This window comes from Ambystoma mexicanum, chromosome 5q (assembly GCF_040938575.1).
Source record: "Ambystoma mexicanum isolate Mex_15411 chromosome 5q, UKY_AmexF1_1, whole genome shotgun sequence".
NCBI classification, from domain to species: Eukaryota; Metazoa; Chordata; class Amphibia; order Caudata; family Ambystomatidae; genus Ambystoma; species Ambystoma mexicanum.
This window is the reverse complement of record NC_090933.1, coordinates 827,286,063-827,358,151: the sequence shown is the minus strand read 5'-3', so window position 1 is coordinate 827,358,151 and position 72,089 is coordinate 827,286,063.

Genomic DNA, 72,089 nt, shown 5'->3' with positions numbered 1-72,089 from the left:
CCCATTCATGTCCCACTCATGTCCCCTTGAACCCCCAACCCCCAGCAGTGTGGGGCACCTGCCAGCAGGCCCCCACTCATGTCCCCTTGCACCCCCACCCCTCAGCAGTGTGGGGCACCTGCCAGCAGACCCCCCACTCATGCCCCACACATGTCCCCTTGCACCCCCACCAACCAGCAGTGCAGGGCACCTGCCAGCAGGCCCCCACTCATGTCCCACTCATGTCCCCTTGCACCCCCACCCCCCAGCAGTGCGGGGCACCTGCCAGCAGGCCCCCACTCATGTCCCACACATGTCCCCCAGCACTCCCACCCCCCAGCAGTCAGGGGCACCTGCCAGCAGGCCCCCACTCATGTCCCCTTGCACCCCCACCCCCCAGCAGTGTGGGGCACCTGCCAGCAGGCCCCCACACATGTCCCCCAGCACCCCCACCCCCAGCAGTAAGGGGCACCTGCCAGCAGGCCCCCACACATGTCCCACTCATGTCCCCTTGCACCCCCACCCCCCAGCAGTGCGGGGCACCTGCCAGCATGCCCCCACACATGTCCCCCAGCACCCCCACCCCCCAGCAGTCAGGGGCACCTGCAGGCAGACCCCCACTCATGTCCACTTGCACCCCCACCCCCCAGCAGTGCAGGGCACCTGCCAGCAGGCCCCCACTCATGTCCCACTCATGTCCCCTTGCACCCCCACCCCCCAGCAGTGCGGGTCACCTGCCAGCAGGCCCCCACACATGTCCCCCAGCACCCCCACCCCCTAGCAGTCAGGGGCACCTGCCAGCAGGCCCCCACACATGTCCCACTCATGTCCCCTTGCACCCCCACCCCCCAGCAGTGCGGGGCACCTGCCAGCAGGCCCGCACACATGTCCCCCAGCACCCCCACCCCCCAGCAGTCAGGGGCACCTGCCAGCAGGCCCCCACTCATGTCCCCTTGCACCCCCACCCCCCAGCAGTGCAGGGCACCTGCCAGCAGGTCCTCAATCATGTCCCACTCATGTCCCTTTGCACCCCCACCCCTAGCAGTGTGGGGCATCTGCCAGCAGGCCCCCAATCATGTCCCACACAAGTCCCCAGCACCCCCACCCCCCAGAAGTCAGGGGCACCTGCCAGCAGGCCCCCACACATGTCCCACTCATGTCCCCTTGCACCCACCTGCCAGCAGGCCCCCACTCATGTCCCCTTGCACCCCCACCCCCCAGCAGTGTGCGGCACCTGCCAGCAGGCCCCACTCATGTCCCCCAGCACCCCACCCCCCAGCAGTCAGGGGCACCTGCCAACAGACCCCCACTCATGTCCCCCAGCACCCCCACCACTCAGCAGTGCAGGGCACCTGCCAGTAGGCCCCCACTCATGTCCCCCAGCACCCCCACCCCCCAGCAGTGCAGGGCACCTGCCAGAAGGCCCCCACTCATGTCCCCCAGCACCTCCACCCCCCAGCAGTGTGGGGCACCTGCCAGCAGGCCACCACTCATGTCCCCTTGCACCCAACCCCCCAGCAGTGCGGGGCACCTGCCAGCAGGCCCCCACACATGTCCCCCAGCACCCCCACCCCCCAGCAGTCAGGGGCACCTGCCAGCAGGCCCCCACACATGTCCCACTCATGTCCCCTTGCACCCCCACCCCCCCACAGTGCGGGGCACCTGCCAGCAGGCCCCCACACATGTCCCCCAGCACCCCCACCCCCAGCAGTCGGGGCACCTGCCAGCATGCCCCCACTCATGTCCCACTCATGTCCCACTCATGTTCCCTTGCACCCCCACCCCCCAGCAGTGAGTGGCACCTGCCAGTAGGCCCCCACTCATGTCCCACTCATGTCCCCCTGCCCCCAGGTCATGACGATCCTCAATCATGGCCCTTATGGCCAGCCTCCCCAGCCCAAAGACCCAACCAAGTATTGCATCCACCCACATAGAAAAGGCAATTACATGATACAACCCCAATGGCAAGCATGTAAATGAACACATGTCCATCACACACACACAATGGTTGCAAGTGAATGTGAAAACCCATATCATGACATGCATGAAATCAATGAGATAATACCACACATCGAAGTATGAATAAAAAAATGTATTAAACGCAACATGAATGGAATTAAAATCAAACAAACAACAATGGGAATATAAAAAGAAAAACTGCATGTCTGTAAAATAATGAAAAACAAGAAATCATAATCCAAACGAAAGGTGTCCAAAGTCACAGTCCAACAAAGCAAATCCAAGGGAAAAATAAAAGTGAAAACCATTGCTCCATGGGGAAATCCAAAAAAAGAGATGAATCCAATAGTGAACTATGTACAGATGAACAATCCAGGTTCCATTATCCCAACTGAAGAAATGAAACCTATCAAAAATACTACCTAATGAAAAACTATATACAGAAACGTGGTGCATTGTCCAAGCGCAACCAAAATAAAGAAAAAACCAAAGGAAACCTAACACTATCTAACTATTTACAAGGGCAGTGGGCTAGTCCGACGGCTCATTTTTGGATGTCCTGGGCCAGGGCATCATCGAACTCCTGCTCAATGTCCTGGAGGCGGTCCTCTTCCATGGCCCTGAGGGTTCGCAGGGACGTCGACATGTTCTCCTCCAACTTCCTGTGAATTGCCTCGAGGCACTCGGACCGCCTCAGGGCCCTCCGCATGGAGTTCTCCACCCTGACCATCGTGAGCCGTGCCTCTTCTGCCCGCTGCCACTCCGCATCTATGGCATGGCCTAACCGGTGCCACACGGAAGACACTTCCCGTCCTGGGTCCTCCTGCCCTCTGGCCGATGCCTGCCCCTCCGATGACGAAGGCCCCGAGCCATCATGGCTCCCACCTTGTTCAGTGGTCGAAGTGTACGAAAAGAAGTAGTGGAGCTATGTTCCCTGCTGGTCTGCCCTGATCCCTCCAAACACCATCGCCACACCCCCTCCCACACACAATCCAAACAAACACACCTGCTATTTATGGGAATGTGCTGAAGTGCAAGCTTCAACTTCTTCCTACACTTTTATTTTAAAACGAAACCATTCCAGAACGGTTTCTTTTTCAAATAAAAGTATAGGAGCTGTGCAACTTTAAAATAAAAAGTATAGGAGCACCGCTCCCGACCGCTCCCACCCACTTCGACCTCTGACCTTGTTGCTGCTTCTGCTGTGCCTCTGCCCGTGCCTTGGCTCTTGCTACCTGCACATCCTCCTCCGACTGGGGTGCAGTTGTTGAGGTGGCCGCCCCTGCTGGACGTCCGACTCCCGACTTTGGCAGGGATGTGTCCTCAACCAGCAGGATCAGAGGCAGCTCCACAGGGCACCCAGGTGACACATGGGTGGGAAGATGGCGCAGAGTACGACTGGCACATAGGGGGTTCAGTTGAGGAGGGGGTCGGAACTAGGCCCAGCAAATTGAGGAATCCGGCCCTGGTGACCTGCCCAATAGGTCGACGTGGTCAACGAGCCATTTGAGACGACATGCAGTCTCCCCATGAAAAGACTGCATTTCGCCTCACATGGCCCGTTGACGCAACGTCACTCCACCCAGGACAGGCTTAACCCGGTCCCGGATAGCCACGTCCGCAGGCAGAGGAAGGCCAGGTGTCGTAAGCTCATCCCCTGCCTGAAAACGTGTCTGGACGTAGGTATCCCTGCTGGTGCAGGATGATGCAGTCACAGTATCGGGGACAGAATTACACAGAGGCACCTCCGCGGTGGCCTGTGCTGCCTCCTGTCCCTGCCCCTGCACTGCACCACTAGCACCAGTGGAATCCCCACCTCCAGACCCCGTCTCTGTCCCTTGCATGGCCTCCTCCTCCACCAAACCCCCCACCAACCTGGATGACTCCGTGCCATCTTCCTCCGTCTGGCCCTGTGGGGTCTCAGCTGCCCCTTCTGCTGCCGAGGAGTCCAACTCCGACCTCTGCCTCTTGGACCTCCCCTCGGCAGCTGCGACCTTGGATGCGGCACCGGACTCCTCACTCCCCGACGAGATGACAACCTGGAAGGGGAGCGGGGCCTTGCGTCTCCGGCTGGCGGTGCGATCCCTGCCGCTGTGCTCCACAGCACCCTCTCCGCCCTCTTCATCAGTCGACGCTGCAGACAGGGAGAGATAGGACACAGGCATCAGGGCACTGTACAATGGACTCTTACACACATGACAGTTGCACACAAGTGTCATTGTCAAACTTCAGACATGGCATCACAATCCCCAACACACGTCATTTCAAATCACACACATGACCTATTCCACAGCCATATCGCAACAGCCAGCACCATCCATACACATACAACAGCATGAGCAGGCAAAGGTGAGCCAGACATCACATGAGACACAGGGAATGGACTAGACATGCACACATGCCACCACACTTACATGCATGTGTACACCTCCACCAAGTGTCGCAGTGATGAGATCGGCATCCATGTCACATCTGGCAATCAGTCTTCTACACATCAGTCTCACATGCATCCATGTTGCATGACAGTTGCACACTTGTCAGATACACATACATGCACATGTATACAGTGCAGATACATGCAGCTGGAACGAACATCCATGTGTGACACCACAACCTTGACAACTGACATACACAGTCATTCAAACATGTGTGCTCACACATCTGCATTTGGACTTCATGCTTACCCGCAAATACACCCTCCATGTGTCTCACACATGAAAGGACTCGCATGTGTCAGCCTCACGGCCCTGTACATACACATCCATACATGGCCCTACAAAACCACATGTGCAACCTGCACACTACTGGCACACCACCACACGCACAGCTTCCAATCAGTATGCATGTACACTTACCGCTCGACTCCAGACGGATGTGCCTCTCAACGACCTGGACGTGGAACTCTGGGCATATGCGTTCCAGGACCCTCATTTGGTCTTCCGACAGGTGGCCCCGGCGCCCCTTAGCATCCGCTGCCTTCAAGAGGCGCCGGGCCTTGTTGAGGGTCCTGGACCTGAAGTCCTCCCAGCGCTTCTTGACATGATGGAATTCACGCAATGCCACCCCCTCTGCCTTGATGGCAGTCACGATGTCCGTCTAGATCCTGGTCCGTCCTTCCTTGTCGGCACGCGACCTTCGGAAGAGGGCATCATACTGCACCAGGACTTGCTCCACCAGGACACCAACTTTGGTGGCAGTGAAGCTGGTGGCCCTCTGCCTCTCTGGCTGGGGGTTGCCAGTGCCGCCAGATGGTGTAGTGCTGGACATGGCAACCCCAGAGGCAGGAGTGGGTGGGCAACTGGGTCCTGGGGCTGGGGCTGGGCTGTGGAGCGATGGAATCCCAGTCGGGAGTCTTCGGTTCCAGCAGGGGTGGTCACAGCAACAGCACCCCTAGCTGACGTGCAGGCAGCAAATGGCAGGGCACGTGGGCAGCAGGCAATCAGGCAGCTGCAGATGGCAGGTGGGAGCGTGCTCGGGGCTCTGGGGGGCAGTAATTCGCCCTTCTGGGCAGGAGCGTGGTCTTCCGTGTGTGAACGCGTGGCCAGCTTGATACGGAGTGGTTTGGCACGTGAAAATCTTGCACGTCAGCGTGTAATTCGAGGAAAGGCCCTTAGCGCGTAAGCGCGTCAGCGAACGTATGCAATTTAATTGGACCAAAGGCCCTTAGCGCGTAAGCGTGCCTGTGATGTGACGCGCGCGGGTGTTTCCCTCATAGCACGTGATGACAGAGCACACGTGGAAAAGCTGCACGTCCGAGTGTCAGCGCGTGTAATTGGAGGAAAGGGTGCATACACGCGTAAGTGACGTGTAGGTGTGGGCCGGTTTAAAAGGTACGTGTAGGACGCCATTTCCTTGTACGTGCTTTTTGTGGAGAGCGAGTGGGTGGATTCTGTACTTCTTGTCAGTTCACTATGCGATTACTTCACAGCGTATCAAGTTCGTACTCCCTGTTACCTCCGACAGCTTTCATTTTTCTACTTTTTTTGGGCCTCAAACAGTGTTCACTTCTCCTTTTGTCCTGTCTCCTCAGACAGCGTACAATTCTTCTTTTGGCGGGGGTGTTGCCAACGCGCACACGCGCGTTCTTTTTCCAGGCAGACGGTGAGTTCCGCACGTACTTAGCAACTGTGCTTGCCCCGTGTGTCGCGTACCCCTTCAGAGGTCATTGTAGGCTGCCTGTAAAACGCGTACGCTTATTTTTGTGTTTCTGGGTGCCACAGCGTAGTGCGGGTTCATTTTTCCACGCACGTGGTCTACGGGGGGTTGCGTGCACGTTTATTTTTGTTTTTGGGCTGCCTGTGTATTGCGTGACCCGTCATCTTCCCCCAGGGGTCACAGACAGCCTTGTTAGAGCACTAGGGTACGAATTCCATCTAGTACCCTACCCCTTTGACCCCCAATTGCCCAGGACAATAGTTTACTGCTCCTCACATACGCACAACAACATCAGTGCCATGGTTGGGAGGCGACCAAGCGGTAAGGGAGGCAAAGGTGGCCGACCTTCAAAAGGTGGATGTGGTGGGCGCGGTAGGGGACGTGGCCGGGATTTGCAGGGTGCCCCTATACCCCCATGTGTGGAGGGACAACCATGCCCCCCCCATAGTTGAGGGAAACGTGGCTGAGACCATCCCAGCTCAGCCCTTGTTGGACCAGCCCATTGTGGCACCTGACCTGGTACAGGATGACTCCCTGGCTGACTTCCAGGTCAGCAAGTCTAGGCCACGTGTGGCGGTGCAAGTTGTCACCAAGCCACGTGGATCTGGGGCAGCTATGTCATCTGCTGCCCCAAGTATGCAGGGTGGTGAGGCTGCCTGGGCAGCTGCAGCTCCATCCGCCCCAGCTCTGACTCTCCCAGCCAAGACGGTGTCGGTCCTGGTCCATCATACTGATGTTCCCCCTGCCAACATCACACTTCAGACAATGCCTGCACCAAGTCCTATGGTCAATGTGCATTTGCACACTCCAACAACCCAGTCCACAGGTGATTCTGCCCCTACTGACCAGAGCAGCGTTAGCCAGTCTGGCTCCGCTCCACCTTCTAAAAAGAGGAAGAAGGGTGCTCTGGCACGACAGGCTGAGACCCCAGGCACGGCTACACACTCTGGTACCTTAAGGAAGCCTTGCTTCAATGATTCGGAACTTGATGCACTTGTGAGCTATGTGTTGGCACATAGCCAGGAAATGGTGGTGACTGTAGGGTCCAAGACCACACCTGGTCAATGTAAGGCACACTGGCAGACCATCGCCAACCACATAAGTGCCCTTGGATTTGTGAGGCGCTCAGCTAATGATTGCTACAAGTGGTGGAACGACCTGAAATGCAGAGCAAAGAACAAGCTGGCCTCAAGTCATACCGCTACTCTGGTGACTGGCGGTGGGTCTCCACAACAGGACAACAAACTCACTGAACATGAGTCTGTTGCTGGGACCTTCGTCACAGAGGAACAGATCCGAGGTGTGGGAGAACTACCCGATTATGCCACATTGTCCGGTGAGTGCCCATGTGTGTGTGTGCAATGCATGTGTATGTTGTTTGGGTGACGGGTTCTGATTGAGTGGCAGGTGAGGGTGTGTGTGACTGAGTAGTATGGGTCACCCATGTGCTTCATCCAAAACATTCTGCGGCCTTGAATTTGGGTGTGACACTATCCCTTCTGCCCACGGTAGTAATTTAACACAACATTACGGCAGTTGCCCTTGAGGTGGCATCATGCAACATTGTTTGTATTTTTCAGTGTTCTTTCAAGCTGATTGTTTCAATTCTCCCACTTTTGCAACACATTCCTCAGTCCTATTGTGACATATGTGACATGCTTCTGTCATTGAAGAACCCCACATTGGCCCACATGTGTCACCTTGGTAGTTGAATGATTTGACCATTCAGGCTGAATGAGTATTGTCCTGATCACATTAGGTTTTTGGGCCTGTTTTAATGTGGAACATGCTAGTTGTTTCCTGTCATATTGAAGTGCACAACCATTGATGTGTACATGGCCCTGAAATCACTGTATGTTTGTACACTGGATGTGTTGCAGTGTGCGGCACATGGCGTATCTTTTCACACTATGTGGCATTTTTCATCTCTTCATGTCCATCTCACATGGATGGGTGACAGTACTCATTCACTGACATATGGATGTACTTGTTGAATGTACCATGGCTATGGTACATGCCATCTGTGTGATGGCATGCGTCATTTATGTGTATAGGACTTGCCACTCACAGGCCAATGTGTGATGGCGGTGCTAGCCAGCATGCAGCAAATGTGTTGCTCTTCCATCTTGGTGTCATCAGTGTCTGGCTTTTGCTTCCCCTTCCAACTCTGTAACAGTGCATGCATGGGAGGGTTGTAGTCATGTGGGACATGTGTAAATCATGTACTGGTTCTGTAGCTTGTCAGGCCTATTTGTGTGCTATGGTGCTAATGCCTGTTTCCATTTTTTGTCTTTCATGTTTTTGCAGGGGATGACGCACTTGATGCTGTTGAGGTTGAGGAGATGGTGCAGACCCAGGAGGAACCTGAGGCACAACCGGCCACCAGTGGGGGACGTGGTGTGGTGGTGGTGGTGGTTGAGAACCCACTCTTGCTGCAGACGATTCTGTCAAGGGGTGTCTCTGGGTGCACCTCCCCAGACCTCTATTCAGGTGATGATTCGACGGATGAGACCTATGTGGCGTCGCAGGTAAGTGTTTCTGGAAGGGGTTCTGTTCTGTCCAACCCACCTGCACCAGGGGTAGAACCCTCTATGGGGATGTCAGTGTTGGTTAGTCAGCCTTTGGCGGTTACGGGTGCAGGGTCACACTCCACAACATCCGATCCTGTTCCTGGGCCAGCAGATCAGAGGGGGAATGCATTCCTGCAGCCTCAGGCAGTGCCGGCACAGCAAGGTGCAGATCACCTTGCCCCAAACAGGTGTGGTGCCGCCGACGTGGTGGCCGTACGCCACCAGGCAATACCGCATGGGAACAATCCATGTACGGTATGGCAACCCAACAGGCAGCATCATTTGAGATGATAGCTCAAGCAATGGAGAGGCTGGCCACTTCCATTGTCCCCCCTGAAAGGCAGATGGAGCAACTACAGCAGGCAACAGACTCCATTTGCCAATCACACAGGGAGGACATGTTGGCGTCCAACAGGGACAGACGGGCGGCACTGGAGACTCTACGCCAATCGATATCAATAGAGTCCACAGGGAAGCCCTGAGGGTAGAACTCCATCACCTCAGGGAGACTCTTGTTGACCTTGAGACTTCCACTAACTTGAGGACAGAACAGCAGCTGGAGCGGCTCACACGTTCGCTCTCAGCTGAGATGCAGGCAACTCGGGAGGAGATCCGGGCATCACGTCAGGTGCTGCATGGGGATCTCCGCACTATAATCCTCCAGAACGAGACCTTCCACACCCGCATCCTTGCTGCCATGGAGGACCATACCAGGGCTTTGCGTGGGCTGCCTCCCATAGCACCACCATCTCCTGTGGCAGCAGCAGAGGGTGTTCAGAGTGACAGCAGCAGTTCTCCCACATTGGCATAGCCGTGCAGGCCATGAGCCCATGGAGGTGTTTTTTTTTCCCAACATCCACACAGGTGGCTGTTGGTGCGCACCCTGTCCTCGGACCTCCTGGGTGGTCTCCCTCCTCCCCCGGCCCCCACATGGCCATTTTTTTTTTTTTTATTATTTTTTGACAGTGTGTTGCCTTGTGTGGCTCCCGTGGGCATCGACTGTATTCCGGCTGTGCACATGCAGGCTTGTCCTGAGTTTGGGTTCGATGCTTGGGTTTGTGAGACACACACCCCTCCTGCTTCCCGTTTCCATGGGCTTGCAAAGGGTGTGACCAAGTGACAGTGATGTACACAGTGATGTTGGCTCCCATGAGCTGTGTGGGCAGTCTGTAGTCAATACTGTGTAGACATTCCTTGTGTATATTGTTGTTGTATTGTACACTGCATGTTGTAATTATGTATGCTTCTGCTTCCATGTCTCCCTCTAAATTTACAGGTTCATTCCTCATGTCTTCACAAGGCCGTCTACTTTGGAGATGGAGTTCATGTTGTATGCAGTACACAGACAAGTTTTGAAGCCTGCAAGACTACAGTTGGAAGGGGTGTGATGTGGTGGTATATTCAGGTTGTAAGACTATGACTACTTTAACTTAGTACTGTCATGTTTTAGTTATGTTTGAGCTTGTGTAGCTGCATTGTATTGTTGGTAAGTATTTGGTCATGTGTGTTGTTAGTTCAACATTACTGGGAGCATATTGTGTGTGGCCAGTTTCCATTAGGGACACTGTACTTTGTGACGCTTGTGTCAGGTTTTCGGGATTGCTTTGTTTGCTCTCACATAGCATGATATGCCATGGTGTGTTGGGTGGCGGTGCTGGGGAGGGGTTGGGTGACATGGCACTGTTCTCATGTTGTATTTTGTAAGGGGGTAATGCATTTAGCAGCATATGTGTCTTTTGATGACACAGCATTGGTGGTGTTTCTGTAGGTAGGGATGCACACATTGTGACACTTCCAGGTGACCAATCTCACGCTGGTATGGTTGTGACAGTTGACTGTCCCTTATGTCATCATCGGTTGTCAGCTGGTATGTAGCAGGGCTGTGTGCACTCCACAGGGGTGTGATTCTAAGTGAAGTAATTAGCCACTAGCTGCGTTGGGGTGCCTGACGCCGTGCCCTTTCCCCTCCCATGCGCAGCGGGCGTGCATGTGGTTGGGGATGTGGGGGCACCACCATGTCCACCGGCAGGCCCCGGCGTGTTGCAATGTTGTGCAGGACACATGCTGCCACTATGATCCTGCACACTACTGGGGGAGCGTATAACAGCTGCCCGCCAGAACGGTCAAGGGAGCGAAAGTGTGACTTGAGCACTCCGAATGTGCGCTCCACTATGCCCCGGGTTGCAATATGGGCTGTGTTGTATCTTACCTCGGGTGGCGTGGTGGGGTTCCGAATTGGCGTCATCATGTGGGTGCTCAGAGGGTAGGCAATGTCCCCTGGGGAGGTGGTGATGGGTATCATTAGTAGGGTTGTGACATTACTCAGTATCTGGCATGCATGCATGTGCTGTGGCATTTATACTCACCAAGCAGCCATGTATCACCATGACGCCCAGCTTCTAGGTCCCGGTTTAGGGTTGACATTCTGTAAATGAAACTGTTGTGGGTGGACCCTGGATAGTTGGCATATACTGAGGTGATGATTCCCTTGGCATCACATACTACCTGCACGTTGATGGAATGCCAGTGCTTGCGGTTTCTATAGATGTGCTCTGATGCCCTGGGGGGGCTTAGAGCCACATGGGTGCAATCAATGGCACCTAGGACTTTGGGGAATTGTGCCACCCCATAGAAATCCTGGACGGCAGCCTGCCTTTCTGCAGGTGTTCTGGGCAGGTATATGTGCCTGCGGACTGATGGGTGCAGTCATGATGGCCAAGACCTGGTGTAGGCAGCATGACTGCGTGGCCTGTGACACCCCCCCCACTATGGCACTTGTCCGCTGAAATGATCCGGTGGCCAAAAAGTGCAGTACATTGAGGACCTTCTCCAGGGGGCTGAGTGCTTGGGAGCAGAGGGTGGGTGATGTGAGGTCATCCTCCCACTCACTGACCAGGTCGAGTATTATGTGAGGTGGAAACCTGTACCTCACATACACCTGGTCATCAGGAATCCCAAAAAGGCTGGTTCTGGGTGTGAAAATTCTGGGCCTGACTATCCTCCTCCTCCTCCTGCGGTACCCCATGACCACTGCTGCTAGGAACGGTATGTTCATCCTGGCGTCTGAGCTTGCTTGTTGTTTGCGTGCACTTTTATGCTGCGCGGGTCCACGTACACCTGCTTCCTGCTGGTGTACGTGTTTCCGGATTAGCGTGTCTTTTTTGGCGAGTCCGTGTGGGTGTTCCGCGCATTTGCCTCCTGTACTTCCCCGCCCACCCCAGTAATACACGTACCCCACTCGCCCAGGCCCAATCGCGTGTAAAACTTCCCGCGAGCCCCTGAAATACACGTACCCCGCTCGCCCAGGCCCAATCACGTGTAAAACTTCCCGCGAGCCCCTGAAATACACGTACCCTGCTCGCCCAGGCCCAATTGCGTGTAAAACTTCCCACGAGCCCCTGAAATACACGTACCATGCTCGCCCAGGCCCAATCACGTGTGAAACTTCCCGGGCACCCCCGAAATACATGCTATTTTTGACACAGCGGGTGTCCGTGTTTGTCGCGTACCCCTTTGCACGTCATTTTTCCTAGTGGGCCACAGTATGGGACATTCATCAGAGCTGTATATACATGCTTTTTGTTAGCGCACATTTTTTTAATGCGCAGGGACGCTACTGCCTGCCTTCGTGTGGCGGACATGTGTTGATGTACATAGTTGACTTTTGGTTTGTGTCGTGAGATCGCCATTTCACTGCTGGGGGGTGGGGGTGCAAGGGGACATGAGTGGGACATGAGTGGGGGCCTGCTGGCAGGTGACCCTGACTGCTGGGGGGTGGGGGTGCAAGGGGACATGAGTGGGACATGAGTGGGGGCCTGCTGGCAGGTGCCCCTGACTGCTGGGGGGTGGTGGTGCTGGGGGACATGAGTGGGAGCCTGCTGGCAGGTGCCCTGCACTGCTGGGGGGTGGGGGTGCTGGGGGACATGACTGGGGGCCTGCTGGCAGGTGCCCTGCACTGCTGGGGTGGGGGTGCTGGGGGACATGTGTGGGGGCCTGCTGGCAGGTGCCCTGCACTGCTGGGGGGTGGGGGTGCTGGGGGACATGAGTGGTGGCCTGCTGGCAGGTGCCCCTGACTGCTGGGGGGTGGGGGTGCTGGGGGACATGGTTGGGGGCCTGCTGGCAGGTGCCCTGCACTGCTGGGGGGTGGGGGTACTGGGGGACATGTGTGGGACATGAGTGGGGGTCTGCTGGCAGGTGCCCTTCAGTGCTGGGGGATGGGGGTGCAAGGGGACATGAGTGGGGGCCTGCTGGCCGGTGCCCCTCAGTGCTGGGGGGTGGGGGTGCAAGGGTACATGAGTGGGGGCCTGCTGGCAGGTGCCCCTCAGTGCTGGGGGGTGGGGGTGAAAGGGGACATGAGTGGGGGCCTGCTGGCAGGTGCCCCTCGGTGCTGGGCGGTGGGGGTGCAAGGGGACATGAGTGGGGGCCTGCTGGCAGGTGCCCTGCACTGCTGGGGGTGGGGGTGCAAGGGGACATGAGTGGGACATGGGTGGGGGCCTGCTGGCAGGTGCCCTGCACTGTTGGGGGTGGGGTTGGAAGGAGACATGAGTGGGGGCCTGCTGGCAGGTGCCCCTCAGTGCTGAGGGTGGGGGTGGAAGGGGTCATGCGTTGGTGATCAGTAGTGCAAGCTGACATGTGGCTTGCCTGGGGGGCATGCCCATGGTGGATGGGCTGCCTGCGGGACATGACCAGGGGTGCAGGGTAGTCCCCTGTGGTGTGGGCTGCCTGCAAGGGTTGTGGAGGGTGTAGAGGGAACACCTGGGAGGACCCACACTGCCAATTCATGTGTAGGACTCCCCTGCACCCCAGATATACACGTACCCCACTCGCACAGGGCCTGTCGCGTGTGAAACTTCCAGCGCACCCCCGAAATACACGTACCCCACTCACACAGGGCCTATCGCGTGTGAAACTTCCCGCGAACCCCCGAAATACACGTACCCTGCTGGAATCGAGTGTGAAACTTCCCGCAAACCCCAGAAATACACGTACCCTGCTGAAATCGCGTGTGAAACTTCCTGCGCACCCTAGAAATACACGTACCACGCTCGCCCAAGGAGAATCGCGTGTGAAACTTCCCACGAACCCCAGATTTACACGTACCCAGGCCAATCGCATGTGAAACTTCACATGAACCCCAGGAATACACGCACCCCACTCGCACAGGGCCTATCGCGTGTGAGACTTCCCATGAACCCCAGATTTACATGTATCCAGCCCAATCGCGTGTGCAACTTCACGCGAACCCCAGGAATACACGCACCCCACTCGCACAGGGCCTATCGCGTGTGAAACTTCCCGCGCACCCCCGAAATACACGCACACGCTATTTTTGACACAGCGGGTGTCCGTGTTTGTCGTGTACCCCTTTGCACGTCATTTGTCCTAGTTGGCCACAGTATGGGACAATCATCAGAGCTGTATATACGTGCTTTTTGTTAGCGCACATTTTGGCGCACATTTTTTTCATGCGCAGGGACGCTACCGCCTGCCTTCGTGTGGCGGACGTGTTTAGGCATGTGCCCGTCTTCGCCCGTGCGCTGGTTTGCCCTATTCGATTCCATGAATACGTGTTGTAGACAAGCGTGTGGGCGTTCCGCGTACTTGCCTCCTGTACTTCCCCCGTGACGCCCACATTTTCACACATTGTTCCCCATTCCGCGTGTCACGCCCCGTGTTATGCCTACTTTTGTTATGTGCGCTGCGCTAAGTACGCTTTCGCTGTGGCCGTAGCGCACGCCGTTAGATGACATGTGCGCCGGCGTGCGCCACACAGATTTTCAGCGCACATCCCAGATTTTACTCACGTACGGACTTCCATGAATCGATGTGCGCGGGTTTTGCTGCAATTTTCGCACTTGCAATGCGATTTTCGCACTTGCACTGCGATTCGCACGGTTTCGCACGCTTGCGCAGGAATTTTCAGCGCACATTAATTCCATGAATCGGGGTGTCTATCTGAGAGCAACAGTTGGCTGGCTGTGGGGAAATTGATAAAAATCCATATGGTGAGAGATGTGAACACAAAGTAGAAACACATGGCCACATTCCGTGGCATTATTATCAATCTGAATGGATACATCACAAAGCATTTTAAAAACATGAACTTGGCACGAGGAGAAGTATTATCCAGAGCTAAGGAGTACATATTGTGATGGAGAGACAAAATGTCTGAGTCTCAGGATGTCTGAATAGGGCGCATGCAACATCGGACAGAAAATAGTCTGTGTATGGCCAGAACAGATGGACCTGACCAATGTCATGTTGAGGTGGTTGTACTCAATGTATAGGCGAGGTCGAGAGTATCACAGCATGCGAATCACCAGCATGAGAGAGATGGGTGTAATGGAGAAATCCCCGTGGAATCCCATAGACTACATGAGTCAACCAGGCCCTTGGTAATAGGCATAGAGATCATTAGCAGTTCTGTTTGGTGGATGTCAACAAAACTGAGGGGGGAGAAGATGTTCTGCTCTGCAATATATCAATGTGGCATTTGAAACATTCTACAAAAAACCCAGGTCTATTCAAGGCAGAGAGGGCTAAGATCAAAGTGAAGATAAGACTTTAAAAAGTGGAATCGGGCACTTCTCTAGGTTTGGATGGAATGACTTTAGATGTCTATAAAACGTTTAAAAGTAAAGTATTACTATTGCTGAGAGATGGAGACAGCAAGGCAACTGAACAGACCATCTTTCCTCAATAAATGAAAATGTCGCATGTCAATCCAGAAACAAAGTAGAGATCAATGTCAATGCAGTAGCTGTAGACCCATATCATTGTTGAATGCACACTATACAATCTTAACAAACATCTAGGCTACAAGACAGATGGATAGATAAGGATTATGTGGAATTTGAAGAAAAACAACAGGAATGGGTTAAACAATGTACATGTAGTTTTAGCCCTAATTCAAACTGCTCATTGGAGGCAAGAGAACTGCTACTTTGCAATCCTCAAAGTAATGAGTGACATGCGGCCAGCTATGCAAGGATCTCCATGAACTAAATGCTTTTTAAAGATGTCCAACTGTAGAAAGGGACAATGCACTTATGCCTGACCACTCCTTTATGATGTTGCCTGGCAATAAAGATGCTGGAAATAGAGATAATCATTTAGTGCACTGAAGCAGAAGGGAAGGAACGCGAAAGGTTGCTGTTTGAAGATGACATGCTGTTTACTTTTGAAAATCCTCTGAAAGGAATCATCATCCTTCTTAAAATCAATACATGGATGTGGCACACTCTACTGTCAGGTTTTTAAGTAACCAAGCTTAAATCGAGCCTGTGTCTATTACGAAGACAGTAATGGGGGCTGCATTTGGCAAATGGCTATTTAGGTGGGAAAAGTACTCATACAACTACGCAGGCATAATTATACCAAGATGTGTCGCACGTGTATTGAAGGAACACCCACAACACTTGTGGGAAAACCTAGATATGGAAGACCCTCAATCAAAGTTTTGCGGTAAGGAGGAAGTGCATAAAAATGATTATCGCACCGAAGATCCTGTACATATTAAACAACATTTGAGTGGCCAGTAGCAACTACCAATACAATTAGAAAGAACAATACATAATGACAAATGTCTCTGGCACTCACATGTGGACGAGTGACTGAAAACAGGAGTGAGTTTGGCATCTCATAAACGAGCTCATTCCGTCAATTATTGCTGTTCCAGCAAATGTGCAATCTACCGGAGACGCACCGTTCTGAAACAGAGACATGGCTGACCCTTGAAAAGTGCAAATACAGCAGGATCCCTTTCTATGGTTCTTGCTTGACTACATGCCTAGAACACATTCCCAGAAACTCCCGCTGACGAGAGAAAACCTTAACACTAACAGCGAGGAAGCTGGCCTTCAAGGAATAATAGTAGACAGAAAACACATTAACTTGGCTGGATTGATTGACAAGGGGACAGGCAACTGAGGTCTAGTCACTGAGGGCACAGCAGTATGTAGCTTCAAAACGCTAGCACGGCAGTTTGGGCCTCCACAATTGAAAATAGGGAACTAGCGAACATCGAAACGACAAATATAACCAAAAACAGATATGATCCAAACAAAAAGAATTGAATTCATGACAGTGAAATCTCTGCTGACAGCATTTCAAATACCTACCACTACGACATTTAAGTTATATGTGGTTCTAGAACAGAAAAACCTACACAACATACAAAGCTTTCGCAAACCTAAAATCTAATGTGGCTGCCCCTGACAAGCTGTGGGAAAAGCACCCTCAAAGGCATACAAAATCATGCATGTGATCTTTACATAACAAATGAGCCTGCTAATAATGTAAGGGTCAACAGGAAACATGCATTCCCTGAGTCTGAGTCAACACTGGATGTACCCAGTTTGCTGGAGGTTCCCAGAAGTACCCAGTTTGCTGAAGGTACCCAGATCTAAACCTTATGACAGATGTGGTACCTATGAATACACTTTGATGCCATAACACTTTGAACAAGGACATGCGGATGAAAAGGAGTATTGATAGTATAAAAATATCACTGAGACAGTGGAAAGTTAAATCCCAACTACAAAGCAAGTCAAGGATGGCTGAAATGTCAGACTTGGCTGCCACTGAAAGATTGACTTTGAGGATCAAGAACCAAGGGAACATCTTTGGCCGCATCTTGAAGCCCTTCTTGGAGATAAACCACTGCACCCAATGATTCATCAGCTTTATGTTGGTTTGGAGTCTCAGTGTGTGATGATTATTGGGCTCCTGGGGTGCTGCTGTTTGATTTCTCGGTGCACCGTGGGGCTTTCATCTTATTAATACAATGTCGGGTACATCATACTCCACCAGAAATTATTTCTATATTCTGCTTCTCTACATCAAGATGAGCCTCCTTAACACTTCCTCTAATGTCCATGTACAGATAAGAAACTGTCGATAAAATAATATTTAAAACAACTGTAGGGATGTATATGCCAGAACATAGTAGTTCTATAAGCAAGAAGTCCACAAATCGGAGGGGAGGAATACACCAACAGGCAGACCAAAGTAGTCATAGAGAAAACACAGTCACAGGAACATTGGCAAACATACGCCATATGTGAAGTGTGGAGATATGGTTGAACGCAAGCATGTGCAGTTGTCAGGTCTTTAAAACCGCATTTCCTCAGAGTTTGAAATGCAGTAGGTCTAAGATCCAGGCCATCAAAGTGGGTTTGAGTGTCCTGACAGAGCAGGCTTTGCCCCTCAGACTTTGACGAAGTTGGGACACCTAGTCAGCATCGTGGGGAGAGATACATTGCACAGAAGTCGCAATGCCACCACATGTGTGCAGACATGACGTGCTGCAACCACTAGGGACAGTGATACTGACAAAGGCAAGTATTGGTGATATCAGCACGGCAACCGCAGCAAGTCACTTTGTAGAGGTCGGTACACAGCACATTACACAGTTAGAGGTGTATGCACCGTGCCTGTAGCATCATCCGTTGATAGCACAGTAGGAAATTCACAATGCCAGCAGATCAAACCGCAACATGGCCTGTGTGGCCATTCATTCTGCAGTTAGCACAACTATTGCAGCAATCTAAACAAAACCAACAGGCTATTGCTTGATTAATGTTCAAGTTGCTCCAGACCTGCCTTCATATCTCTTGGTGGTTGATATATGTGCATGAGAACGCTCAGGTCAGTTCCTTCAGAATTTAAGTAATAATAACACCCCTTTTCTTCTCGAAATATTGAATTCTCCATAAAATCATTCTCTACTAGAGGACATCTGATCAAAATAAATCCATTGCGCTTAATGCCTTTCAAAGGTCATAATCCATCATTATAAGTTATTGCTCGGTGCTCTTAAGTCTCCTTTATTCTGTTTTTAAAAGTCCTGAGGCGCGCTGGCAGGAAGGCACCTAACCATGCAGGGCTCTTGCAGCAGTCACAGCCCACAATAATTAGATTTCTGTCACATAGTCACAAAGCATGCTTTTACTCAGCTACTGCAGCAAATGAGCCACAACACCTGAATATAGACAGTAAATGCACTCACCCTTTTTTAGTGAAAGTACTGATGTCAGGCAAAATCTATGCCATTCCGAATCAGGCACCCAAGATGTTCAAGAGTAGGCTCTTTCTCAGTTACTGCAGAAAATGAAGTAACAGACCATGAATATATAGACTAAATATAGCTGGTAGGGTAGATCAGCGGGTTGAGCACTTGCTGCTGCGATATATGGATGATCAGCAGGTTGCAGTTTCGAACCACATCAATACCAACTCAGCCTTTCATCTTTCCCAAGGTCGATAAATAAACACCAACTTCAGTTGGGTGATATTGTATGTAAATATGTTCTCTGTAAAGCTCTTTGGCAAAAGCGCTATATAAATAACACATCGTTGTCAAATGCAAGAAGACTCTTGTTTGGTCGATGAACTGATGTCTGACCAAATCTCTGCCATGCAGAATCAGACATAACAGATGGCAGATACGTGCAGTAGATCATCAGTAATTCAATGGAACTGTCTGGATATACAGTAGAGGAATGTCAATGCGACCATCTAGGTGCAGCATGGAGTTTATCAGGGCATATGGAGTTGCAACATCAGTGTCAAGTGTGGGCTCCGATGAACTCATTTTTGTTTGCCAGGCAGCATGACAGACCCCAAGCATCTGCCGGGAGAGCACATGACGTCTGTGTATGGAGGATGGCTGGACAGCTATCACTAATGCACACAAGTGATATCTCACAGAGCTGTAAAGCACCGGGATGATATCTGCGCTCTACAATAGACACAACAATGGCCAACAACGCTGGCTCAGCTAGAGGCCCCGGTATGTCAGAACAATTCAACATTTCCATGGTGAAATCTTGTTGAACGGAAGTAGTATTTTCTGTTCCACAATTTCCAGATGTTCCTGGTGGCTATCCAATCTCCTCCTGGAGCATTCTGTGGTGTAATGCAATTATGTGCATTATAATACATACCAGAGTGATGCAGCATGCAGATGCTGACTTGTAAGTTAGAGGTCCACTGGAGACATGCATGACTCAGGCATTAGCAACCAGATTTGTGGATTTAAATATGTGAAACTATGGGGTCATTTTAAATTACATGTAAATTACATGCCATTCTTTTTACGCCTGAAAGAAAATCTCATCTATGTGTGGAATGTGGTGCGTTTCCAAGACGGAGGAGGAAAGCATGGCAAAAACGGCCAGTTCTCCTCACCATTTCTATGGCATCCAGACGTTTTTGTAGCTTTTCGTTTCTACTTGAGACATGGGGCCTGATTCATGGAAGTGTTTTAAAAATGGCGACAATTGCCTCGAGTGGAGGCCTTTCCAGCTAGCAACAGTGCCTGCAACCTTGTGCCATGTGATTTTACTGACCTTTTTTACTGCCTTGTTTTAGTACTGCTTTTTTAACAGAAATTCAGGTGCAAAATGTAGAGGGAGAACACCCCTCAGCCTTCCATTAACCCTTTACGCCTACCTTCGCCCCTGGAAACGTAGGCCCTGATTCACAGAGCTTTTTCCAATGGGGTTCTTTCAATTAGGCCCTTAATATTTCCTTTCCCAAACCGAGCATCTGTTTCCTTTTTCTTTTTAAATGTTTGGTGAATGTTTGGTGAATGTCATTGCAGTGAGTATTCTGCAGTGAAATCACCGGCTACCGTTTAATGCCTTCGCTACACTAGGCGCTATTTACTTTGTCTGGAAAAACCTGCATGTTCGAGTGCTATGCTTACATGTTTTCCCTTTTTACGGCGTCACGGTGTGCTCGAGAGTTCATTGTGCTAAACTTGAGCATGTCATTTTTATGAGTGCCTGTGAGTAACTTGCATAGGTTTACCTTCGTGAACGTTCAGTACATTAGCTTGTTGCAGGTCACACAAGAACTCCAGAAGCATGCTGAAAAGGTTTACTTAAAATAAATAACTTGAAAATGAACATCAATAAGGTTTAGCGAGGAGAGGCGTGTGTAGGATAGTGTGGAGAATGCTGGGAAATGTGCAGTGTTCTGTCCTCGAGCCCCCTTTCTAGATAAGACCTGAAGAAGGAAAATGAGTGAAGGGGGAAAGGAGTAGTACTGTGTTGCGAAAGAGGACACAATGATACTTACTAAATTTGAAAATTACAAACCAATAACACATTTATAAAAAAAAAGAAAAGTAGTTGGATTCAATTTTCGTGTTTTCAATAAGTATCATAATAAATACAATGGTGCATTCTTAATTGAACGATCCGTTTTCTTTTTGAGAGAAAATAGGCCTCAGTGGCGATGACAACATGATACATTTGGAGAGGAAAGATCTTATCAAAGGTTGAAAGGCACGCCACGCTGAGGTGTCTTTATGCAGCGGTTGAGCAGGCTCTGGGATGTTCAGGTAGGTCCTTCCCAGAATGCCTGTGCTGCAGGCTGGCCTGTACTGAATCCTGCTTTCTACCACGGGAAAGCCTGACGCAGCAACTGACTGAAAACCCGCGCGAATGCCGAAATGGAATGTGCTGGAAACATGTGTAACCGGAATTGGCATCACACGTGCCTAGTTCACACAATTAGAGCTAGCAAGTCAATGGGCTGCCAAAGTGCAGAGCTCAGGAAGTTTTGCATTATGAATCTCCAATCTAGCTCAGCTGACCGCACATTTATAAATGCTGATTAAGTGAGGCAATGAGAACAAGCAACTTACCATCCACTTCTGGTACCCTTCTAATTCTAATCATGCACATGAAGGCAAAGATCTTAAGTGGCTGCGGTTAAGCTACTTGCCAATTTATTCAGAGAAGGTCTCTGATAAGAAAGAACAAAGGATAAGGAAGATATGCATTTTTTTAAAAGCCAGCTCATTTTTATATGAGAAGAAAGGGAGGACGGAAGCGAGAGTTCAAGAGGCAATTAGGCTGGCAAGAAATCGCCACATTGTATCTAATGAAGCTTTGGCCTAGAGGGACTCGGTTACAGACCTGACTTTCATCATTGTTTCATTTTACAATGTGCGCCTTAGCCCGTGGGTTAGAAAGAACGCCATGGGGAACTCAATCTATGATCAAAATAAATACCACCAACAAAAAAAGGGAAGCAAATCAAAAAAGAAAAATGTTCTAAAGAAACGGCAGGATATTATTTTGGGTTAAGACATTCAAAACAGCACAAACATGCCCGTTTTATTTAAAGGGTGCACTAGGATCAAACTTGAAAAAAAAATATTCGCTGAAATATCAAAAATATCACTAGATTGTGCAAAATGACCATATTCCAGTGAACAACTATAGATCACTGGTCAATTTGGAAAATTGGAAACAATCATGAAATCGAGTGAATACTTGACCAGTGATCTGTGCACTGACTGACTGTGACTGTGAGCTTGTCTGACGCAGCCAATTTTGGACTATGCATGTGGAAATTAGGTCCTTTCCAGAAAGGATGATGTCTCTTGAAGGCCAGAAAATGAAGCAAACTCAGTTACATGCCAGGGTCATTGACCTCCACGTGTTTCATTCATTTCACTCCAGCCCTGCAAGATGTTCACAGGTACTGACTGGCCTTTTGGACAATGCATTGACATTCTTATTGGCTTGTGGACCCCAAGTAACTGGATGGACCTCCCTGGATCATCACACTGTACCTTCCTCACTCCCACAGTGCTGCAAGTCAATGCACTTCCTCGCCTTGGTCCATCTCTGTCCCTCACTACACTTTACCTGACACACTCATCAAACTTCATACATCACTTCACCTCCCCATCATGCCTGAACACCCGTGTATTACAACTTCTTACCATGGGCCTAATTCACAGAAGCGTTTTATAATGGCAAAACCCAATTGGAAAACGTTCTGTGGACCAGGGCCCATGTCTCCTTGCTTCTCTTGATGGCCTCAACTTTGTTTATTGACTGGGCTACATCATTTAGTGCACCTGATCACAACACCCGACTTTCCATCACTCTGAACTCATACTTAGGAAGGATTTGAAAGCAAATGTACTGTGGACTTTTTGGATATCCTTAGGATTAGGTTAGAGCCCTCCTCTGTAAAAGCATGCAGGCCAATTCAATCAGTGAGTCATTTACAAAAACCTTCATGCTGGCACTTTTACAACAATGGCTCTGTTGCTGTCCCTCAAACCTGCAGACATCTCTTGCATTTCAAGCTTGCATGAAATTTATAAATTATGAATCTATCAGCACAGCAACAGAGTGTTGTGCACAGGGGACAGATCCATTGTGTTGCAAGTAAGTGTGTAGGGTAAGTAGATGATCTGGGGTGGATAGTGGGAGGAGAGGGGGAGATATGAAGATGGTGAATTAGATTTGAGCAAATACCTACCTACGCATCAGCAGCAGACAAAACAATGATTGCCAAAAGCCATCAGATGATTTATACATCTATTTCATAAGTAGACATATACCACTTACTCATATCATTTTCGCAATACGACTTTTATATGTTAAATTAGGGAAGGGTGGGAAGCGAGGGAACCAAACACACAGTGCCCGTGCGAGTGCAGGTATGCCCTCTCCCCTCCCTGCACTTGTGGCACTATCCCCGCTGTGGGGGAACACCAGCGGAGTGAAGCTGCAACAGGGAGTAGTAGTTGAAGATGCCAGGCCAAATCACGTAGCCCGGCACAGAAACTTTCCGTGGGTGCTGCGAACGTGACCAGACCGGTCACAGAGGAGTAGGAAGTGAACACAAAACCTGGGGTGCAGCGGTTGGGACAATACCGGCCGTTGCAACAAGACAAGAGTTCGGAACTAGCTGGAGACTGCATGTCAGGACAAATCCACTAGCCCAGCATGGAGGCTTGTAATATTTAAGAAAAGGACCCATAGAGGGCTTCAGGACAAATATACTAACCCACCAGGGATATTAGGGGAAGGCCACTAGGAGGGCCTAACAGTCCCTAAGAGTCATTAATTTGATTGCAAGGAAAAGGGATGGAGTTTACCAGCCCTTATTAGCCCTCACTAAGCCATCACTAAGCCAACACCAGTCATGCCCCCAAAAGAAGGTAAGTGATTCACTAATGTAAATGGGACAATCCTGGGAGAGGGTGGGGTAATTAAGGAGGTATGTGAGAATGGTTGAGTTGTGTCAGGATAGGATTTGGTGGAGGATATCAGAGCGACCACAAGAGGCCAGAACAACCAGAGCGAGGAAACTATTGGAGAGAAAGGAGGTCTGTGAAGTATTTGTGAGTGAGTGGAGAATGTGAAGAATAGTGTTAGAGTAGGTGCAGTAGGGGGGTAGTCGTACAGAGGTGGTAGTAGTTAGAGTAGGAGGGTGGTGGTGGGAGTAGGAGGTGGTTGTTGGTAGTAGTGGACGGTAGTGAGTCTTATGGAGTGGTAGCCAGAGTAGAGAGGGACTTGTGAAGGTGGGAGACAGTAGTGGTGGTAGTAGCAACAGGAAGTGGGAGAAAAGGAGTAATGGTAGGAGCACTGGTATAATAATAAAGGAGGGGCAAGCGTAATAGTAGTAGTAGTCGAAGCCAACAGAGTGGAGGGAGGGTAGTATACCAGTGGAGGAAGCAGTGAAGTGCTAGTTGAAGGTCAGATTGATAGTACGAGTAGGAATAAGAAGAGTAGTAAGATCAAAGGGTGGAGTTGGAAAGGGACAGTGATAAATCGGAGGGACAGTAGTACAGTGGGAGGAGAACATCCTGTGTCCCAGGGTAGAGAAGGGTCAGGTAACAAAGAGTGTGAATGGCAAGTTGGTGGAACTGTGTGGAAGAAGGCACCAACCCAAGCATCCCTAGAACGCTAAGCTGGACCAGGTTAGGGACAGTTAGAAGACCCTGATGGAGACAGGCAGGCAGTTCCTTTGGAAACCACCAATACTATAAGGATGTAAACGAGAGATAGGTGTCCACTGTCGGAAGTGACTAATAGCCATATTGAGGACACCTGGGCTAGCGAGGAGGTAAACTGGTGGAAAATGGGTAGAGAGGGATGGCCCTAGTGCCAAATCCAACAAGAACCCCCTTAGCAATGAGACCTACCCATGAATCCCTTAGACAAACCACTTGTAATTTTAAATAAACATCCTTAGAACTTTGTTGTGTCTCCAGTGTGGTTATTTTTGGCAGGCCACCACGTCAAATAACATATTATGAATAACTAGCTCCTTAGCTGACATTTTCAAGACATAAGCCATCTTTCTCCTTGCCTCTAGTACCAGCCCCACTATCGCCTATCATATCTACCACCCACTGGTCACAGCCAGAAATGGATCTCCTGACCAACAAACCGTCTTGGATTCGGAAACATTTTTGGACACTTCATCAACAATCTGAGGTCCTCTTTCCCAATGTAATCGATATCCGTCAGGGGAAAGTTCTCAGGGTCCTCAATGTGTTGATTACATTTCCAAATAATTGGATCCCCTTTTTGTGGCGTAATTAAATCAGCATCTGGGGTCTCCTTAATCCACTGGGCAGTTGAGAGTTCATTGTGAGCATTTGTGTGGGACCTAGTGACAGCAGTGACCTGGATTTCCCCCAACCTGTTGAACGAGCAATCATATTGTGCCTCCTATACTGTATGAATATATGTATATTGGCCTACGCCAAGCTGCTTATAAGCCTCTTGTGAAGAAATCCGCGTTGCAAGGTCTTGACCTTAGATCAGTGTAAGCCGCCATTTTAGGTCTATCTACCATTTTAGATTCCCTCTTTGGAAGTCACCCTGTGTTCTAAAATGGTGGACAGTGTCATTCCCAATGTAACATGGTCGTCTTGACCTCTGTGTATAAGCTAATATATAACTTGTCTGCAGGCCACTTGTTAGAGTCATGAACTGAGACCTTGTCCTTTGTTGACCTGTGTGTAGAGGATTACCTGCGCCAACAAAGCTAATCCGAGAACATATGTTAAACACAATGTATTCAAATACTGAAATGCGAACACTTGTTTGACTGCATTATATAAAACTGTTTGAGAAGGCTCCACGAGAAATCCTAAGACATGCAATTACATTGTGACTTGTTGGCGAATTTATTAAAGGTAAACCCTAAATGTATAGAGGTATGAACTCGGCACGAACCCTAGATCCGTGAAGTATTAACTCATATTAACTTGAAGGAGGGCTGAACATCATGTTTTCGACAGTATATACTGTGCGACTATTCTAATGTACAGTCACACTCACTGAGCACACTGAACCATGCTGGTGTTTGTTATGTTGTACTGAGGGCCGATAGATATCTGTTGCTTTAACCTTTGAAACTGTTCAGTATAAAATAAAGATCTTTGTATTGTCCTTTGTAACCCGCGTTTGGTGTATTTCCTTTTGGGGAACTCAGCCTCGATATCTTATTTTTGTTTTCACAGATGGTGCCCGAATAGGGACCCTCAAGATTGATGCCAGCTCGTTGAAGGTTGACTCAGGCCATCTGACCGGGATCGGACGGTGTAACAAAAAGAAAAGGGGCCCCTTTCTGAAAGAGACGCAACACCTCAGCAGCGCTGCACGACCCGATCCCTGGAAAGTGAGCTTGTGGTCCGAGTCGGCATCTTGACGAGGGTCCACTTATCGAGGCGGGCAGATTTGCCAAAATCACCAAAGGTAAGATTAGTTAGAAAAGAATCTTTGAAATCCGATCGGACCTCCTTAGGATTGATCAGGTGAGTCGTGACCCGATTCTTAAGTATCCTGATAATTTGTTTTGGCGCATTGTATCTGCAAATACAATTATTGACCAGGTAACACCAGTATTCTGATATGCTGGGAAATTGTCTACCTGCTTCAGGGCGTTATTCTGCAGCGATAGACAATCTTTGGAATTTAGCTGCCCGGCACCACTGGAGGCGTTGCCTGCTTGTATTATGTACTGTAAGCATGGCATTGGTAGTATAGTGTTTAATGATATTTGGCACAGACAAACTAGACATGCTGCCGAACTTCAGTGGCCAATGAATGGTAGTTTTGAAATCCCTCGTATTGAGTATTTAAAGTGTATTTATTAAAGAAAAAGGCTAGACCTATGTTAGGCGGAAACCTGTGCAGTTCCCTCTGGGACCACTGCAAAAGATTTAGAACTAAAGGCGTTGGCGGTGAACCCACTTGGTAGCAGTCTGCACCACTCAGATTCACGTGGTAGCTGTGGCTGAGCAGTCAGACATCTCTCAAGAAAGTTGAGCAGTATGTGGAGTATACAAAATAGGGCAATTCTTCACAGCAAGACAAGCAAACACGCAACAAGGCTTAGTATAAAGATATTAAGGTATTTATTTATAACAAAATGTCTATGAAAAACACTAAGGCAAATCACGGCAAACAAATCAAACACAATTACTCTACGGAGTAGACGATCAATCCCCCTAGCAATAACGACAACTCTTGGTTCTACTGGTACCACTTATTTTCAGACAGAGGTGTATACCTCAACCCAGATGAAACTCGAATATTAGTTACGACGGGAGAGAAAAAAAGATAGGCAGGTTACGAAATCAACACAGTTCGATCCTATCGGATAAAATGCAAGGCAGGAAGGCAAGAATCAAAATAGATCGTAAAGCTCAGAGGCCAGGCCCACTCGGAGAGAGGCAAGGCGCAATGTCCCAAAAAGTCTCTAGTGGAGATGCATTCAAGTCTGTATTGCAAATTGTTATCGGTGGATTGAACCAGTTCAGAACAACGAATGAGAAAAGCTTGGAGGCGACCCAACGGAACGGAGAGGATTAAGACACTTCACTCGAACCGATCGAAAGGGAAGCCAGGCGGACACGGTACCTTGTTGTGGAGGGTAGCTCCGGCGGGGGCAGTTGTTCCTGGTGGTGGATGCACGTTGGTTCTTTGCCAAGAGTAGAGATGATCTCGTCGTCGAAGAAAGGGAAGAGGCCATCCGCGGAGTGCTCTGTCACAAGGCACCACCTTTTGGTCACGGTTCAGGGGTAGTGGCTATCCGGTTGCCGAGGTGCTTCTGCACGGGCAATTCGACCACCGTGTCCTGAGGCGAATAAAAAGCAAAGGGGACTGGTTGTTCCCACCAGTCAGGGGAAGAGACTCTCTGGCAGGGAGATCTCCTCTGTCGTCGGGAAGTGGTGAGTCGGTTCCGCAGGGCTCCACCGGAGGTGTCGTCGTGCAGGTCGGCTCAGCGTTACCCTCGTCGGATTCTCAGGTCCTGTGGCGACTTCTGAAGATCCAGTCCCAAAAGCCCTGCTTTTATGCAGAAAACCCCCATTCGTTCAGCCTAGCTGTCAATCAACACATGCTAAGTGGTGAGCGGGAAGGCTCACCGCCTGGGCCAATCACTCCAGAGTGCGACCGGAGTTGGCAAGGCAACTCGGTCCAGGGTGCCTAAACCCCCTCCCACACCCCTGTGGTAACCCAGACAGAATGGCACCACTTTGGAGGGTCTCTGTACAGAGGGCCGCCAAAAGTGGAACAAAGGGCTCAACCTTTGGTTTAGGAGTCACAGAGACGAACACAGACACCATTTTACAAACCAAATTCTGGCAGAAAATACCACTCGATAAACTTATTTAAGATAAGTAGATCGGTGGTACGTCAGAGATTAATGAGAAAAAGTATCAATCTCCAACAATGGGACGAGTCCCATAGGGTTATGTTCGGGGATGACCATAACAAGTAATTTCCACTGCCACCAGCCAAAACTCGACGAGGGGGGACGGGACAGTGCCCCCTCGAGTAACAGATCCAGGAGGAATCGAATTACCCATACTAGTACGTCTACAATAAGATGGTTTGTACTAGTTCTGTTAGTAAATTTAGGTCTAGTAAAGTCAATGGTGACTTTACATGCCTGGGGAGACAGTAGTCAGTCCCCGGGTATGGAGTCTATGGTGGGGTACCCGCTAGGGCGCCCCCGTGTTACAGCACGTAGGGTGCGGTGTAACACACATAGAAAAACATATGAGACCCTATGGAGTAAAAGACCCCATAGCCCATCAAACACATTGACATTTCAAAAGGAATTACACACATACATGTCCAAGAGTGGGAGAAAAGAGTCTCACTCTTGGCAGGATGGAAAAAAACAAACTCCAGAAATCCAGCAAAGCTGCTGGGGGACTCACTAGGTTAGGAAATTCAGCCTAAACAGAGAATTCTCCCTAACACTCGCCCCCCCCAGACTAAGGGGCAGGAGGATTTAATCCACTCCTGGATGAATCTCATACCTCTAGTCGATGACATACATCCTAGAGAGACCATCAGCATTTTGGTGGTGACACCCTGACCTGTGCTCAATGGTGAAATCAAACCCTTGCAGGCAGATCGACCATCTCAGTAGTTTTGGGTTTTCCCCTTTCATTTGCATTAACCATCTCAAGGGTTGGTGGTCAGTCTGAATGACGAAAGTAGAACCATACAAGTACGGCCTAAACTTCTTCAGAGCCCACACGATAGCAAAGCACTCTCTTTCGATTGTTGCCCACCTTGTTTCAGGATCCTTCAGCTTGCGGCTGATGAAGCAAACGGGGTTCTCCCTACCTTTCCCATCCAGTTGACTGAGTACGGCACCTATTCCTACATTTGAAGCATCGGTCTGCACAATGAAGTGTTGGCGGTAATCAGGAGCTCTGAGTACTGGGGCTTGGCAAAGAGCCTTTTTCAGGTTTTCAAAAGCCTGATTGCACTCCTCGTTCCATTTAACCTTTTTAGGAAATTTGGGCGAGGAGATGACATTCAGTGGAGAAGCTATGGTCCCATAGTTCTCTATGAAATTCCTGTAATACCCAGTGAGGCCTAGGAAGGCTCTCACCTGGGTTTGAGTAGTCGGTGTTGTCCAATTTTGCACAGCTTCAATCTTACTGAGCAAAGGCCTTATTTCTCCACCGCCTACCTCATGCCCAAGATAGACTACCTTACTCTGTCCAATTTGGCATTTGCTTGCCTTTATGGTCAGATTGGCTCGTCCAAGAGCCTGCAAAACATCTCTCAGGTGGGTTACATGTTCTTTCCAGGAATTGCTGAACACTTCGATGTCATCCAAGTATGCCATGCAGAAGTCCTCCATCCCATTTAGAACCTGGTTTACCATCCATTGAAACGTAGCAGGTGCATACTTCAGTCCGAAAGGCATTACCTTAAACTGGTATAAGCCAACAGGGGTAGAAAATGCAGTTTTCTCCTTGGCATGGTCTGTCAGGGCTATTTGCCAATAGCCTGACGTCAAGTGAAATGTGCTGAGGAACTTGGCGGCACCAAGTTTATCCACCAACTCATCTGTTCTTGGCAAAGGGTGGGCATCAGTCTTGGTGACTGCATTAAGAGCTCTATAGTCCACGCAGAATCTAAGCTCTTTAGATCCGGCCTTTGGTACTAACACAACTGGGCTAGACCATGGACTAGTAGAGGGCTCTATTACCCCGAGATCGAGCATCTTGCTGACCTCACCTTTGATGTGGGTTCGTACGTTTTCTGACATGCGGTATCCTCTGCTTTTGACTGGCAGACAGTCACCAGTGAGTATGTCGTGCTGGCCCCAAGGGGTCAAGCCTGGTGAAAGCGAGAACAGGGAGGCAAACTGATTCAACATAGATTTGCACTCTTCTTGTTGCTCGGGTGTCAGATTGGAGAAGAGATTCACTCCTTCAATTTTTTCATCTAACGGTAAGCCTCTGAGGAGATCCAGAAGAGCTTCACTCTCTTCTTCTTCCTCGGATGACGCTAGAAGCAACGCTCCTACATCAGGTCGCGAGACATACGCTTTAAGTCGGTTGGTGTGAAAGACTGTCGGAGCCTCCTTGGGATTGCCCAAGTCCACCAGATAGTTAACCTCTCCGAGTTTACCCACTACTCGGAAGCGTCCCATCCACTTATCTTGCAAGGCCCTCTGCCTTGTTGGGATCATAACGAGAACGAGCTGGTCTTGAGCGAACTCAACCATGTTAGCCTTTTGATCGTGCCAGTGCTTGACCAATGCTTGTCCAGCTTTCAAGTTATCGCTTGCTTCCGTCATCATGTGCGACATTCTCCTCCGGAGACCTATCACGTAGTCAGTCACTCTGACTGGCTTGGGGGAAGGAGCACTCTCCAACCCCTCCTTAATCAGGGCCAATGGACCTCTGACGGGATGACCATAGAGTAGTTCGAAGGGAGAGTAACCTACTCCCTCCTGAGGGACTTCTCTATAAGCAAAGAGAAGGCATGGCAGTAGAAGGTCCCACTTACGCTTAAGGGGTTCCTCTAAAGCACCTATCATGCTCTTCATGGTTCGGTTGAACCGTTCTACCAACCCATTGGTTTGTGGGTGGTAAGCTGTTGAGAACTTGTAAGTAACTCCACAGGTTTTCCACATGGCTTTCATGTAGTGGGACATAAAGTTTGACCCCCTGTCAGAGATTACTTCCTTAGGAAACCCGACCCTAGTAAAAATACCAAGGAGGGCCTTAGCCACAGCCGGAGGTGTAACAGTCCTCATAGGAATTGCCTCAGGATACCTAGTAGCATGGTCTACTACAACAAGTATAAACCTGTTGCCTGAGGAGGTTGGAGGATCAAGGGGACCAACGATGTCAATCCCTACTCTCTCAAATGGGACTCCCACAACTGGGAGAGGCACTAACGGTGCTACATTCTTGGATCCAACCTTACCAGAGATCTGGCAGGTGTGGCAGCTCCTGCAGTGTTTTTCTACTTCGGCCCCCATCTTTGGCCAATAGAAGTAGAGCAAGAGCCTTTCCTTAGTCTTCTTGAAACTCAAGTGACCAGCCAAAGGAATCTCGTGGGCTAACTGCAAGAACTGTGGTCTGTTCTCTTGGGGTACTACAAGTCGTTTGTAGTCTCCAGGTGCAGACTCGGTCGGTTCACTGTAGAAGAGGCCATCTTCCCAGTGCAACCTGTATTTCCCAGGCTCTTGCCCTTCAGCCTGAGCTTCTGCCTGGTGGCGAAGACCTTCCAGAGTTGGACATTCTCTCTGTCCCTTACTGAAGTCTGCCCTGTTGGGTCCACCTTCTGCCAGTAAAGACTGCAGCTCAGGATGGTCAACAGGATCCAGATCTCCAATGAGTTCCTGGCCTTCCATTAGCTCTTCCTCAGAGTCTAATTCTACCACACAGGGTTGTACCTCCCTCTCAGCCTCGGCTGGAGGTGGAGTTACGGGTGTAACTTTGGACAACCAAGGGGAAGTCCGTATTGGCTGCACTGGAATGCTGGCTGCTGGTTTCGGGATAGAAGTCTTAGGTTTCCCTTTCGCTTCTGATTTCTTGGAGACAGCGGCCGACAATTCCAGTGGAGCAGGAGTGATATCTTTCTTCATCATCTCCTGGAGAGTTCCGCGCATGGTTCTCTCTCTTGCGGGTCTGGTTAGCTCCTGTAACCGTTTACTAGGAGGTCTTGGAGTATGCGATACAACTCCGAGAGTTTTCAAATCGTTACCCAACAGTACGCGTCCTGGTACCTCACTCTGTATGCTGACAAATATCTTCACAGTCATGTCGTTACACTGGATGAGAACTGGTAATTGGGGAAGCATCTGCACAGGCCCTCCAGCTAACTTGGTGAGGCGTTTGGGTGCCTTAGCAACATCCTCGGCCTGAAAAAACGATGTATCCACCACAGTTATGCTGGCCCCAGTGTCCCTAATAGCAGGAGTCTCCTGACCATTCACCTGGACACTGTCCTTATAATACTCTTTAGTATTATCGGGGATAGAATTATAGACATCTAAATTCTGTTGTTCCCACAACCCCAGAGATACTAAAGAAACGCTGGCTGAGACTCCAATGGGTTCGTCAGCTAGCAGTAGAAAGTTTCCACTTGCCATTTGGACTTCCTCCTCTGGAGCGAAGGCTAAGGAGACAAGCTGGACCCCTGAAGGTTTACCCTTACATCTGGGATCTCCTTTCACGTGATCTGTTGAGCCACAAACAAAGCATTTACCGAATGCTTTCTGGAATGGTGGCTTGTTCTGACCTCCTTCCGGTTTGACACCAGAAGACACACTATTCTGCTCTGGTTTTCCCAGTGGCTTACCCTTCTGGTTTTGTTTGGGGCCCTCTTTGGAATGTGAGTTATTCGAATTCTCTTTTGAGTCTTTTTTAGTCTGTTTTCCCTCATCCTTTTTCTGAGTTGCCCCAGAATCCTTATGAATAGCCCTGTTGGCAACCCACAAGTCAGCAGCCTTAGCTAGCTCCCTGGAATCCAATTCCTTCGAATCAGCCAAGTGCTGTCTGAGCTCAGGAGAACAGGCATCATAAATAGACTCCAACATAAAAAGATTTCTCCTACCCTCATAAGTGTTCACTTTGTAACCCTTAATCCATCCCTCTAAGTTTTTCAACCCTTCACTCACCCAGGTAGCCCAAGGGGTACCATCATGCTTTTTGAGGGTTCTAAACCTCTTAAGATACTGGGAAGGGGTCTTCCCAAATCTAGCTATTAAAACTAGTTTTACACTTTCGTAATCCGTCTTATCCGCCTCCCCCAACTCCATTACCACATCAGTCGCAACAGGAGGGAGCCTAGAGAACAACCAGGGGAGCAACGCATTCCCTGTGATGTCCTGGAGCCCATGATTGTATTCAAACAGTTTCAACCAATCCAACACATCCAATCTCAGTTCATACATACCCACTAATTCCTTCGGCATCCGGGGTCTTTTGGGACTGGAGCTCCTAGAGGAACCAGAGGAGAGAGAAGCATTTTCCATAGACAACTTTTTCATCTCTAACTCCTGATTAAGTTCTATTTCTCTGAGTCTTAACTCAGCTTGCTTCTGCTCAGCCTGGGCATTCATCCGTCTGAACTCGAGCTCTTGGTTTCGTTCAGATTGAGCCAAGAACCGTTTATATTCTAGTTTGAGCTTCATTTTTTCAAGTTCAAAATAAGCAGGGTTACTTGTGGGACCTGGTATGGGCCCCGTAGGCACAGCTGGTAAGGCAGGTAGAGGAGGAGGGGAGACAGTTTCGTTAGCCTCTCCATCCTCGTCAGCCTCTTCATCGCTATCATCAGAATCACGATTCAGATCAACACCATTACTGTTTTCTACAGTTGCTGGAGAGATTGGTTCCTCTGAACCAGTACACAGACTTTGGTTCGGCAGCAATCTCTCGATTAGTTCTAACTTCTTGCCTCTTACAGGAAGATTCTCTTGCCTACAGAGAGCTCGCAGACTCTCAGTATTTTCACTTGACAAAGACTCTTGACTGTAAGTTTCCATCGTAGACATGTTTTTTGAAAGTTGCTTTTTGTGCAAAGTTTTGTGGTTAGTTATCCTACAGTGTCGAAAAGCACTCTAAACTGTATACTCGATACAAATCCCACCGCTGTACAACAGTTTTAGGTGGAAACCTGTGCAGTTCCCTCTGGGACCACTGCAAAATATTTAGGACTACAGGCGTTGGCGGTGAACCCACTTGGTAGCAGTCTGCACCACACAGATTCACGTGGTAGCTGTGGCTGAGCAGTCAGACTTCTCTCAAGAAAAGTTGAGCAGTATGTGGAGTATACAAAATAGGGCAATTCTTCACAGCAAGACAAGCAAACACACAACGAGGCTTAGTGTAAAGATATTAAGGTATTTATTTATAACAAAATGTCTATGAAAAACACTAAGGCAAATCACGGCCAACAAATCAAACACAATTACTCTACGGAGTAGACGATCAATCCCCCTAGCAATATCGACAACTCTAGGTTCTACTGGTACCACTTATTTTCAGACAGAGGTGTATACCTCAACCCAGATGACACTCGAATATTAGTTAGGACGGGAGAGAAAAAAAGAATGGCAGGTTACGAAATCAACACAGTTCGATCCTATCGGATAAAATGCAAGGCAGGAAGGCAAGAATCACAATAGATTGTAAAGTTCAGAGGACAGGCCCACTCGGAGAGAGGCAAGGCGCGATGTCCCAAAAAGTCTCTAGTGGAGATGCATTCAAGTCTGTATTGCAAATTGTTATCGGTGGATTGAACCAGTTCAGAACAACGAATGAGAAAAGCTTGGAGGCGACCCAACGGATCGGAGAGGATTAAGACACCTCACTCGAACCGATCGAAAGGGAAGCCAGGCAGACACGGTATCTTGTTGTGGAGGGCAGCTCCGGCGGGGGCAGTTGTTCCTGGTGGTGGATGCACGTTGGTTCTTTGCCAAGAGTAGAGATGATCTCATCGTTGAAGAAAATGAAGTCCGGTGCACCACCAGGGAAGAGACCAGCCGCGGAGTGCTCCGTCACAAGGCACCACCTTTTGGTCGCGGTTCAGAGGTAGTGGCTATCCGGTTGCCGGGGTGCTTCTGCACGGGCAATTCGACCACCGCGTCCTGAGGTGAATAAAAAGCAAAGGGGACTGGTTGTTCCCACCAGTCAGGGGAAGAGACTCTCCGGCAGGGAGATCTCCTCTGTCATCGGGAAGTGGTGAGTCGGTTCTGCAGGGCTCCACCGGAGGTGTCGTCGTGCAGGTCAGCTCAGCGTTACCTTCGTCCGATTCTTAGGTCCTGTGGCGACTTCTGAAGATCCAGTCCCACAAGCCCTGCTTTTATGCAGAAAACCATTCATTCAGCCTAGCTGTCAATACAACACATGCTAAGAGGTGAGCGGGAAGGCTCACCACCTGGGCCAATCACTCCAGAGTGCGACCGGAGTTGGCAAGGCGACTTGGTCCAGGGTGCCTAAACCCCCTCCCACACCCCTGTGGTAACCCACACAGAAGGGCACCACTTTGGAGGGTCTCTGTACAGAGGCCTGCCAAAAGTGGAACAAAGGGCTCAACCTTTGGTTTAGGAGTCACAGAGATGAACACAGACGCCATTTTACAAACTGAGTTCTGGCAGAAAATACCACTCGATAAACTTATTTAAGATAAGTAGATCGGTGGTACGTCAGAGATTAATGAGAAAAAGTATCAATCTCCAACAATGGGACGAGTCCCATAGGGTTATGTTCGGGGACGACCATAACAAGTAGTTTCCACTGCCACCAGCCAAAACTCGACGAGGGGGGACGGGACAGTGCCCCCTCGAGTAACAGATCCAGGAGTAATCGAATTACCCCTACTAGTGCGTCCACAATAAGATGGTTTGTACTAGTTCTGTTAGTAAATTTAGGTCTAGTAAAGCCAATGGTGACTTTACATGCCCGGGGAGACAGTAGTCAGTCCCCGGGTATGGAGTGTATGGTGAGGGAAACCGCTAGGGTGCCCCCGTGTTACGGCACGTATGGTGCGGTGTAACACACATAGAAAAACATATGAGACCCTATGGAGTAAAAGACCCCATAGCCCATCGAACACATTGACATTTCAAAAGGAATTACACACATACATGTCCAAGAGTGGGAGAAAAGAGTCTCACTCCTGGCAGGATGGAAAAAAACAAACTCCAGAAATCCAGCAAAGCTGCTGGGGGACTCACCAGGTTAGGAAATTCAGCCTAAACAGAGAATTCTCCCTAATAACCTGCAGCATTCGATGTTTTACAGAATTGGAAAAAAGAAGAAGAAGCTTTGTTACAACTTAAGAGTAGGGAATATATATGACCAAGATAAACAGTCTGAGTCGGCTAGGAATATGGATAGGGATTTCTCACTTGGCATTCAGAAAATGTATCCTTCTAAAGACCTCCATATTTCTGACGAATTTATTGATAAATTGTTAAATGTACGAAGGCCTGGTGCCACTGCCGCACCTCTGTATGTTCCTCTTCCTGCTGCTGTGCCTCTTCCTGCTGTTATTCCTGCTCCTCCTCCTCTGTCTGTTGTTCCTGCTCCTCCTGTTTTTCCTCTTCCTCCAGTCGTTGTTCCTCCTTTTGTTGTTGCTCCTCTACCTGCTCCTCCACCTCATCCTATTGCACCAGTAACAGTACCTCCATTAAATTTGCAAGCTCTCCCTCTTCCAAGTAGTCCTGCACTGCTTGTAGTCGATTAGGGAGCGGGATCGAGGGTTGTCACTCATAATACTGTACCTGCAGAGAAGAAACAAGACTTGATTGCGTGGGCTAAACATTGTATGGAGAGAGATGATCAAGCTAATGTTTTCAACACTTTCTAATATGGACAATTTTCCTGAGAGAAATGTTTATATCGAAGGATTAGGGATTCACTTATGTGTAATGTGGGACAGACTAAACAATATAGGTCTCCCACAAAAGTTGAGGGATCTGAATACCTTAGCATTCTCTAGAGACACTGTCGAGAAAGTACAAGAGCATTATGAGAGGATATTTGAGTATAGAAAGGAGTTGGAAAGGTTACAGAATGAGGATGAGGATAGTATGTATGTACAGAAGTGGTTCCTTCCTTGTCATAAATCGATATCCGAGGAAACACGAATTTGTACGAACGATGCGATTAGATGGATCTCAGACATGTCAATAACTCCAGTTGAAGTATATGACACATATAGTCAGTATACGCCAGAAATGCAGAGGAAAGTGATACCGGTAATGGTAGAGTACCTGCAGGATGAATGTGTAAAAAGAAAGATTTGTTGTCCCACAGAGTTATTGAGTATTTATAAGAGAGCTTTTTCATTTGACACCTCTTCGGCTGCTCTAGCGCTCAATTTGGCTCTGTTGCTTAGTAAGCATTTGGAGTTGCCTACTTCTCAGTTGCCTATGAGAGAGGTTCCTCCGACACTTGTCCCAAAAGTTGAGATCCCCGCTGATGCTGTAGCGGGTACAGCTGCTGTGGAAATACCTGCACATTATGTGTCACAGTTAGTTCACATCCCGTTCTCGAGACAGGAAGTGAACACTATTAGACAATCTATTCCCGACATTAGTAAAAATCAGAGAGGGATCTATAAAGAAATAGAGTCTGTCTTGCAATCCTCAGTATTCACTTTAAGTGATATTGACTTGTTATTTCTGGTACTCCTGCCCGTAGATTTGTGGAAACAGGTTAGGACTATAGACGACATACCAGGGTTAGGAGATACATGGGCTAACATAATCAGACTAAATGGAGAAAGACCAGCTGGCAAGAGACCGCCTCAGGTGATACTAACTTTACCTGATAGAATCATTGCAAAATTGAAAACCATAATTCCCGAAAAGAGAATTATTTGGGACAAGCTTGTGGCCTGTGTCCAAGGGAAGTCTGAGGGTGCTACCAAGTTCTTTATTCGGTTCAAACAGGTAATCTCGGATTTCAGAGGACAAGACTTAGGCAAAGAGTCTGGGAAAAGATTATTCGTAGACACATTTGTGTGTGGATTGCTGCCTGACATCCAGTCGCAAATGATGTCTTCTGAGAGCGCTTGGCAAGTGAAGTCTCAATCAGAAGTACTGCACATGGCTCAGTACTATGAGAATCGCTTCAATAATGAAAAGGAAAGAGTCAAAAAGAGAAAAGGTGATTTGAAGACTAAAGTATTTTTACAGCAAATTGTTAGAGACCCTAGAGGGGGTAGTTCGCAGATTAGAGGTCAGTATGTTCCACAAGAAAATGCACACTTGGGTCCTGTGCACATTAACCAGTGTGCCTATTGTCGGCAAGAGGGTCATTGGTGTGCACAATGTCCTGGCCTTCAACAAAGGTAAAAAATAACACATTTGGAAATGTGGGTAGAAGATCCAGAAGTCGCCCGGGTGTAGGGGGCCCTGGTAGAGTTCAGTTTGCACAGGATCCACAGCAACCATTTTCACAGGATAATCAAGTACCAAGTGTGGATACTAGAAACATATTCGATCATCCTTCTGCCGCTTACCTCTCTGAAGAGCTTACTTTTGATGATATTCTGTTTCGTTAGGATTGCCCGAAACAGGGTTTGGAACCTACGCCTATTCCCGTTAATCAAAAAGGTCCCTACTTTGAAATGATAGTGGGAAATAGGAAACATCTGTTCTTGATAGATACAGGGGCACAGAAGTGTCCCATTGATCATTCTCGGGTTCCAAACATTCCACTGTCAGGGCAAACCAAGGTTTCTGTAGGGTTTTCTGGCACACCAGTTGTCTGCCAGGTTTCTTCACCGGTACCTATTTCTTTAGGTCCCTTCACAGACCACTGTCCATTCCTTTTGAATTCGAATTGTGGAGGGAATTTGCTGGGGTTGAATCTGTTGATGAAATTAAATGTGGTAATTCATTGTTCTTCTGATGGAGTGCGTTTGATGATTTCACCACAACAACTTTCTATCTCACAATTCTTAACCAGACCTTTGCCGCCGGAATTCAGTGATGTACCAGAGTGTTTATGGGCAATTGACAACAATAATGTTGGTGTTTTACAGATTGAGCCTGTTAAAATACTTTTGAAACATGGAGTAAAGCTGCCCCATATTCCACAATATAAGATTTCAGTTGAGGATGAGCAAGCTTTGAAATGCATTGTCTCCGATTTTGTGCATCGAGGGGTAATTGAGGAAATTGCAGGTAGTTTGTGCAATAGTCCAATTTTGCCCGTGTACAAAAAAGGCAATAATGCAATTCCATTTAAAACTCATTTCTAGCATGTCTGTCCCAAATACACAGAGGGAAGTCAGAGCCTTGATAGGTATGGCTTCCTACTGTAGGTTGTGGATCCCCAGTTTTTCACTAATGATTAAGCCAATGTTGGCTTTGACAAAGACAGGCATTTCTTCACTATTGCCGTGGAACATGGAGCACCAGCAAGCATTTGATCTGCTCAAGACTGCATTGTGCTCGGCACCGGTTTTGGGCACACCAAACTATGAAAAGGCCTTTGTGTTGTTTGTGCATGAATGTAATGGATGTGCTTTGGCTGTATTAACACAGGAACATGGAGGGAAGAATAGGCCATGCAGTTACTTTTCTTCTGCCCCTGATCCTGTAGCATGCGCTTTGCCAAGATGTTTGCGAGCTGTCGCTGCTGCTGCTGCATCTGTAAAACAGAGTGAGGGAATGGTCCTAGGCCATCCTCTAACCCTGAAGGTGCCTCACTCTGTAGATGTTCTATTAAACAGAACTCAAACGTAACACCTCACTTCTGCACGGTTGACGAGATATGAATTGATCTTGTTTGCTCCTCACATACAAATTAAGAGGTGTTGTGTTCTTAATCCAGTTGAACTCTTAACTTTCCCGCAAGGTACTGCTTGCAGTGACGAAGAGTCACATGACTGTCTGTACACTACCCAACAAGAGACAAAGGGTAGAATTGATCTAAAAGTCACTCCTTTGAATAATCCACAAGGGGAGCTGTTTTGCGATGGCTCCTGCTTCAAACTTCCGGATGGTACATCCACAGCTGCTTATGCAATCACCACACTAAGCATGGTCGTAGAAACCAAGAGAATCACGCATAACTCCGTGCAGGCTGCAGAGATTATAGCATTGACCCGAGCTTGTGAACTTTCCGAAGGGCTTAAAGTGAACATATACACTGACAGTCAGTATGCTTTTGGGGTGGTTCACATCTTCGGTAGACTTTGGTCAGAAAGAGGGTTTTTAACTTCACACAGTATTTTTTTATTTTGCATTATTAAAGCGCTCACACAGCCCGCGGGCAACGAGGCGCTGTTACAGGAATTGTTTGTTTTTTCAGTTGCATAATTGTTTTTATTTTTTTGTCTTAGTTGCGTATTTATAACGCGCTTAAACACCCAGAGGTTTCTAAGTGCGGACACGGTACAAAGATCCAGCATGGCTCCCTAATAGTTCAACTGCTCTCAGCGCTTGCACTTCCCACTCAGTTAGCTGTCGTAAAATGCGCAGTGCATTAAAATATTGTAGATAATATAGGAAAAGGGAATGCTTTCACTGATCAGACAGCTAAACAGACTGCCGCTGATTTCTCTGTAAATGTGTACAATTCAAGGGAGACAGTGAATGCTGATGCAATGGATGAGGGTGTTGAGTCTGTAAGCGACATCCAAGCCGATGCCACACTAGAGGAGTCCAAGAAATGGGCTGAAGGCTTGGGGAAACTCGATGATGATGGGTGTTGGGTGGATATGGTTGAAGAGAAATGGCTACTTTCTGACGTATATGTAATGATGATGGTCGTCATGGCTCATGGCCCTACACATATAGGTGCCCGGAAGCTTACAAAAATGTTGGAGAAAGTATTCTTCCAACCACTTTCTGCTTTCTTTTTCTCCCTCTCTTTCTCCTCTGCCTGCTCAACCTCCCATTAAATCTGTTTTTCTCATCATGATGTATGCAAGCTCAATGTTCCTTCTGTTTTATCTACCATCCTTCTTAATATTCTTTACTCTCTCTTTACTTCCTGCCCTTTCTCTACCTCTCACAAAACCTTCACAACATTTATATATCTCTGGAGCTCGATCAATAAAGCAGAGCTGTTCTGGAAAAAATGCCAGTTCCTATCTAATTTGTCTGCTCTTTCTGACTCTTCCCCCTCTACATCTGATGCCAAAAGCAGTGCAGCTATTTCAACTCTTGGGATGAAAGTCTTCAGCCTATTTACATGGAACACTTTTGGAGCCTGACCAGCCCTTCAAAGGTCCACTAAATAGTTAACCTCACCCAGTGATCCACCACTGTGTAAGGGCCTGACCATTTGTCCTGCAAAGCTGTAGGCCTTATATGATTCATGATCAGGATGTGCTGACCTGGTGTAAAGTTGATGAGGGAAGCTTTCTGGTGAAACCAATGTTTCACCAGCACTTGCCCAGCCTTCAACATCTCTAGAGCCAGACCAATCAGGAGTACCATTCTTTTTCTGAGTCCTAACACATAGTCTACTACGTTGGTAGTGACAGGGGGATTAGGCATCTCCGACCCTTCCTTGACTATTGCTAAGGGTCACCTTACAGGGTGACCAAAAAGAAGCTTGAAGGTGCTGAAGCCAACACCCTCCTGAGGTACCTCTCTGTAGGCAAACAACAAGCATGGTAAGAGAAGATCCCATTTTCTTCTTTGGCATGCATTTGAGAGTTCAATTAAACCTCTCAACTAGACCACTGGTTTGGGGGTAATATACTGAGGAAAACTTGTAAATAACCCCACACTCCTTCCACATGGCCTGCATATACTTTGACATAACGTTGCTGCCCCTATCAGACACAACTTCTTTAGGGAAGCCAACCGTAGTAAATATGCCAAGTCAGTCTTTTGCAACTGACTTGGCAGTCACAGTCTTCAATTGGATGGCCTCAGGATACCTGATGGCATGGTTGACCAACACCAGGATAAACCTATTGCCTGAGAATGTTTGGGGGCTAAGGGGACGATCAATGTAAATCCCTACACTTTCAAATGGTACCCCCACAACTGGGAGTGGTACCAAAGGAGCTTGGACTGTTGTGGCACTTTTCACAGATAACTGACATGTGGCACAAACCCTGCAGTGACTTTCTGCTTGCACCCCCATCCCTGGCCAGTAGAAGTGCATGGCTAACCTTTGCTTGGTTCTCTTGATGCCAAGGTGACCAGCTAGGAGGACTTCATGCACCAACTGCAAGAGGAAGGGTCTTACAGCAAGGGGAACCACCAACCGCCTATGATCTCCTTCTATAGACTCTATGGGCTCACTGTAGAGGAGCCCACCTTCCCAATAAATCCTTTGCTTCCCAGGAGGTTCACCCTCAAGCTGGGAGCAAGCCTGTCTCCTTTGGCCTTCGAAAGATGGGCACTCGCCTTGGCCCTTACAGAACTCAACCCTATCAGGACCACCTTCCACCAACAAACTCTGGAGTTCAGGATGGTCATTGGGATTGAGGATTGCAGGAAACACCTCTTCCTCGTCAGGTTCAGATGTTTGACCAAATACCTCCACCTCAGTCGTAGGTGAGTTAGGGGGAATATTCTCTTTCCCTCTTCTGTCTTTTTTGACTCCTTTAGCCTTGGGTTTCACCTTTGGCTTGGGCTTGACTTTGGTTTTCGCCAATGCAGCCCTTGTTTGTGACGTTGTGCATGGCCTTTCTGCTGTGTCACGCACAAGACCTAAGTCTCTGAGATCATTTTCCAGCAGGAACTTACCAGGACGTGCCTCTGAATGCTCACTGGAATACTGACCACAGTACCATTGATAGTAAGGTTTACAGGCATCACTGGGAACTTCAGAGGGGGACCATCAGCTAACTTGGTGGGCATCAAAGGAGCTCTGGCAAGTTCCTCTGAGTCTAACAAGGCAGAATCCACCACTGTTCTGCTGGCCACACTATCCCTAAGGGAAGGAGTGTCAACTCCATTGATCAGCACACTGCCCTTAAAGTAGTGTTTGGTGTTATCTGGAATGCTAGCATAAGCCTCTGAGACATTAGGCTCCCAGAAACCCAGGGAAACTAGGACTACCTCAGATTCTATCCCACTGGGCCAGACTCACAGAGTGGACCCCCAAGATGTTGAGCTTACATCTGAGGTTCCCCTTAACAGAATCCTTTGCTCCACAAGCCTCACAAGATCAACTGGGTCTTGGGACATAGGGAGGCTTATTATAACCAGAGTTCTGCTTGGAGGGATACCTTCCACTATACTGAACATTCGCTTGGGACTTACCCTTCTTTGTGTGGCTATTCCTTCTCCTCGATACATCTCTGAGGTCTCTAAAACGTCAAATTTCCTACTGCACCTCCTAAGAGGTACTCTGCCTTTCATCTCCTTCCCCCAGAAGCTCTTTATCTTTGGACTTCTTTTCCCCCTCCTCCTGCTTACCAGGAGTAGTCTTGTTCTAATGGGACACTCTTTGTGACACCCATACATATGCTGCCATGAACAACCTCTGAGGATCTACCTCCTTTGAATCAGCTAAATGCTGCTTAAGCTCAGGGGAACAAGATACAAACATAGGTTTAAGCATGAATAATTAAATCATACCCACAAAGGTGGAGACCTTATAGTCTTCAACCCAGCTAGTCAAGTTCTTTAAGGAATCAGTAACACAGTACACACAAGGTTTAAGTTCTTTCTTTATGTACTTTCTAAACCTCTTCATGTATTGGGCAGGAGTCTTCCCGAACGTTAACATGATATTCTGCTTCAATTTTGCAAAGTCTACTCTTTCAGTCTTTGACATCACCATAAAAGCACTGCAGCCACAATGGGGTAGTCGACTGAGTAACCGTGCAATCTTATCAGCATCCACAAACTCTTGAACTTCACATGCATACTCAAATGCAGTCAACCAGTCTATAATGTCATTCTTCTCATTATACACACTGAGCAGATCTTTAGGAAACCTTGTATGAGAGGAGGACCCAGACCCACATCCAGATCCCTTGGTTGAGCCATTTGAAACTTGAACCTTGGCTAGCTGATGATCCCTCTCCTCTTGTTTTTCTGCCTGCTCCACTTTCAAATTAGCCCTGTGTAATTCAAGCTCCTTCTGCTTAAACAGCAGCTCTTGCTTCTTGAATTCCAGCATGGCATCAGCATCAGAGCTGGCAGAGGAAACCTGGGCAACACATCATCCCTGTCATCATGAGCAGCATGGACAAGTGCAGTGACAGATCTGTCAGTGAGAGCAACCCCACCACCTTCTTCAACTTCGTATGTGGTAATTGCTTTGTGTTGGGACCCTTGCCAATCCATGATCCTTTGGATCATTCCAATCTTTGTACCTGGAGCAGGAAAGCCTCTCTCAGTACATAGCATTCTCAATGTTTCTGACATAGAAGCATTTAGGGTTATGTTGTTAACTGTTTCCATATTAAAAGATAGGTTGTTTAGATTTTACAGTACTTTACTACTAAGGTCACTATGTGTCCTGGGTAAGTGTAATCTGAGTACCTTTACAATTGTGTGTACCACTTTGTACCTTTGATCCTATCCCACTGCTACCACCAATTTGTTAAAATGGATTTCTGAACTATGACCTGGTGGGCGGAGGTTCAGAAGACCAGCCTAGTTTCTTGGAACAGGGTAACCCTCTGGACGAGCCAGACCAATCAAAGTAGCATTGGCAGAGGTCAAGACTAGGTCTCATGAGTGTGATTGAAAGCCCAAAATGAGTGCACATTAAAGGACACTGCAAATTACTCTCAGTCAAATACATATACATTTATTAAAGGCCTTTCAAATCAAACACAAGCGAAGATATAAGTAATACTTAAACCAACACAACACTACTATAAAACTGGCTCACAGTAAGGGTCCACAACCTGTGAGGGAAAGGAGTAAACAGTATGAATATACTTTAGGGAGTCCTTCACTTTATCAACCCTAACTGAGTCCAGTCCCTATGAAGAGTGGAGCCTTATGCTCATATTTACTATGGATGCAGATGCACACGATCCTACGGTTGGGCAAAAACAGGGTATCTTGCAAGGGCTGTAACAGCTCAGGAAGGCAGGTGACGCAGTGAAGAATACGTTCCCATTCGAGGAGGGTCTCACCAAGAGGGCAGAACAGACTCCAAGAGTTGGGAATAGCTTGATAGGACAGGTTACCTCGATAAAGGTGAGTGGCCCTCAGGGAACATTCCTGCATAAAAATGGATGGATGCGCCAGGGGCCACCAGTAAGGGTTGCAAGTACTCACCAGGCGCATTCCAGACCAAACTTCGCCAGTGGAGTTCACTTCGGTTGTAGGTTCAAATGCTGCAAAGTGCATCTCTGCAGCTTTGAGCGGCTGAGTTCCAGTAATGATTCCGTTGGTGGGACAGTCAGGATTTCTCCCCTCCTGGTGAAGGGACCAACTCAAATTCACTGCAGCTCATCTCAGGACACAGGGCGGCACAGCAGCAGTGCACCCACGAAGTTCATCACCACGGTTGGGTGACACAGTGAACACGTCTACTCGGGTTCAGGCGTACTCTCCTAATTCCAGACCTAGGGTGCCTAGGTGTACAAATCTCACCTGGAGAGTGCCTTGGACCCAGTAATTACAATCTCCAAAGTTTCAAGAGTTAACTCAAGAAGGCGGCGGTTCCAGAGCAAAAGTCCTGCTCAAGTTGGTAAGTTCATTGCTTGGCCCAGGAACACTTTCGAAAGGCTCACTTGCAGGTTAAGGTGGAGGTGCTGTGGATCGTTGTTCCCACTATTCAAATGGGGCAAAGCGTCTTTGCAGACCTTCTAGTTTGATCAGAGGCAGAGGGGTCCTGGGGGACAACAGTGGGCTCAGGGTGCCAAACCTTCCAGCGGATCACCAGCAGTTCCTCGACTCAGCTTCTTAGTTTCAGGATGCTGGGATCCTATCCTAGGTTCAGTGAGAACTCAAGAGATCAACCTGGTATTGGTGTTTGGGCCCATCTGTTATCCAGAATCTTCTTTGCACCAAAACAAAGAGGACCTAATGAGAGACCTGCTCAAATACTGCCATGCCAAACGTGGACCAATCACGGCCCACGGTGGTCCCAGTCATTCCCAGCACACCAGACTCTCTGGCACCCAGGATATGTATTGGAACTAGCCAGTCCAGCCTACATGCTGGCAGCACACACACAAGGCATGCAGAAGCCTGCAAAAGCTTTGCATTTCACAGGAGAATGCATGACCAAATAAGGACTGACCCAGGTCTGCTTGAACTGGGTTAGGCAAAGGGACAAGATGGCCAAAGGACAGAACAAAGGACCGTGTGGAATTACCATTTTGGGGCCAAGCCACTGTCCAGGGCCAAACACGGTAAACATGATATGGACCAAAAGAAAGGGTTAGAAATATGTGAAAAATAACAGCTCTGCCCAAGGTACATCTGTACTTCTACCAATAAATCCTTTGAGGGTGTCTAGGGCCTTTAGAAACGAAACAAAGACATCATCGCACTATACTGTGAGGTAGTAAAGTGAAAGGCTAAGGGAAACAAAGTCTCCCAGTACTGACTGACTTCAAGGGCATGCCAGTTTCTCCATAACAAAGTGAGCGAAAACCCAGCGGAGTGCATCAAAAGGCTGTGCTCCACTGGCAAAAGTCAGGCTAGGATGGTCAGACAATAGCAAAAAGTTGGGGGGGTTCACAACTGGAGGGAAAATTACACATAAATGGAAATAATTCCTAACAGTAACAATTTACATATCCAATGTATACTTGAAGAATGTCCCTATTACAATAGAAGAGCAATGCAATATATTTGAAATGATGGATACAGATCCACAGGCGACTGTAATGCCAAGGAAAATGCTGGATAGCATAAATCAACGGAGACCACCACAAGACATGTTGAAAGTGAGACAGATTGAAGGCCCTGTGCATAATTTCAATGGGGAGAAAATACCAGTGGAAGGTGCCACTGAAGTTGATATCAAGGTAGGGAAACATAGACTGAGGCAAGAAGTGGTGGTCACACCCATTGAGGAGACCCCATTCCTATTAGGAACAAATTGTCTGAAGAGATTGTCTGATTGATGGGGTAAATGGGTTACTGTGGTCTTTGGCCAAAAATAAAACTGAAAAGTAAAAAAGTGGTGACCAGGTTAGCAATGCAAAAGAATGTCACACCATTGCTAAGTCAGTGAGAGCAGTGGGTGTGTATCTTCAAAATGGCTGTGTACCCAGTGTCACTGCCATTCTTATATGCTAGTTTGAAATGCATTGAGAAAAACAAAAGCAGTCATTAGAGATCCACTTAGATCCCAAGAAGAACTGGCAAACACAGACAGATGAAAACACATTGTGGTTCTATCTAAGAGATGAAGATTGTGATCAAAGTGATGTTCCAGAGTCAGATCAGGAAAAGTTTTTTTCAACCATTGCAGAAATACACATGAAGGAAGGTCATGCCTGGATACCCATGCATGTCAATGGGCATCCGGAAATGATGGAGGCAGTTTTGGCCCTGAAACAGGAAAGGAGTTTCATTAATGAGAAAGTGTTCAAACAAATGCTTGACAGCAAAGAAATACCAAGTTTTAAAATAAAAGAAATACCAATTATTCGGATTAGATGGCCCTGATTTGAGACTCAGAATTGTGGGTAGATGCATGTTGAAGATCCCAATAGGGTCCTCACGCATCCATCACAACATATGGATTGTTAGTGGAACCAATGCCAAATTCTATCTGGGAAATGATATCATGCACAGAATGAGTTTAGTTTTGGTTTCTTGAATCAAAAGGTTTGGTCCAGACTGAGTGGGGCAACACCTGAGTTTGAGAATAGAAGGCAAGCATGCCATTTTTCCCAAATAACGCCATATGCAGTTGAACTTCAAGTAAAGAAGGATCTTACCAATCCGACATTCACAAGGAAATTTACAGTGGCACTGAAGTACAGGAAGGGACAAATATTGCAAGAGCCAGATGTATTTGTCTCAATGAATCCATGAGACAGCATGGGCTAGAATGCTGAAACACACTCTTAGTGGAAATTGAGGATGATCCCATGCAAATACTTGTGGATAACAAAGGATGTCAGGATAATTACTTGAAAAAAGGTATACCATTAGGGATGGCAAGGCATAATCATATTATGCTGCAGATTTAAACAACTCAGTCATTGGGAATATTCCTGAAAGCTATATCACTTCAAAAGGTGAATTGCCCAAGTATTCAGATTCTAAACCAAATGGGATTTTCAAAACTTAGTATGTCCTTTATGAACCAAAATATGTGATTTGTCATCATCAGGATGGTTGCATCCTCTTTCAGGTGGATGAAAATGAGACAGAAGATAAATAGCAAATTGAGGAGGAGGATAAAGCGATTTTGGGATCTTTCTGAACAAAGCAATCCCAGATGCAGCCGAGAGGGCAAATGTGGTCTATGTGGAGGATTTCCTGATAAAAAATGAAGACATAATAAAACATTGACTAAATTACTGAAACAGGGGGTGGCCTGGAAATGGGGACAAGAACAATGTGAAGTGGTAGCCAAATTGAAAGATTGTCTAGTGAAAGCCCCATGTTACACTTATCCAAAGAAGAATCAATATTTCTTTCTGGGGATAGGGTTCACAGACCTATGCATGTCAGCAATCTTGTATTAAAAGCATGATACAAATAACAAAACCAATGCACATGCTAGCAAATCATTGTCATGTGTGGGAACAAAATGTAATGTATGTGAAAAAGAAAGCACGTTTTACTACTGTGTGGGCATTACAACATTTCTGCCCCATTATTCAAAGATAGCGTGTGATTGTTGAGACTAATCACCAGCCCATGCAATTCTTGCAGAGTAAAAGGATCAGATAAGGAAGTTTAACCAAGACAAGAATTACATCATGCACATTGGCATTACAGGGATTCCCTTTGGAAGTGAGATATGACAGAATACGAAAAGTCCCGTAGCTTAGGGACTGGCAGACTTGCATGACTGTGCAGCTGTAGATGGTATGGATGGGACAGAATTGGAAGCAAATTTGACTGAATTTGAGCAATCACCACACAACACCTTTGATGAAGAAGGGTGTTGGAATCTCCCAAATGCATATGTGGATGGATGTGCATACCACATGGGGGGCAATCCTGAAAAATAATTGGTGGAAGGAATTGGGAATGGGTAGGTGAAATGTGAGGGTATCCCACAAGTGAGTATGAAGAAAGGTCCCAAAAGCAGTCAAGTGTCAGAAATGGCTACACTTTACAAATCAATATCAACAGTGGTAGAAAACAAAATAAAATAAATAGTTTTGGTTACTGACTATGATTATGCCCCGAACAGTTTTGTAGAATCGTACCAGGGTGGAAGCTGAACGATATGTTCACTTGTAATAAAAAAAGGCTCAAACATGGAAAACTGATTTAGACCATTGACAATCTTGTTTCAGTGAATGAGATTAAAATTCAGTGGAGGAAGATACAATGGCATTTTAGAACACCAGGGGAAGATAAGGAAGTCCATGACAAGTCTGATCAATTGGCCACAATGGGAACAGTGATGGGAGAATTGTTTCCTATTGAGCACTTGCTCGGTGACATCCAAGTGGATGAGGTAACATGTTCCAAATCTCAGGGAACAAGTAATCAATCAGTGGTGCAGTCCAGCTTTGATACGCCTGATCAGGATTTCATAAAAGCTCAAAAAGAAGACCCAATCATAGACATGTTGCACACTCAGCTGTCAGAGATTCAGAACAGAATCCTTCAACATAGGAGGATTGCAAAGGAAGAGAGGAATTGACAGTGATGCGGAACAATAAAAAAGGTTCCAAATGCAAGACAGAGTTTTGGGCCCAGAATCCATTTAAGGTCAAATCTGATGGGTGGTCCATGTGTGATTTCGGGTGTTAATGCTTCATCATGCCCATGATGCAATAACAGAGGTGCACAGAGGTTCGCAAAAAACCTCAGAAATATTGAAAGAAAATGCTTATTGGCCGCATTTGTCCGAAGATTTGGATGTGTATACGTGGGGTGTGTTTGGTGTGTATTCAGTTCCGGCATGCCTCCCCAACACGTAGAGCACCATTAATGAAAAGAGGTCTGAGACTTCCCTGATCAGATTTGCAAATATATTTCATTGGACCAGTCCAAAGGTCATCACAGGGAAATACATACATGCTAAAAGTTATCTTTCTGATGTCTAAATGGTTGGAATGCATCCCGGCACCAAACTGTAGTGGACAGACAGCAGCTACATTGCTAGTAAACCACATATTTTCTAGGTTTGGTTTGCCTCAAAGAATATAGTCAGACCATGGAAGCCATTTTACCAGTGCTGTAATGACAACGATGTAGTAGATCCTGGGAGCAAAAAGGAATCTACATATTCTGTACCAACCCTCTTTTAATGGTGGTGTAGTACCATGCAACCAATCAATAATTGATCTTCCTAAAAGGTTTGTGGTTGAGGCAGAACACCATCAAAGGCTATAAATGACAGTCCACATGAAATAATCAGAGGCAGGAAAATGTTACAGCCCCAATAACTGTTCTATATAACAAATGAGCAAATCCTGGTAAATGCATCCAGCATTCATGAATATTTGGAAGGGTTGAGAAAGCATTTGCAACAGGCATTTGCATTTGCATGGCGAAATTTGGAAAGAGCAGCTGAGGGTGGCAAATCATACTATGACACAAAGTCATCTGTTAGTGAGTATGAAATGGGTTGATAGGTGCACAGGTTCAATTTCACAAAACGAAAGCAAAAATGCCTAATGTATGGTATTCTGGAATGGCCCATTCACAATTGTGGACAAGGTTTCTCCTATAGTGTGCAGAATAATGACAAATGAAGGAGATCTGGCTGTGGAACAGCTTGTACACGTGAATCAGATAACGTAATTTCACCAGAAACATTAAATTCAGAGGTTAGAGCCATCTGGAGAAACCAGTAGGGAGTGAAAGGTGTAACAGTCACATTAGAATCAAGGTGAGCACGTTTGTGGGGTGAATAGCAGTAAGCTGTGTAACTCACACAAATGGTAAAATGGGTTAATCAGAGCAGGTAATTAGCTGTGTTGGATGTGGTGTGCTTGAATACATAAATGAGAAGTAAGGATGGATACTAATAACAAAAATAAAAAATATGCATACACATTTCTGTTCAAAGGTCATGCCAGGCAGTGGGAAAACAGGGTAAATCCTAAAGGAAAAGGTATAATTGCTTATTACTTAACGTCTCTGTCTCTCTCTTCTGGTTTAGATTGCTTAACACATTTCCCTAATCAGTGTTCTGTGGGGGTCCCTGGAGCCTGATGTCCATGGAGGAGGACTCAGGATAAAGTAAGGCAGAGTCCTTGTGACAACAAGCTGAGAAAGGTGGAAGGAGACTGGCGGATGTGAAGAAGAGGACCAGATGACGAGATGGAAGTCTGCAGATTGTTGTGATGTACTTAGTGGCATGTACACAGGCCTCTCCGCAAAATAGACAAACTATATTCAGGCCGGGCCAGTATTAGGCCTTGGTAAGGAAAACATCACCACCAAGTCCCAAAGATGCCAAATTAATTCTAAAAGTTTTCTATTTTGATTTTGATTTCTGATCTTTCACTATAATTCTTTCATAGTATCCTCTTTTTTATGTGTTCATCGTGCTGCTGTTCTTCCTGTAAATGCAATTGTTTACACTTCGATATTAAGCAAAATACATACTCACATTGTTGCATGAAGATCCTATGGTTTGCTGACATGAACATTTTTTGAATGATGACACATTATTTTCAGCTAGGAGTCATGCTTCTGCAGAGTCCTATGTTCAAGCAGTCTCCTACAGGAAAAGGGGGGAGATGTTGGGAAATAATGTGCCACTTATTTGAACAGAGATGGTGAGTCACTAATTGAAACAGAAATGGTATGCCACCAATTTCAACTGATGCTAACATTGCAGCATGTGCTGTGTGTGATTTGGTATGTTGGTACTAATGGACAGCACTGAGGGTAAGCCAAGGGGGTTAGATTTTGGAGGCTACAGCATGTGCATGAACACAACAACTTTGTTGGCAAGGGATAGATTAAGAAGAAATTAAAGGGTGAACAGCATGTTTTGCCAGCTGAAATGCATGATGTAACACGATGACAGACCTTGGAAAAATAAACATGGGTATTATTCAGTCAGAAGAGCAGGAAGAGGAAAGGGGATGTTTCATTTTCTTCTGAGCGCAGGAAGAAACAGTCGGCAGTTTTGCAGCCTGTCAAAGATCAGAGGGCTGAGCTGGAAAATGACATGAGATCTATCAGGAAGGGCTAGAATATTCTCTGTCACAGGAGTTGAAGGAAGTGATATTGACAGATAGGTGGGTAAAATATACAGGATCCATATGTGCTATAGGAGAAGGGCTGGGTTTTGGAGAAAGGCTTATAATGGACTGTGAGCTGGGGGCCTGTGGTTTTCTACAGGGCCTTTTGTCCTAGACTTTAAAAAGGGGCTGAGATATCACAAGCTCTGATTGTGAGTAAGGCATGGGGCTGTGTTTTCTGAATTTTGGAAAAAGATCATCAAAGTGAGAAAGCGGGCTGTTGTTTGTTGCTGTGCAGTTCGAACAGAATGGCATCTTGTCAAGTTTCACTGGGGCCTTGAACGAGGACTGAGAGCAAAGGTGAAATCTGGCTGGTTGGCAGCACAACATCATTTAAGGCTTTGTAGATTCCCAAAGAGTCCTGGGCTGGACAGTGGGGGTAGTTGTTGTTGAGTTGTGCTGAAATTGCAAGCAGACCACAAGGGCTGGGGCCACTACTGTATCAATTGCATATTAATAGGGATCATTGTAAATGGAATCTCTTGCTGGGGTAATTTGGCCAGGTCAAACCGATTTAAAAGGCATAGCTCCCTTCATCTCTAAGGTACCCAGGAATCAAGGAGGTTGCCTAAATACAAATTGGTTGTGCGAACAATTCTGCTATGCAAGAGAGTCCATTATCTATAATCTCAGACTAACCCAACCTTAGTTAAGGGGCAAAGGGTAAATGGGAATTGAGACTGTTTCTAAAATGCATCTGCTTTTATAAAATGAAAAGGAACTAAAGAGCATACCAGGGTTTCCCCTCATTTCACCCCAATCTGCTGATAGTAAACAGGAGGGAAGCACTCAAGAGTTTAATGCTGTGTTACACACATTGTCAATGAATGCCAGTTTAGGCTGTTCCTGGACCAAAAGAAAATTGTCAATGTGGAATTGTATGTTGTGTTTTCATTTTCTCTAACACCATGCACAGATGAATTTATGTGTTGCTTCTTGATTTTGAATGTTCTTCATTTTGCATTTTGGAAATGTATTTTTTCTTACTTATAACCAATACAAATCAAAAATGATAACCCTATTAACTGATCTAATAATATTCATATAAAAGTATGGATTGTGAGCCTGTGTGATGGTGTGCTATTGTGTGGCCTATTCAATTTACAATATACAGTGTTAAAATCTGGTCTGTGCCTAGTGCATTACAAAGTCTTCTAATGTCTAGCCTAGCGTGTGGTATCAGTGACTGGAATGGTATCCAGTCATATTTTAGAAAACATATTTTCGAAATACCATTTTGTCAAAAACAATTTACCAATTGTTTTTTCGAATGTATTATTTTTTATTTTATATGTTTTTTGTTTGTTTTGTAATTTAAAACAGTGTTAAAAAAACAGGGGTTTGGGGGAACCCCTCATTTCCAAAAAGTAATTAAAAAAAACATTCAAAATGTTTTTTTACACCAATTTTGTGCCAGCAAAATGGCATTTCGGAAATATGGCATTTGAAAAAGTCACTATAAACCAACAGGAACACTACATCTTACAGAGCACAATCATTCTCAGGCAGGGCACAGCCAGGAGCTAGTTGTTCATCCAAACCTCAGACATTTCCTATCAGACCTGTCTCCTGAGACACTTGCTGGTCACCTAGATGTGACTGGGTCATCTAACAGCATGTACGATCAATTGTATCACACCTGCGCGGTTTTAAAAATGAAAACAGTGCACTCTGCCCACTGATAAGCCACCAACCCCCCTTCAATCCACTACTAATGGTTGGGTGGTGTTGTGAGAGAAAGATTAACTTCTCTCTGATGGGATTCCCCCAAGAAGTCATAGCTGACAGGTGACCACATGTCCTATATGTGCATTTGAACCACCTTGATGCTGGTTCGCTGCTTGGCCAATATAACTCACTGCAACCAAAGTGAGGTTGATTCATTTGCATGACAGCTGGAAGCCTTGTTTGATGCTGTTGAACCGAGAAAGACACTCAAAGAGGTATTATTGACCCATAACTGCCCTCCTGTCAATTGTGGGTTCTAATGACTGGTGCACCTTTTTCATCAATGAAATATACTTTTTTAAAGAACATTGTGGTTGTTGGATTGCCTTTCACCTCTATTCTTACCCAGGATGCTGCATCTGTCTTTCTTAGCACATTCTCTGTTCTTTCCACAGGGGTGGGCTTTGTACAGTGTTTTTCTATTTCTATATTCTTACAGATGGTGTTTTTAATTTAAGTAGATATATTTGTATATATCCATGAGTTGATATTCCCTTTATTTTGTACTGTTATACTTTGCTGTTTGGGCACAGTCACACCCCTCTAGAGAGTTTAGCCTTCCTCTGCCCAAGTTACCAAAAAAGGCAAAGGATGTGTATCTCTACTGTATCTGTTTTACCTTCATTAATGTAATCACTGTTAGTTTGTGGAAGTGGGAGGGCTGAGAACGTGATTTCACTACTACTCACCTTTGTACTCCTGCCAAAGCACAACTGATTTAATTACAAGGGTGAACCCCACAAGCATTTCAATGTAACGTATAGTGTGTGAGTCCTTTCTCTGACCAAGAGCAAGGCCAAATAACCTATTGTATTGTGTGGTGCCCATTCACAAGGATCTAAAATCATGTTTTAGCTTTCTATGTTATACCAGATGATATGTAACCTCATTTATATCCATCGATGCCAGACAATTCTCCCCTAACACACAGTGGCAGCAGAATGACCATAAACATATTACTTCATTGTTGAGCATCATGAGTGATGTCTGGCTGAGATGCAGTGTCTCTGTGGGCAAGAGAGTAAGGCAAGGAACTTACATCTTGTTTCACAATATAAATATCATTTAAACAAAAGTCAAATACATTTAAAAACAAGTGCTATAATTTTAAGATGGAAGCTTATAGATCCCTAAGACAATAGCAGAGACAAGTAAACAAGGAAAAATGTTTATAAAGAGGTAGTAAAATAAGATTCAGCAATTTGAGATAAAAACAAAAAGATAAAACATTTATGATTTCTGTCAACCACTTCCTTACAACGTGTGCTTGCAACCTAGTAATAGGAGGGATTTGTTATTCCTTTCTGGCTTTGTGCAAGGCGGGCAGTTTGACAAGATTCATATTCATGGTTTGTTGTAGGGATAGGATTTTCTCCTCCAGAAAACAGTAATTGTACATCTCTATTTTTCCCTGCTAGGAAGAAAGGTGGATTTCAGCATTTCCAAAAAGGAATGATTGCAATGTCATCAACTATTAATTATGCACAAATTATCCCTTGTTTAATATAGGTTTTATTGCTGTGTTACATAGTAAAACGCATGTATTGCTCAAATCACTGGTAAGCACCCTGAAATTGCCCTTTCGTGGATCCTACCACCTACCTGGGCGCCTTCTGAATCTCGCTTTGCTTTCCTTCCTCTCTAGCCCAACTGCACACTCTATCTTCCTGAACCTTGATAGGTCGATCTGGCTTAAATTCATATCTTACTTCCCACTGCCCTCAATGCCTAATTCATAATTCATCCGAGTGTGTCTGTAAATTTGAATTCAGGTGTGCTTTCATTTCATTGCATCCTCCATTCTGTACTGTACTTAGTGCTTTTTGGCAAATTCAAATTTAGGTGTGCTTTCATATCATTGCATCATCCATCTTTTGCTGTATTTTTTGGCAAATTCGAATTTAGGTGTGTTTTCATATCATTGCATCCTCCATTTTGTACTGTATTTAGAGCCGTTTGGCAAATTTGGATTTAGGTGTGCTTTCAAATATGGGCACTGATTGTTCCATGGCATATCTCCTCCGTCTGTACCTGCCTGGCAGATAGGCCACTTGGTAAGTTCCTGTGCACTGTGCAGTTCCCCTGATTATCTCACTCTCTCTCCCCCAACTATCCCGTGGCACTCTCTATCTCTCCTACCTATTTCAACTGCTATTCTATCACCTATCGTACCTCTCTCACAAAGTCTGGAACAAAAAAGCTGAAAAAAGTTGTCCTGGTCTCCAACCCAGGCTTACCTATTGGGGAAATCTACGTCAATGCAAATTGCAGACTGAATATTACAGACATCCTCTTCAATGTCCCCTCTTCTGACCTATGGACCCCCCATCTGGTCTCCACTTTTTCCCCTTTCTCCTCCTCACCCATTAATGGTGGCACTAGGTGGGAAGTACTCCGGGCATACTTCTCATCCTCTAGATGTATCATTAATATCTATCACAATGCCACTATCATGGCCCATGGTTCTCAACCTACTATTCTCCTTCTTGACTGGTGCCTGCTCTCTCTCATAAATGTCCTCCCTTCTCCTGCCACTCCATCTTCCTCTCCTCTAGACTCTCCACCACCACTAATGGGTGTAACACACGCCGCCACCTCCCCACACCCTTGGAAAACCGTCAAAAGTGGTAACCAGCTTCATTTAGCCACTCTGAATTCTTGCTCTGCTGTCAAACACTCCTCCAACTTCTGCTCCTTCTCAAAGGCTTTGACCTAGATGTTCTTGCTCTCACTGAGAAGTGGTACAATGCTAGCTCTGTCACTGCTCTTGACACTCTCCTTCATGTGGGCTACAAAATCATCTCCAAATCCGGACCCAATAGGTGAGTGGGTCCCTGCCTCCATCATACCTACTCAACCCTACTCATCTTTTGAATGCCTCACCTGCAGGCTTGGGGTCTCCCTTAATCTCTCTCTCACCCTTGTCACCATCTACAGCCCCCCTGTCCCTATCCCTTTCTTCTTCTCAGAATGGGTGATCAAGCCTTCGGCCTTTAAACCTATTCTTCCAAACTCCTCCTCCTTGGTGACTTCAACATCTACCTCAACTCCCCCAAATCATCCACCGCTCAGTGCTGTGTCCTCTGTGATTCCCTCTCTCCCTCTATTCTCTCTCTATTCTCCCTTCTGTCCCGACCCACTCTGAAAGTCACTGCCTGGATGCCCTCATCTCCAGCAACATCCTATCTCTTATCCGGTTACCACCCCCTCTCTTGGTCTGACCACTCTCTCATCTCTTTTCACCTGGGACCCTTTCCGAGCCAACCACAGCACTGCCAGTCTCCTTCACTGTCATCCAACCTATGAAGCGGGTGTCAGTCACTGCTTTCGCCTCTACTGTTTTCGCCTCCACCTTGATCCCCCACTCCTTCCTCTGACTATCCCTCTGATTCTGTCCTTGCTAACCTGCACCTCTCCATCTCTAACATCCTAGACATCCTTACCCCTGCCATGAGGATCTGCCTAAAACCTTCCTCCAAGAACAACTAGTACGACTCTGATCTAGCTTCTGTGAAACACAAGTGCAGAGCTGCTGAATGGAAGTAGCAGACCTTATGACCACCCTCTGACCAACTGGCCTGCCACCTACTCCCTACCGCTTCTCTATCTATTCCAAGAAGAGTGTACACATTCAAGCATGCCTCTCTGGAGCCACTAATAACACTGCCAAGCTTTTTAATATCTGCAAAAAACTCACCAATCCAGCTGCACTCTTCCCCCCACCCCACTCCCAGGCTCTCTGCACCTCTTTGTCCCCCAACTTCACTTCAAAACGCTCAGGACATCCTCACTCTCCTCCCTTCATTCATCTCCTTCCACCCACTTCACTATTCTCCCTCCTCGCCACAACACCGGATGAGGTCTCTAAAGGGATTTGCTCTATCAAGGGCTCCTCCAAACAGTTGCTCCACTGCTCCTCCCGAACGATTAAGGACAACATCTTCTTTCTCACCCCGGCTCTTCCTGACTTCTGTAACCACTCCTTTGCTACTTGCTCTTTCCCTCTATCCCTCAAACACCACCTTGTGCACCCTCTCTTAAAAAAGCAATCTGCTGGCCCCTCCTGCCTGGCTAGCAATCACCGTATTTCCATTACCCCCTTTCTCGGTACACTCTTGGAGAAGTTGGTTCTCACCCAAATAACCCTCCACACTGATCTTGTTGGTTGCCTTCATGACCATCAATGAGGATTCCGGGCATCGAGAGGCATGGGAACTGCTCTCCTGAACACCTGTGAAACCATGCTTGCAAATCTTGATTTCAACTCTCCTGCTGTCCTCATGCTCCTTGTTCTCTCCTCTGCTTTTGACTGACCATGCACTGGATTGACTGACCTCTTTTCTCACTAATTGGCCGTCTCAATTGCAATTGAACCCTTTCTCCTCTGCTACCTCACTCTCTACCTGCGGTGTCTCCCATGGCTCTGTCCTATCACCATGGCTCTTCAGCATCTAACTTGCACTCTCGCTCACCATATTTTCTCCTTCTCTTCCCATTTCGAGTGTTATGCCGATGACACACAACTTTCCTGGAAAAGTCTCTCTCCTACCTCCTCCTCCTCTCTGATCCCTGACTGCCTGTCCGCCATTCAGGCATGGTGTGGAGCTAACAATCTCTGCCTCAATTCCGGTAAATTGCAGATCCTTCTGATTGGGACACCTGTGCCCTCTTTTCCTTCCACCATCTGGCAACCTCTTGGGCCCTCTACACCTACCATATTGGGAGGTCAAAAACTTCAGGGTCATCTTTGATTCCTCTCTCTCTTTCATCCCTCACCTCATGGACCTTACTAAGAAGTCTTACTTCCAGCTCCACCTCTTCAGAGGCATTTTTCCTTTCCTCACCTTTCCCCCAGAAGTTCAATATCTCCAGAGCTCTGCTCCTCTGCAGGCTGGACTACTGCAACAGCCTCTTTCTCAATCTCCCTCATTCCTCCCTATTCACCCTCCAGCTAATCCCGAATTGTGCTGCAAGATGTATACCTGGCCTCAAGCCCAGGGACTGTATCTCTCCAGCCCTAACATCTCTCCACTGGCTCCAATAATCAAATTCAAGGCCCTCTGCATCATCCACAAGGCCTTCTGGGGCCTGAGACCATGCTATCTCCAAACTCCCCTTCTTAACTACTCCCTGCAAGAGTCCTACACTACTCTCACTCCAACTCTTTGACTGTGAACCACTTCTCTAAGCAGAGAGTGGGGGGCAGGGCTCTCTCCCCAGCTGGCGCCTCCCTCTGGAACAGCTTCCCCCCCCTCTCAGACTTGAGCTGGACCTCCACAAGTTCCAGAATCTGCTGAAAACTCTGCTACACTATCACTTGCCCATTCCTTTTTGTCTGTCCCCCCTTGCCTCCCTATCTCCTGCACTTCTCTTCACTGCACTTGCACGGCCAAATGCCATAAGGCCTAGTTGGACCATGACTATATTTCACTGTTTTTGCTATTGTTATTTTTCCCTTGTCCCCTTCCCATTTAGCCTTGTGGCACTTTGAAACATCATTCAGTTTTATAAACCGCCCAACAAATGCTCAATAAAATACAAATAAATACAATTAGATTTCCCCGATTTGACTCATTTCTGACATGATTTCATCCAAGAAATGTGTAACTACTCAGTAATCAAAAACATCAGAATGTGATGCATTTCAGATTTTTAGACGTAATATGAACATCAAATACAGTTTCATTATGATAGAGCTCATTCTTTGCTGTGCATAGCTAAAATAGATTCCCCTAGATGACATGCAGCATTTTTTTTTCCTATCGAGTAGAACAGAATTAGTGAACCATTTGTTAAATTATTCCCCAGGTTATGTGCATACAGTTTATCATAATTTCCAATTTGTTTTCCATCTGTTAATATTAGAAAAGATGAAAAGGGATCTGTATTGAGAAGTGTGTGTGTGTGTGTGTGTGTGTGTGCGTGTGTGCATATGTGTCTGCTTGTGTGTGTGTGTGTGTACGCATCTGTGTGTCTGTGTCAGTTCAGGTTTATGATGTGTAGATATTTTAAAAAAAGTTAGTCTTAGATATCTCAAACTCAAATGCTATCTGAGAGAATTATTTTAGCAGATAGAGACAGTAGATATCATTAAATGGTGTTACTGGGAAATGTTGGTTGTCATCAAATAACAATTGGACAAATACATTTTAATGTTTTTTTGTAGCATGGGATTTGAATTGCATTTCATCATAGTGTCCTCTATGTCTTATCCTGCAGGTATCATTTGCAATCAATATGGAGGGAGGCTGGATTTAGGAACATGAGAAAACTCACCGATTGAGCAAAGGATAACGCCTATTAAAATAAAAATGAAATAGATAACAAAGTTATTTTTTATTTTTTATTTTATTGTTGCATTTTTGGTACACATCAGACCTTACACAACATCAAAAGAGAAAAAAAAAGAAACACCAACTTAACAATTGTTAACTTCATTCATAAACATTGTACAATTCATTGTTCCATACATCATAAAACACATCTGCAATACATCTTAAAAGAGCATCTATTAATTATCATTTCCCACCCCTAAAAATCATCCAATATTCACATCACACATCACAAAACACATAAAATACGCTTCACATGAGAAAAATAATAAACAGAATGAGAATACTTTATGTGACCATACTCAGTAATAGTTCATATTGTTCAACCATCTTCAATAACTCAGCAAATATTATAATTAAAACCCTTATTAATGCTAAAAGAAATCTGAATACCTATCATCAATCTATTCCACAAGTGATTACCTATACCCACAGCCATTGAGTTAATAAAGGGTTCAAATAATGTTATCCTATCTTTTGTTAGTGCTCTACACTCAATTACCAAATGGAAAAGAAACTCTAAACATTGCAACCCACATAGTCTACAAGTCCTTAATTCTTTTGCAATGCACACTTGGGGATCTCAGATTTCTAAATTAGGGGGACGATTGAACCTACATTTCAGATGCCAAAGACGTAACCTTGAGAACGGAAATGTTGTCAAGTATGGTCTCTTATCCTTGCAGGGTAGATGTAAATCATTTCATGGAACAAGTTTTGCCTTTATTTTCTAGACATTAAAAAAACAAATAATAGTACCAAAACATGTTTTTCAAGTCAAAGCAATGTTAAATCAAAACACCCCTTATGAACCCACAGCAAGAATCAATGCAGTCACAGATGGATCTCTCTGTTCTACTTTATGCTAACAGTACAGTCCTGAGTTTTGCAATTTGTTAAACAGATTATGAAAGAATGCTGGAAACATGTCTGTGACAGATAGAGAATAAAATAACAAAAAACTTCATGAGAATATCTGGAGACACAGAACTTGTGTAGGCTGGAGTAAATGTAATATCACTTTGGAACATTACATATAACACTAAATTCAATAATTATAAACTCTTTGTAATTAACCTACAAAGGTCAACATAGTTTGAAAACATATTTCAAACCGGTTTTCACACACAGGATACCAACTTGCTGGTATTATGATTAGGTAAGTTAACATTTATCATAAGATAAAACAACACATTTTCCTGAAAAGAAATGCCAGCTGTACAATCCATGGAACAGGTACATGTTTGTCAAGCGATTGCAAAGAAATATAATCTCAGGTTGACACATTGAGGTCCTTTAGCCAAAAAGGCACAGATCACTTCCCTGGCTTTTGTTGTGTGGGGGGTTTCAGGCTCTGAGAGAAGGAGTAACACAGTGAACTCTCTGATGGAGACTGCTCAGACTGATGCTTGATAAGTTTTGAGAACCTCAGTGTCTGTTCTTCTGAAGTTTTCAGTTGTTGGGAAGCTTTTGTTGACTGCTGGATGTTTTTGCACTCTTCAAAGTTTCATTTTTCTGTTTCCTCTGAGCTTTTCTCTATTCTCTTTCCTTTCTATTTACCCTGAACAGTTTAAAACTTGGTGAGAGATCAGACAATGTGCGGACAAGGGCAGGTTACCCCGGTGTGACCACAATTAATTCTTCGCATGACGGAGCTCCATTTAACAATTGCAGAGCCGCGGTATGGAAGGCACTACGAGTGCTTTACCCAGACACTTCTGATATGGGAGCTATAATGACACGTTAAATGAAGGAGTCTGAGGATCTGTTAATTAACATACAGGATTTTCAAGATGCGTGGGTACTCGAGACTCATGAATCTTGGGGGAAATCTATACCTGTGTTCTACCATATATTGTGCCAAGGCTGCCAGAGCCGGTACAGAAACAGCTCAAGAAATTGGTAGGAATCGAGGCTAAGCCATGGTCAGAAATACAGCTGACCATCGCACACTATTGTAGGCTACTACAAGAAAAGAATGGCAACAATGAAGCTGCACGAAAGGGTGAGAAAGCGAAATTGGTGCGGAAAAAATTGTCAGATATGTTCTTGAGGGAGCCATGATAACTAGCACAGCTGATTTGAGCATGTAGCAGGTAAATAATCCACAACAGAATAATCAGGGCAATACAGGATTTTCCCCAAGGGGAAGAGGATTTAGAGAAAGAGGATGGCAGAGCAATCAGGGAGGTTTTCAAAATAATCAAGGAGTTTTTCAAAATATGTAACATGGTAATCAAGATATTCCAAATGGGCAAATGATCCGACCACCGCCAGTATGTTGGTTGTGTGGGATGACAGGGCATTTAGCACGCACATGCAGAAACCAAGGCATGGTGCAGAACGGCCAAGGGACAGGAGGAGGCATGGCGAATCCACCTGCATTTTTACAGCAGGTTGTTGCACAAAATCACACGGTGCAACAACAAGCGCCAGAAATGCAACAAGGTTTGCAACCTCAGAATATAGTGAGTTTTCCTCAAGGACAGTCCCAACAGTCACCACTGCAATTGTCACAAACGATGAGCTCAGGGCAGACCATGAACCCTGGAATGAGAAATAACACTGCCAATGGGGGAAATCAATCTGCACATGGTGGGCCCATGCTATATATGGATTAGGACAGCTCACTTGGAACCCTGATGTGTTCTATCCTATCAGTGACACCAGACCCTCACCAGGAACCTAGCGTGGATGTCGTTATAGTGGATAAAGAATATTCCTTCTTAGTTGACACAGGTGAGGCACGCTCGTGTATACGTGATAGCAAGTTTTCCTTGTCCGGCGAGGCCATTGATACTCAGAGTTCCACAGGAGCTACAAGTCGTGTTCCCTTCACAAACGCACTTCCAGTCTCTAAAGGAGAATGTGAAATGAACATGCCTCTATTATATTCACGACAGACCCCAGTAAACGTTTTGGGTCGAGATCTAATAACAAAGTTAAATATGACAATCTCGTTCATGGAGGAGGGCATAGTAGGTTAATCTCCAAGAATGCACTATTCAAATGTATGCGAAATGATTAGAGTATACGAAGGACACACAGCCATGAGGGCTATACCATTAGAGCCAGAAATATTTGCGTATGGAATATGTGTGCTAATAGCAGGGCTGCCAGGGCTTGCAGACATAATCATTAGAACCCCAGATGAGTTTCTATTTAGACCAAGAATACCAATGCACGAGAAGGGACAAGTATTTCCCTTGATGATACATACAGCTGCAGTATGGCCTTGATTGATGGTTGTGACGATGAAGGCTGACAATGGTATGCAGTAATCGCCATTGAAGAAGGATATCAATTGACTGACGTCACCGATGACGATCTGTTTGAAGAGCAAGCAGATATGGGAGAGACAATGGTGGAAGTGAGTCTCACCTTTTGGGTGAGAATGGTCAAAAGAGAAGTGCCTCAGAGAATGATGATGGCACAAAACCGTCCTGAATATTTTAATGATGACATGGCCCAGGTGTCTGTCTCAGTGTGGACCACAGGACCCTATGGCGTAGGTCTATTGAAAGGGATTGGAGAAGTGAAAATCAAGCTGAAACCAGGAGCAATTCTACCAAGAGCCCGGCAATATTGCATGTCCAGAGAGGCAGTTCAAGGGATTTTTAGGACAATTTAGACTATGATGGAGCAAGGCATCTTAGTGACGTCAGAGTCGTCATGCAATACTGCGGTTTATCCGATTAAGAAATCCAAGGGAGGGTCTTGGAGGCTAACTCAGGATTTACGCCCAATTAATGGTATTGTTGAGGCCGAGTTCCCTCTAGTCCCGAACCCGGCTACAATTCTATGTAATATGTCTGTTGAGGTAAAATATTTCACGGTGATTGATTTGAAAAATGCTTTTTTCTCAATCCCATTGCACCATGACTCACAAGATCTGACGTCATTCACGTTCAGACAGATGCATCTGAAAAGCACAAGGCTTCCCCAGGGGTACTGTGAGTCTCCTTCTATTTTTAACAGAGTCCTACAGAGGGACCTAAGCAATATTGCATTGAAAAGTTTTGTCCTGCAATATGTGGATGACATCTTAATAAGCAGGACGACAGAGGAGCAATGCAGGCATGATTCTGTTCAGCTATTGACTATACTGGCTGAGAAAGGATAGAAGGTTGACAAGGAAAAGCTACAATATTGTCAACAAGAAGTGGCGTACATATGCCAGCTAATCTCACATGAGGGAAAAAGAGGCCTGTGCAACTATGTCAGGGCATGGGTCTTTGACTATAGCTCTTACACTAAGCCGTTATTTCAGGCCCTAAAGAAGGCCCAAGTTACAAAAGAAAAAATTGAATGGTCTGAGACCATGGAGGAAGGATTTGCTGAACTCAAAAAAGCTATTTGCACTGCACCAGTTCTATGGATTCCCAATCATGCAGAGGAAATTTACCTGTTTTCACACACGGATGGCAGCGTTATGAGAACCACATTGGGGTTCAAGCCCCTGGCATACTATCGTGGAAATTTGGACCCAGTAATCAGAGGCCATTTCCTGTGTGAACAAAGTTTGGCTGCAGCAGAGTTCGCCATAGAGAAGGCTACAACTATTGTGATGGGTTGCTCAATGACGTTGTACGTCGAGCACTCACTATTTGCTATTCTAGAGAAACCAAAGGGCACGTTGAAATCCAACAGAACTTCTGCCTATGGGGTGATCATATCAAAGCCATCGATTAAAGTAGTCCGATGTAAGATACTGAACCCAGCCATGTTTATAGCAGAGCCAGTCACTGAAGGAGAGCCAATACATGATGACTGGGAGAACTGTGAAGAATTCTATGATGAAATTCCCAGGGTGAAAGAAAATGCTTTGGCAGAAGGAGAAAGTGTCTTTATTGACGGTTCTTCAAGAATCGATCAAAATGCTGGGCGAAGATATACAGGCGTCACTGTAATGAAACACACCGCAAATGAGAATTTCGAGTACTCCTTAGTGCACGAATACCATCTCACTATTCAGTAAACGCTGCAGAATTATTGGCGTTGATACTCGCCATTGAAAATCACGCAGACCAGGAAGTAACGGTGTACAGTGACTCCTCCTATGTGATGTCAACAGTGCACGCTGGCTTAGCGCACTGGAAAAGGAGGGGCCTCCTTCGAGCAGACGGCATGCCAGTGCAGCACGAAGCCTTATTGGACAGGCTGATCAAGGCACTACAGCTCCCAGTGGGCATAGCGGTCATAAAATGCGTCGCCAACACGAAAGGGACAGATTTTATCTCACGTGGAAACCATGCAGCAGACACGCAAGCCAAACATATGGCATCCAAGAATGAGACGATTATGGAAGTGGAAGTCACCCATACCAATGAGAGAATGATGGTTGCACGAACTACACCTGGAAGCTATAACAATCTAGGGCAAACACAGTTGATGGATCTTCAAGGGGAGGCACCACAGGAAGAAAAATATCTATGGAAACTGTGATAGTGTTCGTTAAACCCCTCTGACAGTTTGTGGTGACAAGACAGCACTGGTAAACCGGTGATGCCTATAGCCCTGTTAAAATTAGCACTGGAGCAGCTACATTATCCGGCACACATGACAAAAGAGAATCTTGCGGCAATACTCGCAGAAGACTGGTTCATACCGAACTTAACCAAGCACGTTGAATTTTTATAGTGAACTGTATAATCTGCCAACAATTCACAGCTGAGCACACATTAAAAGTAATGAGAGAAGTCATCCCCAGGCCAAATGGGACTTTTCAGCACTTGCACGTCGATTATGTCAATATGATTCATGTATGTAACGGGTACAGATACTTAATTGTTGTGGTGTGTCCATTCTCTAGATGGATAGAGGCAGGTCCATGTACACAACCAGACTCAATTTTAGTGAGAGAAGTGTTCCCCAGGTGGGGGGTGTGTAAAGTCATGAGATCAGATAATGGAGCTCACTTTGTTAATGAGACATTCGAACTGATTAGCTTGTCGTCGTTGTATTATCCACAAGGTATCAGGTTCTCTGAGAAGCTCAACGGTTTATTAAAGGAAAGGATAGCCAAGTTGAAGCTTACTCTAAAAAGGGATGGTTGCACTGACTTCCTTTGGCATTGTATGCACTCCGGAACCAACCCAGTTCTGACCATCATCTTACACCACTCGAGATAGCCACAGGAAGAAGAATGCGTACTCCCCTGACACCCCGAGATAGAGCTAGATGTGATGCCCAGTCCACAGGTCTGAAATGCAAAATTACCTAAATTGCATGACATCTTGCCTTACTGTAATTTCAGAACAGCTGCAGCGATGACGAAAAGGGTGCAGGGCAGCACGGAGCACAGAGAGAGATACTACTACAGGCACAGCTCAAGGACTTTGTGTACCATCCGTTTTCCCTGGAGATACTGTCCTTGTAAAGAATCATACGAGGGAAAGGTGGGACGAGCCAAGATTTAACGGTCCCTTTACAATGGAGCACTGCACTCCTTCCGTGAAACTACAAGGCAGGAGAGCTTGGATTTTTCTGGGCGATATCAAACACTACATCGGAGAAGGCCCCCTGCCTGCACCCCAATGTGAGGAGACTATGAGCAACTGGGAAGAACCACAGCACGTGCAGATGAGATCCATGACGAAGAAAAAGGATGCATGACCAGCCAGACAAAGAACTTTTTGCAAATTGTGGCTTAAAATTGGACACTTCCTCTGAGCAAAAAAGGGGATAAGGACATAAATGAAGGACACTCTGTACATCCTAGTTGCAGGGTGAAGAAGAGAATTGCAAGTATAGCCACAACATAGTCTGTTGAACTTGAACTTTGGATCGATATACATTAAAACTGTGACGAGGAAATAACATGCCAAATTTTGATCGAGGACACATAAATTGGAATAAAATACAGTATCCATACTCATTCCACACCAAGACCATATTCGGAATCACTTATGGTGTCCCACAGTAATGACATCACTAAAGATGTTTTAATCTAGTGCTAAGATCGTACCCGTCATTGGTGGGGAGACTCACCAGTGACACTGACTTTTTTCAAGATCCTGAAAACGAAAACACAATAAGAAGATTGCTTACTGTAATTGCTGAACAATTTCTCCTACTTCCTGAATACAGCGAGGAGAAGACAAATGTCCCAAGCAGAGAAGGAAGTAAATTAGCTTGTCAATACATTGTTCTTTCGAATAATTGAAGACTGTCCAAATCTTATCGAAAGAACAACTGATGTACTCATGTTTCTTCGAGACCTAGCAAATACAGAACATCTAAGCCAACTCCTAAATAAAATTGTGATCTTAGTTGCACTCCACGCAAATGCACAGTGCATAAATTGTTTACATTGAAGTGAAAGCATACTGTCCTGAACATCAGCAGAACGGGACAAATGTCCCTGTCACCAGAAGACAGCAGGTTGGCCCACAACGTTCTCTTTCGTTTTGTCACTGATTTTCCATAGCTAGTGGGGAGACCAATCGATGTTGACGTCCTCACATTCATCAGAAATCCAGCTAATTCTACACAGATGGGCATGCTCTTGCATGGAATAGTGATGCAAATGGAGCTCTCCAACCATCAGAAGAACTATTTGTGAAGATTTTAGACTTTCCACCGAGGGACAGATCGAGAGAACATTGCCAGAGATTTCCTTTCTTATTTTCCATTAACGAAGACAATGGGCCTCATTAGGACCCAGGCGGTAAGGGGTTTAAGGCGGCGTAAACAGCGCCGAACCTTACCGCCTGATTCCGAGGTCCCTTAGCGCCATGGAGGATTTAACACCTGCTTTTAGCAGGTGTTAAAATCCATGGCGCTAAGGGACCTTGTTGTTAATTACGCCACCGTAATTTACGGTGGCGTAATTACCGCCTTCCCCACTCCCATTATGCCCTATGGGGCAAAAATGGGAATGGGGAAGGGTAAATGGGGATTGGGGACTTACCGCCCCGCCAACCTCGGAATGGGGCGGTAAGTCCGCCAACAACCATGGCGTAAACGTAGTTTACGCCATGGTGGTAAATGTACGACCCAGGCGGTAACTTACCGCCTGGGTCGTAATGAGGCCCAATATGTGTTCGGGACTGAAGCAGATCAGGGGCACGGACTGGGAGCTGACATACTTTGAACATGTACAGTAAAGAGACTTGCTGAATTATCACTTAATTGACACTTTCCATATTTTAGTAAAATAACTGTATCCTGAGATAATAGACAATTCATTATTCACAAGATGGGGGACAATTGTGAAACACCTACAACTCTTAACAAAGAATCCGAAAGATGATATTGTTAAAGAAGTATAATAAAAGTTAAGATTTGGTGAATGATCAAGATGAGGATCCAGAGCAGCAACCTTGTCCTCCCGCAGGAGGATCGACGTCCCTATTTCTCTGGAAGTAAATGCTGCCGACTGACATACAGGGGCATAATGTATTTGTGTATTATATTCATCATTGTTTACTGTCATTAACAATCAGAACTGCATTTTTTATTGGTGCACAAAGCGTTCCAATTCCAGTGCACCCACCTAATGATGCACGCATGAAGGCTACAAAGGCACCCAGACTTTACATAGTCATTCCCTTCCCTAGAAGATGTCATGGTAGAATGAATGAAATTGAAATGGATGTGATTAGCAATGACCCACACACACTTGTGGTAACAAACAAAAAGGAAAGCCAGAGACAGGGTCTGAAAAGCATGAATGTGACAAGGTTACAGACAACCACAGGCATGCACACATGGAATGCACACTCAACAGGCCTAATATCAATGACTGCAGGACCACAATCCAAAGCATAGGAAAATAAAGGACTGCCTACTTTGAGAAATATCACTACAAGTAAAGTGAAGAGCCAAATGAAGGAAGCAGACATAGTGAAAAAACAAGAGGAATTGGAGAAGAATCCAACAGAAATGACAGCTATGAACACCCCTGAAACAACACTGATGGAGACGAAGACAAACTCAAAGAAAATCTCACGAGCACAGCTGATAGCAGAATCCATCTGGCCGTCATTAGCCATAGCCAGGAAGAGGCAAGAGGAAATAGAAAGAATTGCCAGACTTTCCTCCACTCAAATGGTGCAGATGAGGAGGCCTGCACCATGGACCAGGATACCTGAGAATCCTCCAGCAAGAAAGAGCCATACAGATGCATTCAGGGATGTAGTAATAGCAAACTACATCAAAACCTTTAGAAAGAAGAGGAGTATGCAGAGAGATGACAACGAATTAAACGATTACCTGGACAGCATAGCACATTTGGGAAACAACATTTGGTACCAGCACATGATAGAAGTTGGAAGACGAAATTCTGAAGGGGAATGCTTTGTTTGTGCACTCCTACCATACAGCATGGGGTTGTCCAAGATCTTCGTAGCTGTAGAAATTGATGTCCAGACAGAACACTGTCTGTCGCACGTAGTCATGTGCAAAACTAGAAGCCCGTTTATGGGAAGTGATGCTTCCCTAATATGGGGAACTGAAACAGCTTATCCCGATGAAGATGATTATATTCAAGACATCAAGACAAGAAACAGAGCTCTTACTAGGAACCATGTGATCAGGTACAAGAAACCTGGAGTAAAAGGAGCTGAAATTAGATGGGAAGTAAATCCAAAGCTAAATGTCCAAGGAAAAACTCCAGAAGAGGCTCAAAGTTGGAAGAACAGAGGCCAAATGCAGATTTGGGGAACAGTGCTTTCACTATATGGATGGGAGAAAGGAGTACTAATATGTAGAGCCTGGATGGTCACTGGTCATTACCAAGGCACCATTGACATTGTACAGAATGGGTGCAAGCCATTGTGGCCAAAGCTTGCATAACTACTGACATTGGTCGAAGAAAGAGGAGGGCCTTTGCAGATAGTGCCCCAAGGTCTGCTTCAGAAATAATTGAACCAGAAAAATGGGAGAGAACCAGAACTGTGGACAAGTTTTCGATGCTCCAGGAATGGTGCATGGAACTGCAGTAATTATGGATTATTATTGGGCATGTGGATACAAATCATACATCAGACTGCCGAAAAACTGGGGGGGTATGTGCACAATAGTGAACGTCTACGTTCCAGCATTGGTGATCCCGAAAAGTGACCTGAACATTGACAGTTTCCCGAAAGCAGATGCTCACTTAAGGAAAAGGAGATATGTGGAACTGCTAACTCAGATGAAGAGAGAGAATTACTTCTCTGCCAAATCAGAAGAAGCCTTTCATGCAATCCCATGTGAACATAGGCTGTTCAGCCTCACCTCATCAGTGTTCACAACTATTTTCATTCCAAGATTCCAAGTTGGAGCAAATACAAAATGGTTGCAGATAAACAGATGGGAGTTACTGCAGACCATCAACACGACAATAAAAGGATTCAATGCGATTAAGGAAGAGTTAAGAGCCATTCGACTGATGACTCTTCAGAACAGACATGTGCTTGACATGATCCCAGCTATGGATGGAGGAGTTTGTGCAACAATCGGAGAATCATGTTGCACATGTTTACCTTCTCACGATGAGGAAAATTAAACTTTAACAGAGCCATAGGTATGCTGACAAAACTGCAGAAAAAGATGATTGATAAAACTGACGAAGTGGATGATGACAGCTGGTTTGAATCACTATTCTCATGGGTCCCACAATGGATGGAAGATGCATTCAAGTTGCTGGGAGCCCTGCTAGTGATGATATTACTCGGCTTTTGTGTTATCAAGATAATAATCTCTCAATGCCAGAAAACTGCAAAAGAAAAGCCATAGGGATGAAGATCATAATTGATGCCAAGCCAGAATGGAAGCCTAAAGGCCTGACTGATGAAGAAATAGGAGACTTTGTCAAGACCAGCATTCACGCACCAGAGGGAACAAAGTTTCTGTACCCCAGGAAACGTCTAAACTATGTGGGAAGATGGGTTTATTGCAGCCCAAATGGACAATGCCAACTAATGACATGGAATAAAGATGAACATGTAAGAACCGCATGAAGCCTGAAAGGAGTAATAAAGATATGGGCCCTCATTACAAGTCAGGCGTTAAGGGTTTAACGGCGCCGTCGGCTTTTTTTGCAGGCGTTAAAGTCCAAGGCGCTAAGCGACCTTGGTGCTAATTACGGCACGGTAATTTACGGTGCCGTAATTAGCGCCTTCCCCATCCCCATTATGCCCTATGGGGCAAAAATGGGAATGGGGAAGGGCAAATGGTGAATGGGGAATTACCGCCCCACTCACCTTGGAATGGGGCGGTAATTCCACCATCCACCATGGCGGATCCGGCATGGACCATGGTGCTAATAGCACCATGGTCCACCGCCTGACTTGTAATGAGGGCCATGGACTCCAAAGAGACACTTCTTCAAACCATCATGTATAGATCCAGATGAAGAAGGAATGAACTCAGGCGATGGAGTGAAGATGAATACAGAAGAACCGAGCAAGATGAATCCAAAGACGGAAGTAAAAGTGGTTGATGAATCGCCCAGAGGGGGGAGTGTAGAGGAGGTCCCAAATAAAACCTGCACTCCAGTCTCCCATTTTGAAGTACCAGGAACGTTCACGCCAAAATATGTGAGGTATGATGAGCAAATAAACCAGCAGATAGCAGCAGTAGGGCTCTGCCCAGTGCCTATCAGAAGAACAGCACCTATTGAAGTACCAATACCAAGAAAACCATGGACAGTAAGGTATCCATTAAGAAAACCCTACCAACAAATTAAATGAAATGAAGATTGCCTAAGTACAGTCCCGGAAGAAACCAAAAAGGTCTTAATGGAAGACGAATGGTGATGTCACAAGGACCTGGACTGACTTGCAGATGGGAGAAATGACAACCAGAGAATGATGCAAAGAGACAAAACGCCATGAGTAAGGATATTGTGAACCTAAAGTGAAAGGACGATTTTGAAATGCAAAGAAGTTTAAAGCTGTGAGCATGATGAAGACATTCAACCAGTTTACACCTTTAAATATGCTTGGAACCACAAGTAAGCTCAGAAAACAGTGTGACTTGCTATGCTTAGTAGAAAAATAGTGCGCCAAGCGCCATTATACATAATCTAC